Raw genomic sequence first — 71501 nt, 5'->3', positions numbered from 1 at the left:
ACTGCCCAGAAAAGTTCTTCAGATTATCAGTGAAGCAACAAAATAATATGGTGTGAAATTTTTCTTTGTTAGTTTTGTCTCATCCAAAACAGTTCTTGAGATTATCAGTGGAATTAAAGTTAATTGGATTTTGAGTTTATAACTCCAAGAAGATTTTTGAATCAGATTTTGAGTATATCCTTCACTTATGAGGCAATTGTGGTCTGAACTGAAAATTTGAGGAAAAGAAATACTCACTCCGTCCCTAAAAAAGTTGTTCAACTTTATCTAGATACGAATGTATATAGACATGTTTTAGCTATAGATACATCCGTATCTAGAAAAAGTTGAGCACTTTTTTTTTGGAACGGAGGGAGTACTGCAAACTATTAGAATCAAAATGCACCGTGGTGTCTCGTTTAAGAAATCGATATTTTTTATAGAATTTAATTTCCTAATGATTTGTCTAGAATGACCGTTCTTCCCTGACGTTGGTGTTTTCAGTGTTCGAGACAGACTCACGGTGCCATTTCAGCATAGCACGGGGCCCTCAAAAATTCAAACATGCGTATAACTAGGCCCATTAAGGGGCTCATTACCACACATTTGAATTTTCTAGGGTCCGCCATAAGAAAATCATCTAGAATACAACGCTGAGAAACCAAAATTAAGCCTCAAGGCACTTCCAAAATGTAGAGCGGGTTAGCTTTGTTACACCTGAGACAACGTATTCTTCTGGACAAGTATTTATTATGTAGTAAGTCTTGCCACACACTCTCTTCATTAGGTAACTTAAACATCCAATGTTGATTAAACACTTGTTCATATGTTTGGGTACCTCTATACTTGGACCTCTCTGATATTTCTATAAATTATATTCCATTTTTTTAGCCTATATTTTTATCATTGCTTTGCGGGAATTAGAAACTTTCATATCCCTTTGGGTATTTCGAGTAATGATAACATAAACACACATAAACTGGTCATGACATAGTAGATAAGAACAAATTGATCTCCATATAAAAGCAACTTGCCAATCCAACATCACAGGTTCCTTCCGAAGTGGCTCTCTATGGGGTACCATCTTTCAAAGTTTTCTGCAATGGATATGAACCCAAGGTATCTAAGAGGCAAAGAACCCAACTCACAACCAAAAATTTATTTGTGCATTTGTGCTTCATATTTTGCTTGTTCCAATACAGTGCAACTCTCTTTCATGGAAATTATTCCTCATGCATGATAATTTTTTTACGATGCAAAAAAAATATTTTCATACTAACGGTTGTCTTGACACATAGTTGTACACACAAGTTTGCTAGGATAAATTTTGTGATGCCGTTTTAACCTCTAAGGCAGTTGTTCCTATGATGTTCCGAAAATGCATTGAAGACTAATTTGTTGTATATTTAAACTAGTGTACCTAACACCGGCATGTTTTATTGCCGAGATTTGGTTACGATTTAATATTAGAACTCAACTTTAACAAAATAGTAGGGTGGTACTTTCAGAGAAGTATACAATTGTATCATAAAATAAAAAAAGAGCTTGAAGAACTTGAAGTTTTAATCGTTTTTTTAGAATTTATTTTGTAGTCGCCGGATACAACTCATGTGTATCTATCATGTACTATTTGGTACTATAAATATATATGGTATTAATTATTAAAAAAATTGGTATGATGATACTGCATTAGAATAAGAAAGTATCGATACAAGAATGAAATGCAACTACAAGATGTGCGAAAAATACGTGAAAAATACCATTTTCAAAGTTTCCAACACTGGCACCTTTTTGCTGCGGAGAGTTGGTTGCGATTCAATACTAGAATGCAACCTTAACAAAATAGTTGAGCGGTACTTCTTTGAAATAAGAAAATAAAATATGTCACATAAGATACGGGAATGAGAACAAAGTGATCGTGTTTAATAACCAAAGCTGGAAATATTTGAAAAGTCGAGTTTATTCATTGTGGGAGAGATACAAAATCGTAGTGGCTCGTGAACTAGCTAGGTATTATTTTAATTCAAATACAGTACTCTTCTTGTAATTGGATTTACGAACCCAAAGCTTTCTTTTACAAATTCTCCTTAACGATACAACATTTGTGTGAAACTAGCCTTCCAAAAAAGAAAAAAAACAGAGATCGTGTCGAGCGGAAGCACAAATTTTCACGCGCATGCATACAGTGATACAGCTCAGGATCAGCTTACGGCGAGCTCCCACCTGCCTTCCTCGTCCGCGGCGGTGCCGATGTGATCGATCATCCTGACGACGTCGGGCATCTTGGGCCGCCTGTCGGGTTCTACGGCGGCGCACAGCAGCGCGACTTCCGTGAGCCTCAGCATGTCCTCGTGCCGGTCCAGCTCTCCGACTATCTCTACGTCGAATATGTCCGTGGACCATTCGTGGCTCAGCGCCAGCCGTGCCCACCCGGCCAGGTCGCCGTCGGCCTCGTCCACGGGCACCTTCCCCGTCACCACCTCCAGCAGCACGAGGCCGAGGCAGAACACGTCGGCGCGGGACGACGGCCGCTTCCCACGAGTGTACTCCGGGCACTTGGCCGCGGCCAGCCGGTGCGCGTGGTGCGGGAGCAGCGGGAGGAAGCCATAGTCTGTGAGCTTCGGCACCAGGTGCTGATGCAGATGCTTGCCACCGTGTGGCGAGAAGATGATCACGTTCGACGACTTGAGGTTGCCGTGCGCCGGCCGATGGAAGAACGGCAGCGACCGGTGGAGGTACGCCAGCCCGCGCGCCATGCCCTTCGCGATCGACAGCCTCGCCGGCCACGGCAGCGGGATCCTGCCTTCCCTCTGTTCTCTGCGCGCACCGAACAATCAAAGCAGAGCACGATCAGTCGACCTCACCTCACCGTATCGTGCAGGAGCTGGAAGAGGCTGCACGACGCAGCAACGACGTACCGTGCAGGAGCTGGAAGAGGCTGCACCCTGGGACGTGCTCGTAGACGACCAGCTTCTCCTCCTTGGAGTGGTAGCACGCGACGACCTCGGCCACGTTCTCGTGCCGGAGCTTGCCCAGCACCTGCATGGTGTGCGCGAAGTCCTTGCGAGGCACGTTCCCCATGTTGCGCAGCCGCTTCACGACCACCACGGGGGGGACGCAGGCCTCGAGCGTGACGCGGTAGGTGATCCCCAGCCGGCCCTTGCCAAGCATCTCCGCCGTCGACCGGAACAGGTCGTCGAGGTCGAAGTCGAACCCGGCCGCCTTGTCCGAGCGGAAGAACTGTAGCTGCGCCTGCGCGTCCCGGCCACTGCTGCCGCTGCCGCTCTTCTTACCTTCCTCAACCTCGTCCTTGATGTCCGCTGCTCCTCCGGCCGGTGCGGCCCGGCCGCCGAGACGGACCTCGCGGCTCTTCTTGGTCTGATGCAGGAAGATGAGGACGGCAGCGAATGGCACCATTGCGGCGATGAGGGCGATCGCCACGACGCTCCACGCCGCCAGCCTGAACCTCCTGGATTGGCGCGTCGGCCGCCCGCCGGACTCGTCATCCGGCCTGACGACCGGCCCGTCGCGACTGCCGGCAGACGGCGACCCGGACCGGCACGCGGCGTTCACGGCATCGCCGCAGAGCTTGAGATTGTGGCCGAACGCGCTCGCGGGGAACCGGCGCAGCGCGTGCGTGTCTGGGACTTTGCCCTGGAGGAAGTTGTACGACACGTTGAAGACGATGAGCTCGCTCTGCGCGAACGCCGGCACGGTGCCGTTGAGCAGGTTGTCCTGGAGCTCCAGCCGCGTGAGCGCGGGCAGCGCCGCCGCGTACCTGCGCGGGATAGGGCCCGAGAACCTGTTACTCGACAGGTCGACAACTCGGAGCCGGCCCAGCCCGGCGAGCTCCGGGAGCTTGCCGTGGATGGCGTTGTCACGCAGACTGATCACGGCGAGCCGCTCGACGCCGCGGAGCGCGCCGGCCGGGAGAGTGCCCGTGAGCTGGATCCCGTCGAGCGCGAGACCCACCACGCGGCCGTCGTCGTCGCAGGACACGCCGTACCACCGGCTGCGCCCACCGTGGCACGGCGGGCCCGTCCAGTTGGAGTGCAGGTCCTTGGCCGAGCGCAGCCCGTCCCGCAGCGCCACTAGCCCGCCACGCTCATCGCGGAATGCCTCCAACTCCGACTCCGACAAGTCCGCCGTCGTCACGCCAGCTACCACAACCGCGAGGACCCACGGAACCACCAGCCACCGCCGTAGCCGAAGCTCGCGCCTCGGCTTATTCATTTGCGCCGTTCTTGGTAAACTTGTGTCAGGTAACAGGCATGAAAAGACCAGATCGAATTGACGCCACACTTCCTTACGATGACCAGGGTGGGTATAAACAAATGTTACTACAAATCGACCCTAACACTAACAGCAGGTTGATTGCCGAGATGTGCAAGGCAAGAATACATGGAGGCGCCGGCCAGCAGGTGGTGGTGATACTAGTGGTAGGAGAGGAATGGTGGTAGTGTGTGCTGGTAGTATGCATTGGTGGAGTTCGACGTGAACTACACCTCGGCAGTTTGGTCGCGGTTGTAGTGACGGGCCAACTAATTCGGATGGGTGCAGCTGGAGTCCCGGAGAAGAAGAAGGGCCGCCGCCTAAGTAAACTGAAGTGCTGAATCGGTTGAGGCTTTCAGATGATTTCTAGTGGTGGTACACACACCTGTCTGTCTGCCTCCAGGAAGATTTGATTTTGGAGAGAAGGGCTCATTGATTTTTGAGGTAGCTCTAGATTGAAGCACAAGAAGGAATTTCTACATCATTAATCACTGCTGGAAAACTATTCATAATAACTCCATAATTTTTACATATCGACAATAAAAGTTACTTCCTCCGATTGATATTACTTTTCGCTGATCCGCTGTACTAGACATATTTTAGTGTGCTTGTCCACTCGTTTCAGCGACAATCAAAGGAGTAGCAACATTTTACTGGCAAATACAGCACCTTATTTGTTTCTAGGCGATGAAGTATATAGTTGGTTTGAGCCTTTGAGGAGTGGTGTACTAAACAAGCTCAAACTCAGTGAGGCCAGCTATTCACGGCTGAATCCACGAAACTAACTTCTTGAATTCAGTTAACCCGGCGAAGCTCGGAGGAAATATTACGAGTTTTTGGGTGCGATTTGCTCACTGATCGGGAGGCCACACCAACCGATGGATTGTGGGGGCAGGAGAAACCGGACGGTTACGATCTGACTCGTGCGGCGATTGACGAGACGTACTGGGCTTACTGAAACCGAACTTTAGTCTACCTGCAAGCCATTATCATGGGACATTTAGCAGTTGGCAGGATAAGGAATTAATTGGACGTTATCTTTGATGTTCTTTGTTTATCATCTTTTCTTTTCATTTCGGGCAGGGAAGACGCATCAGGAGTCTCTGTCTTGACTGGCAAAGCAGTTACTTCTCTCTGAAGATTACTGATTAGAGCATAAATCACTGTCTGGTGTGTCTAAAATAGGAGCTGGGAAAGAAGCTGATGTATAGCTGCGACCTGCGAGTATTTTCATAACAGTGGGTCCAGGCTAGTGAAATCCAATCCACGAAATAATTTGAAATAATTTGATAGCTTCGAAAGCATTGGACGTTTTCTGCATCAAGATGTCAGAGATGATTAAAGATTCAAGCAGATTTGGCATGTTCTAGGCTTCTACCAAGTTAAAAAAAAAAAAAGGCATGTTGGTGGAAAGCAGTGAATTTAAAGGCAATGGTACCTACTGGTGTCGTATCTACCATCCACTATGTGCTTTGAGATTAGTGTGGCTTTTGACATTTGTTTAATATAAACTAATAATTAAAATACAAATTAAACTTTTGTGAAACTAAAGTGATACCTGAAAAATATTGTGAAACATTCTGACAAAAAGTAAAACCAATGATGTCACTGGTAGGGTTTGTTTTCACAAAATATTCGTGTTCCAATTATCTATCAGATTAGTTTCATAGTTTTGTGAAAAAATTGGTCAGCACATAGCTGATGTCACCGCTGATGCCACTCTTCTAAGTGTAGTTGCATTTAAAAAGAGGTTTTCCCATGTTCGAGCTCTCAGCTACACTGACCCTAGAAAGCCTGCCTAGATAAGGCAGGCCCAAAGCCCAAGTTATATCTACTAGAAAGCATGGCCATTGGGAAAACTAACATTCTTTGTTCGCTAAAAAAAATAATGGTCTCTCTACATAGTAGTATTTCAAATTTCTTATTTGTTTCCACCTAAAAATGTTACCTTATTCATTTTCTCTCACAATTGCTTTTTGGAATACAGATTCGGGACTCTCATTCCTTATAAAGTGCATTGAAATGCACTTTTGATCCTAGATGCATATGCTCCCTTTACCCAAAAATATATTTAAATGTTAACATATTTTTTTTGGCTCATATATCTCCGTGTTTTGTGATCGCGTTAAGTTTCATAAAAAATGACAATTTTATGGCATGTGTAAAAAAGCCAAAAAATATCTCGCAAAAAGACTTATTTTAGCACCGATTTTTTTTGTTTTTTGCACATAAAAACTCAGGTAGAAATGACTTCATGAGCACACAGAATATGGAAACGTACAACTTTTTTTGAAATGCCTGACAGTTTTGAATATGTATAAAATGCATTTTAAATAAAGGGAGGAGCATATGCAGCAAAAAGCAAAAAACGCAATGTCCCATTACTATGCCCTATTCAATAGAAATAGAATATGAGCTCAAATCTCATCTTCGTGTTTTGTTGGCAAGTCTAATGCGCTCCCGCCCCCTCCCTTGCTCCCTCTCCCCTCTTCTCTCCTTCAATGAACTTATGTGTTCATTTTTTACCATCTGAAGACATCACTTCATGTTTTTTTTTGCTTGGTAGATGAGCATGTCAATGCGGCGTACAAGAATAATGAGGGCAAGGCCTTTGGGTTGTCTCACTATTGGACCTTTCAACAAGGTCACGCGCCTAGGCCTTTTACAATCACTCAATAACACTAACGGTAGCACACCAAAGAAGAAAGGAAAAATTATGGATAAAGATCGCGGGTTTGAAAGGCCGTCCACTATCGACTAGAGGGGGCGAATAGGCAAAAACTTAGGTTGGTTGTTTCTGATAAATTTGTTTCTACTCTACTTGTTGCCTACAACATCCTAAGCATGCATACTACAAACATAAACTTGTGAAATACTAGAGTGCATGAATGTGAAGGAGTTGAGTTGAAAGGATCACAAACAAATATATGTATCCTCGAGGTTTAGGTTGTTGGCGCGATCGTACGTCCACGATCGTCATGGGAGGATAGGACACAAAGTTCTCAAGACACAAGTCCCGGGTCATAAAGATCCACATGTCTCTCAATGAGATACGACACCAAGTACATGCCCAAATGCCCAATCACTAGGGTAGATCTTCACACTCAGAAGGCCATATTCGTTCTTCACAACATTTTTGGCTCATTCACACACCTTGAATGCTTCCAAGTGCCAACTAGCGGTTAGGAGGGGCACACCCTCAAAAAGGTAACGACACTTGGCTAGTAGTTAGATCTTGAGCCCTTGCATAGATATTTTTAAGGAATCACTCAAACCAGTAAATTTCTTGTAGACATTTGAATGGAGTATTAAGAGTAGTTGCATCATAGGGTTAAACCCGTACACCAAGCTCCCTTGTCTTCGTGGATAGAATGTTATAGTGGTTTGTTTACTATCTATTAGATAGTTCTCATCCTCTCTTTGTATATTCACTTGTAAATTACTTTCTTATCCCTTTCTCTGGGACTCATTACTTTATAAAATTAAACTGCATAGGCTTTCCCATAGGTTTTATAGTCAAAAGGGAGTAGGTGCAAAGGGTAGGAGTTCAAAGCCTTCAACACACATGAGGTTCCCTCTTTTGATACTCACCTTTCTAGAAAATGGACGACAATGTATATGGGAAAGGGGAAAATTTTGACCCTTACAAGAAACATAAATGTGCTTGGAAGTTCCAAAAAAAAAGTTCCCTAGAGTACTAGACAAGTCCAATTTTTGAATGATATGCCAGGAAAGGTACTTTTTTTGGTATTAGGAGGTTCTTGCTTGCCAATAAGACCTCAAGATGGAAACTCGAGGTAATCGGAAAGAGATCTCAAAGGTTATGGAATCTCGATAGTACAGGAAAAAAAATCCATTGGGAGTTCCTGACTAGATAGAACACCCTCTTTAATAAGATAGGCTATTGAGTCCCACATTGGAAGTTCTAGGATATCTTAACTTTGAAGTTCACGAGCTCTATTGGTGATTTTTTTCAAACTAAAACATTGACTTGGAGATTCCAGGAATACTTCACTCGAGAGTTCCAGAGAAAACAAAATAGTGCCTACAACCATTTTCCTAGCTCTCGTTGTCACTGATCCAAAGGTTCAAGGAAAGATTTTCCTAATAGTTCCAGAGAAGATGTTAGTGTGGAGTAAATAGATAAAGAAGCTAGATTATAGAGGAATTTTTGAGAGATTTCACAGTGAACCAAGTTCCTATTACCAGTGAAATGTTTATTTTTATTGTATGGTATGCATATGAATCAAACAAAATGTAAATTATAAGCTTCGTGGTGAACATGCCATTTCTTGTGTTTAGGGGCCAGCGATGACTTTATCCAACTAGCATATGAGATAAACCTTCAATACTTAGTAGATTGGTTAGTTTCTTAATTGCCTTGTTATTAATCATTCGAAACCCATAGGAATCCACAATGAACTTTCCGGGATAAGTGGAGAAGGGACTCTGTCGGTGGCACAAATTCGAATTTCGAGTGGGATTAAGATGGAGCAAAAGCGGGCAGCTATTACATTGAGTGACTACCGATAATGATCATGACCAACAAAGAGCTCACATGTGACATGAGTGAAGAGAAGAAGGAAGAAATAAGGAGGAGATGTACAAGGGCATTATGAAGATGCAAGCTGAGAAGGTGGCAATTGAGAATGATAAAGTGACTTATGTGTCACATATAGTTTCTATTGAGTATGGTATAGTAAGGCTACAATTGAGCTACACAGATGGCAACTAAGGAGGATCAGGTGCACCTCACTAGGTTCACTAAGGAGTCTAGGATCATGTTGGATGACACTGTTACAATTTCCCGACATTGTGGTAGGCCCTTGTCTGCATGTGCCACAACCTAAAATTAAAAAATGCAAAGTATTGTCCAAATCTTAATCCCATATTGCTAAGGAAATAAGGCGGAGTCCCTCTTATAGGGTGAAGTTCAAGTTTTGGTATAGAATACTAGAAACTCACATAGTCTTGCACCACACCCACATGGAGCACACATTCGTTGATTTTCATGTGAGTTGTGACTTGCGACAATATGGTGGTGTGTTGTGAAATGCATGACTGTAGGCTTGTAGCACATAAAATCCATCTTTTATTTTGCTAAATCAAGCAATTATCTCTCATCCCTTGATTATGTTTAAACAGATTGATTTGTTGGTTAATTTGGCATGGACTTGGTTAGTTAGTGTCAGTTGGATAATTATTTGGTTGTTACTAGTAGAGGGTTGTAGGTATAGAAGAGACCAGCAAATGTTATGGTTCAAACGCTGAATTCACCATCCATCTTTCTCACTTCATAATGTCTTGTGCATATTATCGTGCCACCAAGCCATGGCCGATTCTCCTTATGGACGTGCGTTGAAGAGTAGAAGAGTGGTGATCTCAATCATATGTTATCGCGAGGACATGCATGGGTTGAAAATAAGTCCCTCGAGCAATAAAAGTCTAAGATACTTGTTGCGCTGCCTATGAATACCCAATTGTCCTGCTTTGGACTACATCACCAAGCATGCATGAATCCGACCTGATTTGACTACCTAATAGACTAGTGTAAGTTCTAAGAGAGAAATTCTTGAGGACAAACTATAGGCATGTGCCTTGATTGTTCATATGTATATGCTAGCAATGTTAGGTTGTACTGCCTTGTTAGGACCATTTTACATACTAGAAATTTTCTAAGAATCGTCATTTTGTAATTGATAAGTATATTTTGTATTAATGATTAGAATTAAAATAATGCACATATTTTCCAACATACATAAACCTCGTGGATCCTTGAGCCAAGATGAGGCATGGCAACATCCGATTCCATCTTGGCACACGAAGCCAAGGACGAAGGTGTTCGATGAGCATCCCATGATCGTGTTGGCGCCACAAAATATGCGTTTTAGTGTTTCTGATCATTTCATGACAAACATCGTAAGACTTGTGATCATTTGGCACTTTGCTTGGTGCTTGGTATGTCCTTAAAACCGAGTCTGAATTTGGGCTATGTGTTTTGTAAAGTTGAATTTAAAATCTTGTTGAATTTATGTGACATAATATTTATCTTTGAATTATTGTGATGGAAAATATATACATGTTGTGGAACAACAACAAGAAAAGATGAATGATCAAATGTGATGGACATCTCGGGTTCCCATTGGGTGCCATGTTTGTCTCTCTCATTTGTCCGAACAACCCTTAGATAGACAAATAATATAGACGGATAAATAAGGCTCACTGGAGATTTTTTTCGAAATGGGGAATATTGCCCCAGCTTCTGCATCCAGGGATGCACACGGATTTTTTTATTAGATTATTCGCAACATCTTACAAGAGCAATACAAAAGATCAAACTCGAAGGCACCTCGCTAAACCTACAGAGGGATGAAAAGGGAGTGACAATACACTAACTCACATCATCCAAACAACCAAATGCCTCCCCAAGCCGCACAATAGCAGGTGAGAAGCACATCCAGTCAAGCAGACTCTCAGCGCACGCTAACACACATGCCACAGAAATCGCTACCACCGTCTTCCTCGCACCCATCTTCAAGAGGGATCACCGCATTAACCTTGCAAGATCTGCCATCGATGTCACCATGACGCCAGACAAATCCACCATCATGCACGTGTCCTGCAGTCCGCGCCCGTCTTCGATACCCTGCAGCTCCACGCCGCCGAGAATCATCAACGTCAACGTGGTAGATAAACACCACTCCTCCAAAGATCCACCTCCATCCAGCCGCTGCTCCAAAAATGATGCCCCAAGATGTAGAACGATGCAGAAAGCGTCGTCATCATCTGATCCGAGAGACCCGGATCTAGGGTTTCCCCCGGAGCAGCACGAGTGAGTAGCCGTAGACTGCGACAACGATGCCTTTAAGAAGGAACCGACGCTTAACGCCGCCATCGCCCGCCAATCGTGGCATGTTTTTCATCGATAACCGCTAGTCCCCAACTCGGCAAGAGCCAGCGTAGAGGCCAGCAAAGATGATTGATACGTCTCCGACGTATCGATAATTTCTTATGTTCCATGCTACATTATTGATGATATCTACATGTTTTATACACATTATATGTCGTATTTATGCATTTTCCGGCACTAACCTATTAACAAGATGCCAAAGAGCCAGTTGTTGTTTTCTGCTGTTTTTGGTTTCGAAATCCTAGTAAAGAAATATTCTCGGAATTGGACGAAATCAACGCTCGGGGTCCTATTTTGCCACGAAGCTTCCGGAAGACCGAAGGAGAGTCGAAGTGGGGCCACGAGGTGGCCGGACACCAGGGCGGCGCGGCCCGAGCCCTGGCCGCGCCGGCCTGTCGTCCGGGCCCCTCGTGACGCCCTTTACCTGCCCTTCCGCCTACAAATAGCCTCCGTCGCGAAACCCCCGGCACCGAGAGCCACGATACGGAAAACCTTACCGAGACGCCGCCGCCGCCAATCCCATCTCGGGGGATTCGGAGATCTCCTCCGGCACCCTGCCGGAGAGGGGAATCATCTCCGGAGGACTCTTCACCGCCATGGTCGCCTCCGGAGTGATGAGTGAGTAGTTCACCCCTGGACTATGGGTCCATAGCAGTAGCTAGATGGTTGTCTTCTCCTCATTGTGCTTCATTGTCGGATCTTGTGAGCTGCCTAACATGATCAAGATCATCTATCCGTAATACTATATGTTGTGTTTGTCGGGATCCGATGGATAGAGAATACTATGTTATGTTAATTATCAAGTTATTACCTATGTGTTGTTTATGATCTTGCATGCTCTCCGTTATTAGTAGAGGCTGCGGCCAAGTTTTTGCTCTTAACTCCAAGAGGGAGTATTTATGCTCGATAGTGGGTTCATGCCTCCATTAAATGCGGGACGGTGATAGAAAGTTCTAAGGTTGTGGATGTGCTTGTTGCCACTAGGGATAAAACATTGATGCTATGTCTAAGGATGTAGTTATTGATTACATTACGCACCATACTTAATGCAATTGTCCGTTGTTTTGCAACTTAATACCGGAAGGGGTTCGGATGATAACTCTGAAGGTGGACTTTTAGGCATAGATGCATGCTTGGATAGCGGTCTATGTACTTTGTCGTAACGCCCAATTAAATCTCACTATATTTATCATATCATGTATGTGCATTGTTATGCCCTCTCTATTTGTCAATTGCCCGACTGTAATTTGTTCACCCAACATGCTTTTATCTTATGGGAGAGACACCTCTAGTGAACTGTGGACCCTGGTCCTATTCTTTACATCGCATACAATCTCTTGCAATACTTGTTTACTTGTTTTCCGCAAACAATCATCTTCCACACAATACGGTTAATCCTTTGTTACAGCAAGCCGGTGAGATTGACAACCTCACTGTTTCGTTGGGGCAAAGTACTTTGGTTGTGTTGTGCAAGTTCCACGTTGGCGCCGGAATCCCTGGTGTTGCGCCGCATTACATTCCGCCACCATCAACCTTCAACGTGCTTCTTGGCTCCTCCTGGTTCGATAAACCTTGGTTTCTTTCGAGGGAAAACTTGCTATCTGTCTGCATCACACCTTCCTCTTGGGGTTCCCAACGGACGTGTGTCAACTGCACGCATCAAGACTGTTTTCTGGCGCCGTTGCCGGGGAGATCAAGACACGCTGCAAGGGGAGTCTCCACAATCCAATCTATTTACTTTGTTTTTGTCTTGCTTTATTTTATTTACTACTTTGTTTGCTGCATTATATCAAAACACAAAAAAATTAGTTGCTAGCTTTACTTTATTTACTGTCTTGCACTCTATATCAAAAACACAAAAAAATTAGTTACTTGCATTTACTTTACTTGATTCATCATGTTTCCTTTTAATTTTACCACAAAAGACATACCGGTAGGACGTGGGTCCATAGTTGGGAGAAACAATATAGAAGAATTTTTCAATCATGTTAGTACCGTTGAAGATTTTGAAGATAGACACTTGGTAGAACTTGCTCCTACTTATGAAATTGCTGCTGCTGCTTTAGTTCGCATGTTGAAAACTAAATTTGTTAATCTCAATCCTATAATCCAACACATGTTTCTTACACTCGGTGATATGGAAGAAGGGGAAAAGAAAGATTTTGTTTTAGAAACCCTTCTTAGAGAATTTGGTGGCATAGCAAGAGAGGCTAGAAAGGTCTTTACTAAATATAAGATGCTTGGTTCTTATACCAATTTTGTTAGTATCCTTGAAAAGATGGACATGGAGAGAGTAAGGTACACTAATAATATTAATGATGGTGGGGAGATCAAAGCACCAATACCATGTAAGCTCCTAGCAATGAATGAAGCGCTAGAAAATAACTATGCTTGGCTTGTTCCTGAAAATTTGTTTGATGAGAGTAGCAAGCCCAAGACTAATGAAAAGGAGCCGCTGAAACTTATGTATCTAATATACTATGCATGGTTGAGAAAACTCCAAACCCCGCTGAAGATTCATCATCTCTCGATAATACTTGATATACACTTTCGCGCCTAGCTGAAAGGCGTTAAAGAAAAGCGCTTATGGGAGACAACCCATGTTTTTACTACAGTATTTTTGTTTTATATTTGAGTCTTGGAAGTTGTTTACTACTGTAGCAACCTCTCCTTATCTTAGTTTTGTGTTTTGTTGTGCCAAGTAAAGTCTTTGATAGTAAAGTTCATACTAGATTTGGATTACTGCGCAGTTTCAGATTTCTTTGCTGTCACGAATTTCGACCTGCCTCCCTGTAGGTAGCTCAGAAAATTAAGCCAATTTACGTGCGTGATCCTCAGATACGTACGCAACTTTCATTCAATTTGGGCATTTTCATTTGAGCAAGTCTGGTGCCTCAATAAAATCCATCTTTACGGACTGTTCTGTTTTGACAGATTCTGCCTTTTATTTCGCATTGCCTCTTTTGCTATGTTGGATGAATTTCTTTGATCCATTAATGTCCAATAGCTTTATGCAATGTCCAGAAGTGTTAAGAATGATTGTGTCACCTCTGAACATGTTAATTTTTATTGTTCACTAACCCTCTAATGAGTTGTTTCGAGTTTGGTGTGGAGGAAGTTTTCAAGGATCAAGAGAGGAGTATGATACAATATGATCAAGGAGAGTGGAAGCTCTAAGCTTGGGGATGCCCCGGTGGTTCACCCCTGCATATTCTAAGAATACTCAAGCGTCTAAGCTTGGGGATGCCCAAGGCATCCCCTTCTTCATCGATAACATTATCAGGTTCCTCCCCTGAAACTATATTTTTATTCCGTCACATCTTATGTACTTTGCTTGGAGCGTCGGTTTGTTTTTGTTTATTGTTTTTGTTTGAATAAAATGGATCCTAGCATTCACTGTATGGGAGAGAGACACGCTCCGCTGTTGCATATGGACAAATATGTCCTTAGGCTTTACTCATAGTATTCATGGCGAAGGTTGAATCTTCTTCGTTAAATTGTTATATGGTTGGAATCGGGAAATGCTACATGTAGTAATTCTAAAATGTCTTGAATAATTTTATACTTGGCAATTGTTGTGCTCATGCATCATATACTTTGCACCCATTAATGAAGAAACACATAGAGCTTGCTAATTTGGTTTGCATATTTGGTCTCTCTAAAGTCTAGATAATATCTAGTATTGAGTTTTGAACAACAAGGAAGACGGTGTAGAGTCTTATAATGTTTACAATATGTATTTTATGTGAGTTTTGCTGCACCGTTCATCCTTGTGTTTGTTTCAAATAACCTTGCTAGCCTAAACCTTGTATCGAGAGGGAATACTTCTCATGCATCCAAAATCCTTGAGCCAACCACTATGCCATTTGTGTCCACCATACCTACCTACTACATGGTATTTCTCCGCCATTCCAAAGTAAATTGCTTGAGTGCTACCTTTAAAATTCCATCATTCGCCTTTACAATATATATCTCATGGGACAAATAGCTTAAAAACTATTGTGGTATTGAATATGTACTTATGCACTTTATCTCTTATTAAGTTGCTTGTTGCGCGATAACCATGTTTCTGAGGACGCCATCAACTATTCTTTGTTGAATATCATGTGAGTTGCTATGCATGTCCGTTTTGTCTGAAGTAAGAGAGATCTACCACCTTAATGGTTGGAGCATACATATTGTTAGAGAAGAACATTGGGCCGCTAACTAAAGCCATGAATCATGGTGGAAGTTTCAGATTTGGACATATATCCTCAATCTCATATGAGAACACTAATTGTTGCCACATGCTTATGCATTAAAGAGGAGTTCATTATCTGTTGTCCATGTTGTCCCGGTATGGATGTCTAAGTTGAGAATAATCAAAAGCGAGAAATCCAAAATGCGAGCTTTCTCCTTAGACCTTTGTACGAGCGGCATGGAGGTACCCCATTGTGACACTTGGTTAAAACATGAGTATTGCGATGATCCGGTAGTCCAAGCTAATTAGGACAAGGTGCGGGCACTATTAGTATACTATGCATGAGGCTTGCAACTTGTAAGATATAATTTACATAACTCATATGCTTTATTACTACCGTTCACAAAATTGTTTCATGTTTTCAAAATAAAAGCTCTAGCACAAATATAGCAATCGATGCTTTCCTCTTTGAAGGACCATTCTTTTTACTTTTATGTTGAGTCAGTTCACCTATTTCTCTCCACCTCAAGAAGCAAACACTTGTGTGAACTGTGCATTGATTCCTACATACTTGCATATTGCACTTGTTATATTACTCTATGTTGACAATTATCCATGAGATATACATGTTACAAGTTGAAAGCAACCGCTGAAACTTAATCTTCCTTTGTGTTGCTTCAATACCTTTACTTTGATTTATTGCTTTATGAGTTAACTCTTATGCAAGACTTATTGATGCTTGTCTTTAAGTACTATTCATGAAAAGTTTTTGCTTTATGATTCAGTTGTTTACTCATGTCATTACCATTGTTTTGATCGCTGCATTCATTACATATGTTTACAATAGTATGATCAAGGTTATGATGGCATGTCACTCCAGAAATTATCTTTGTTATCGTTTACCTGCTCGGGACGAGCAGAACTAAGCTTGGGGATGCTGATACGTCTCCGACGTATCGATAATTTCTTATGTTCCATGCTACATTATTGATGATATCTACATGTTTTATACACATTATATGTCGTATTTATGCATTTTCCGGCACTAACCTATTAACAAGATGTCGAAGAGCTAGTTGCTGTTTTCTGCTGTTTTTGGTTTCGGAAATCCTAGTAAAGAAATATTCTCGGAATTGGACGAAATCAACGCACAGGGTCCTATTTTGCCATGAAGCTTCCAGAAGACCGAAGGAGAGTCGAAGTGGGGCCACGAGGTGGCCAGACACCGAGGCGGCGCGGCCCAGGCCCCGGCCGCGCCGGCCTGTCGTGCGGGCCCCTCGTGACGCCCCTTACCTGCCCTTCCACATACAAATAGCCTCCGTCGCGAAACCCCCGTATCGAGAGCCACGATACGGAAAACCTTGCCGAGACGCCGCCGCCGCCAATCCCATCTCGGGGGATTCGGAGATCTCCTCCGGCACCCTGCCGGAGAGGGGAATCATCTCCCGGAGGACTCTTCACCGCCATGGTCGCCTCCGGAGTGATGAGTGAGTAGTTCACCCCTGGACTATGGGTCCATAGCAGTAGCTAGATGGTTGTCTTCTCCTCATTGTGCTTCATTGTCGGATCTTGTGAGCTGCCTAACATGATCAAGATCATCTATCTGTAATACTATATGTTGTGTTTGTCGGGATCCGATGGATAGAGAATACTATGTTATGTTAATTATCAAGTTATTACCTATGTGTTGTTTATGATCTTGCATGCTCTCCGTTATTAGTAGAGGCTCTGGCCAAGTTTTTTGCTCTTAACTCCAAGAGGGAGTATTTATGCTCGATAGTGGGTTCATGCCTCCATTAAATCTGGGACAGTGACAGAAAGTTCTAAGGTTGTGGATGTGCTGTTGCCACTAGGGATAAAACATTGATGCTATGTCTAAGGATGTAGTTATTGATTACATTACGCACCATACTTAATGCAATTGTCTGTTGTTTTGCAACTTAATACTGGGAGGGGTTCGGATGATAACTCTGAAGGTGGACTTTTTAGGCATAGATGCATGCTTGGATAGCGGTCTATGTACTTTGTCGTAATGCCCAATTAAATCTCACTATATTTATCATATCATGTATGTGCATTGTTATGCCCTCTCTATTTGTCAATTGCCCGACTGTAATTTGTTCACCCAACATGCTTTTATCTTATGGGAGAGACACCTCTAGTGAGCTGTGGACCCCGGTCCTATTCTTTACATCGCATACAATCTACTGCAATACTTGTTTACTATTTTCTGCAAACAATCATCTTCCACACAATACGGTTAATCCTTTGTTACAGCAAGCCGGTGAGATTGACAACCTCACTGTTTCGTTGGGGCAAAATACTTTGGTTGTGTTGTGCAGGTTCCACGTTGGCGCCGGAATCCCTGGTGTTGCGCCGCATTACATTCCGCCACCATCAACCTTCAACGTGCTTCTTGGCTCCTCCTGGTTCGATAAACCTTGGTTTCTTTCTGAGGGAAAACTTGCTACTGTCTGCATCACACCTTCCTCTTGGGGTTCCCAACGGACGTGTGTCAACTGCACGCATCAATGATGCCTTCGCAAGGAAACAACGCCAATAGCCGCCGCCATCATCTGCCAAGAACGATGTCAAGGCGCGGTTTTCACCGGTGGCCCCTTCACCGCTAGCTCGTCGTCGACTAGATCTTCATCATCGTCGGAGTAGACGGATCTCGTGATCCACCACCCCAACAACCAGCCGACCACCTCCGACGAAGGAGGAGGCCGCCACTACCATGCCAAGGACAGTCACCCATGGCGTCCTCGTGCCTCAGAACGAACCCAGAAACCTGCACGAAGCCAGCATCATTGTGACCGCAGCAGTAAGATCGCAGCCCACCCGAGCCCGCCAGGACCCATATCGGACCCGAACCACCGTCGCCGCCCACCAAACGATGGAGATCCTCCTCCTCCTCTGGTCGCCGCCGCCGCTCCATGGCACCGCCGTCGACAGCCCGATGCGGATCGCCGCCGCCGAAGACGCGAACCCGCGCCCCCACGGATGCCGTGGCCGAGGAAGTCCGCCGCCGCCGCCACGCCTCTAGGGCTTTGCCCAGCGGTGCCTCAACCGGCGGTGGCGGGAGGAGGGGAGCCGCTGGGGAGGAGGAGGGGAGTCGCTGGGGGGGTGCCCGGTGCGGCACCGCCGCGCGGGTGCGGGACGAGATGGGGTGCCGGCGAACCTGTTTCTTGCGAGCCGAAAAACCTCAAGGAGATGCTCTTACAAAATAATACCCCACAATGTTGAGTGTTGTTGTTGTGTCTTTAGAAGACAACACTTGACATGGCACATTGGTAGATTAACTTTGAAACACATGTGTATATATCATTCCAAGGCTTACATCAATTACGAGTGTTGGTTCAAGAAAATCGAAGTTTCTCAACAATCACTTTAAATATGATGGGCTATCATACAATGTATGCAACATCATGAGAAAACAACAGAAATTGGCGCCAAGCGAGTGGAATGGCTTACTAGGGGTTTATCACCAGTTTTTTTTTTCGAGGGTGAATTTATCACCAGTTTGGATAACGTGTGGCGCATGGTCTTCCGAGTGATGATGTAGTGTGTGTCATATTTATCTTTGTTTAATTAGGTGGAATGCTTATATGTGTGATTTCATATTTCCGACTAGATTGTTGTTTGTTTTGTACGTGCCATGTCATTCTTTGATTAACCTACATTTTTTTCCATAATTGTTGGCTTGTGAAAATTATTGAGATATATGCATCTATCAATGTAGAGATTGGCCGATGAAAGCTTACATTCAATAAATAAGCAAAGGCTGGATATATACTAGCAACAAAGAAGCCTGTGAATTGCATCATAGTGTACGGAGTAGTATATCCGACACACATATTTCCTGGCCCCGAGCTTTCAAATCCGCGAGCCGCGCTTCGAAGCCGCAAACTCATCCATCGTTCCATCTATTCAAACCGCGCAACGACCATATGATGTTGCTAGGCCACCCCGACCATATATCGTCCTAGCCAGGTGCGATCGCCCAACCTAGCAATGGAGCTCTCGCTCGTCTCCGCCAAGGCCTCGCCCCGAGCCGCCACCGCAGCCGCTGCCTCCCCGCTCCTCCCTTCCCTCACGCGGGGCCGCGCAGCCAGCGCACGCCTCGGCGGCCGGGGCTTCCGCTGCGTCGCGGCGGCGGCCAAGGGGGAGGATGTGTTCGGCGGCCGGAAGGAGCTCTCGGGCGTGCAGCCGCTAGTGGAGGCGCTGCCGCCCTTGGCGCGGGCCGCGCTTGAGCTCGCCGTCGTTGCCGCGGCGGCCACGGCGGGGTACACCCTCGGGACCCGCTACGGCGGTGGCACGCGGACCGCGTCGGTCGCGGGCGCGGCCGTGCTCGGGGCGGCCGGCCTCGCGGGCGCCGCCGCCGTGAACTCCGTGGTGCCTGAGGTCGCCGCCGTGGGGCTGCACAACTACGTCGCCGGCTGCGACGACCCCACCGAGCTGGAGGCCGCCGAGGTGGAGGCCATCGCGAGCAAGTGAGTCCGAACTCTGCTTCTCCCCTGTACAGTTCAGTTGCTGCACTGGTTTCACGCTTCAGTTGTTTATATCAGCAGCTGTTTAAATGTTTAATAATAATCCCAACTTTTCTTTCTGCAAAAACCGATCATCACTAGCTTCTGTTTTCCTATGCGTTTTCCTAGTTCCCGCAATGCCGTTTGTTTTAGTCATTTTTGAAACTCCGATTTCTTGTTAGGATGCTAGCAAAATTTTGGTGTACGTTTTTTCAGTACAAGAAGAACTTATAATACTATGAGGATTCTCCTTTGCTAATCATCCATGTAAAACTTTTATTGAAATATTGGATGCGTCGCTCTTTATCCATGATCTTATCATTTACCTTTTTATAATGCTCTAGATACGGAGTCAGTACACAAGATGCGGCTTTCAAATCAGAGCTCTGTGATTTGTATGCCAGGTGAGCCTCTTGAAACCTCTGATAATACTGCATTCAGTTGTTTTCCATGATTGTGAACATGCTATGCACAAGACTGCCAGATAAATACTGGCTTTCATGAGTAATTGTTGTTTGAGTAAATGATCATCTGTGAGAAGACTTAGTTGCAACTCTTAACGGTCCCAATTACAGTATTGGACGTCATAGTTGGCATTCACTATTATGTTCACCTCGATGCTGCTTTTATCGTACTACAAGCAAAATATATTGCCCAATGCTACACATGGTTCTTTACACTATAATTTAGACAGCATCATTTTCTCTTGTGGTGATGATAATGTGGGCTTGTATTTCTGTTTATTAGGTAGTATGTATTTTTCTCCTTTTCGAAGTAAATATTAAAAATCACCTATACATAGTTCACATCTTAACAATCTGGCCATGTGGTTGACATTAACCATGCACTTATACTTTCTCCTATCCATTCTTTCCGCAGCTTTGTTTACTCAGTGATTCCTCCAGGACATAGAGATCTTAAAGGTAATGAGGTTGAAGCTATTATAAAGTTCAAAAGAGCTCTTGGACTTGATGATGTAGATGCTGCAAATATGCACATGGTGGTATTGCCTCATGATCCTATCCCTTCTATATCTTAGTATCTATCTCAGATGCTCTTATGACTTTACTCATTGCTTTCACATTTACTCTGTTTCGCCCCTGTTTCCTTATGTGTTTCACTTTGCTCGATGTAATAGGTTGGTAGACGCTTATACAAAGAGAGCCTCGATGTAAGTCATTCTTCTTAGAAGTACATATGCATATTGGATACCTGAACAGTCTTCAAATCCTGGTTATAACTAAGGGAAATATTTCATAGGCGTTCCAAAAATTAATTTTTGTGTCAAATCTTGTCTTCGGAGATGCATCAGAGTTCATACTTCCATGGAAACATCTTTTCGGGATCACGGATTATCAGGTAAATAGAGACATTCGTCATTCATTTACTACTCTGCATAGCATCAATTTATGACTTCATTTATGGAGAAAGCAGAGAGCTACCTCCATTATGATATTTTGATCACTTGCACTCAACTTAGTACTGTGACTGCACCTACTTTTTTAACATTTTCCACCTTGAGAAGCCTCTTAAAGCATGCTGAGCATGCACAGCATAGTATTGTTAGTTGTTCCTTTACCTTGTAATGGTGTTTTTGCAGATTGATATTGCTATGCGGGAGAATGCCAAAAGTTTATATGCGTTAGAGCTCAAGTCTATTGGAAGAGGTAGTTCTTATAAACATTCTTCTGTAGGGTTTAGTTGCACTTTATTCATATTGTGCTTACAAGGTTTAACTTTTTCAAACACATTAGATTTAGGGCAGGGAAGGTAGCAATGGCATCTTCTGTAATCGTACTAATTACCTGACATATTACTTGCTCCATTTCTTGAAAATTATCATCTGACGTATTTGTTTCTATAGGTATTAACATTGGCACAGTCATTGATATAAGGAGGGTACAGCTTGCATATAAACTTTTTGACGAGGTAACTGTTTTCTTATCACAATTTTACTGCTTCATTGGCTTCATTTGGTTTTACATTTTGTTTGGTACTTGGGGCACAATGTCACTTATATCCAAATATTATCACATGTAAGTATGTACTGTGTACACCCATAAAGAATTAAACTAAAGAAGGCATAATAAGTAATTTAATATTTGATTGTTTTCATTGATGCAAGTATGATAGGAAATGAAAAAAACAGCATTAATCTAAGGATGTTGTCTTCTAACATATCTGAACATTTGAATTTCTTGCAGATTGCTGCTGACATGTTCAGGGAGCATGTGAAGAACTTGATCCAAGAAAACATTTCATCTGCTTTATCCATATTGAAGTCTAATCCCGGTTCGACGTATGAGCCTACTTTTTTGCAAAACCTGATGAAAGATTTTATCATTTGACATTTTGCATGAAAATTATACTCCTTTATGACAACATGAAAACCTGAATCAGTGTTACCGATCATCTAATTAACTGAGAGAAGGGTACAACCATGTTTTTTTGCTAAATCTGATACGCCTAGTTTTAGTGTAGCAATATATAACAGAGGAAAATAGATTGTACATAGAAGTTAGAAATAATGTATATTTGCATCCCTTCTTCCCAACAAGAGGTTATCCATAATGGGTCACCTTTCCCACGCATAGGACGGTCGTGTTCTTGGAGTTGCAGGTTTTAAGTACTTTGTCTATCCTGAACAATAGCATTTGTACTCAAACCAGTTCGTAGAAGTTATTAGACTTATATTTAATGGATATATTTGATTTCACTAGAAGGGAGTATTTAACTTCCATCGTGAAAAACCTGAGCCATCTGCCTTTTAAGGGAATGTGAGAACACCAACAAAATACTTGAGCAATTGTGTGAGCTTTTCTTGATCAATATTCAGAAAATGTAATATCCTGTTGGAGAAGTGGTCAATCCATCTGAATCCTCATAAATTTGGAATTTATCATGTATAACGCGAACAAAATTTTACCTTGATGCTAAACCATATGATCGCTGATTACAGGAACATTCCAGAACAGGTTATTGATGAAGTGAATACTATCCTTGCATTCAATAGCATGCTAACAGTTCTAGGCAAGTTTCCTGATGGCGACCGATTTGCACGTGGGCTTGGCCCTGTTTCCTTAGGTAAAAAAAAGTGGTAAAGTTTTATTAAATTCTTATGTTCTTTAGCTGGCCTTTCTTAAGAATGGTTCTTGTGCACAGCTGGAGACTTTGATCATGATAGGATGGTTGGTGATCTAAAGATACTCTATGCAGCCTATGCAACGGCAGTACTTTCAGATGGAAACCTTGATGATGATAAGGTAATTCCACGTGTTTATTAAAGTCATGCTGATTTTGAATTGATAATTGAAAATATGGGATCAATAATTCTATAGGCTGATGAACTGACCTATCCGAATAAACCCCCATAACATCTTGATTTAAGTTGAGTAGGGCGAATTAAAAAGGCTGCGGAATCTTAAACATATCTGGATTTTATGTGGATAATTTTTTTGGAGGATTTAATGTGGATAAGTTTTTTGGAGCAAACGCCAGGAGCTCTGGCTATTCATTAAGAAGAAAAGAAAATGATCCAGTTTATAAGGAAAACCGGATCGAAAACCATACAAACTTGATTACTCCCGACATGTGGACCACTCACAAAGCTTAAAACAACAACACAACAATAGAAAACAACCTGCCACACACAGCCTACTACATTTTCGACCACTCCATACAAAATTTGCTTCAACTACATCTGTCATATAATCTCAATCGCCTTCTTCTTGGCGCTGACCTTTTCGCCTTTGGGCTTCACCTTCTCCATATTCTTCACAAGGGAGCCAAGCATCAAGATGGAACGAGGCGACAAAGGGGGCTTAAACTTGCCAATAAAGGCCGCAAGGGCGTTGTCATCGAACTCAACGTTCTCTTCTAGGAGGCCCACAGCTCGTGCGAGAAACTCCTGAGCTGTAGCATCCTTCCGCTTTTGCTTCTGCTTCTCGATGCGACCACTCCGAGGCGTGGTGGCCACCTCCTTAGGAGCACGGGCTTGCCTAGGGGCCGGCGTAGCAAGGATAGGCGGAGACACTGGTCGAAAAACCGATGACAAGAAGGCATTGCGCTTGTCAGCGATAGGATCCCTCTGATCAACTTGAAAGCCCTCTGTAGCCGTGGCTGCAGGAGGGACGACACCGGCAGCAGGGATCTCCTCCAAATTCTCATGCGAGAGCGACATGGGCGCCAGCTTTTTCGAAGCCAAGGTGGCTAAGAAATCGCAAAGCTTGGTGAAGTTAGCCACCTCAGCATCGTCATAAAATGGCCCCAAGGGAGAGATAGCCAACACATCGACCACATCTTCAAGGTCCAGCACATACGCCTCAAGCCCCGAGTGCTCAAGCGAATGGGAATCAGGGGCTTCAACAAAAAGCTCAGCCAACCCAAAGCCCTCAACGTCATCAGAGATGTGGTCCGGTAGATCCTCAAGAGATACAACATTGTCTTCAACCATCCGGCAACGAAGGAGGAGTACCTGAGCAACACTCTGGAGGCAAACGAAAGGCGTCGAAGCCAATAGGAGACGAGATAGAGGCACGGTGGACATGCAAGCAGGACCCGAAGAAATCCAAGATCTCAGCATCCCTCAGCCTAGCATCCGAAGCTGAGCAGGGTCACACCCAATAGCACTATAGAAACCGCTTCCGCACGCTCCCAGCCTCCGGTAGAGCTTGCTAGCAGATTGTGAATAAACGTAATATACATCCACATCCTCTGCCTTGTATTTTTCTTCTATTTGGAGCGTCAGGATATACCCAGCTCAATCTGGTCTTGACAAGGCCATAGTGAGCGCGTTCGAAAAGCTGTGATAAATTATGCTTATGGTCAGATTGTGAATTTTGTCTGGATTTAGTTCATGGCTCAAAGATTAGCTTAACCCAAATGATTTATCAGTAAAAATAGTTTATTTTTTTCCTTTATCAGTATGTAAAATGCAATACATAACTTGATAACTTGGGAACTGTATTTTAGCGTTTTATGACAGCACCATCTGGGAAATTCAATTCGGCTCCCGGGTGCGTATGCTCCCTCTACCAACAAAACATATTTCGAAGTGTGGAAAAATTTTGAAAAAAAATTCTACATGTACATCTCCATAATATATGTACGTTTGCCAAGTTTCACGAAAAAATAATATTTTTTGTGACCTATGTAAAAATAAGAAAACTTATCCTGTGAAAAGCATTATTTTTAGCACTGAATTTTGTGTTTTTTACACACGTCGCATGATAAGTACATTTTTTATGAAACGACTTTGTAAGGGCATAGCACGTGAAGATGTACGTGCTAATTTTTCGTTTCAATTTTTTTGAAATTTAAAATATGTGTAAGATGCATTTCAAAATATAGGGAGCATATGCTCCCATATTCCAAAACACCACTCTAATTTGTACCTCTCTATAGCATCTGGTAATGTGCTTTGTGGGGTAGCATCTTAACAGAAATCTTTATGTGATAAAAAATGCAGCTTGTTCGCTTGAGTGAATTGAGGAATATATTTGGACTGGGGAAGCGTGAAGCAGAAGCAATCATAGAAGGAGTCACGTCAAATGTTACATCTCAAGTACCGGCATAATACTCTGTGTGTGCATCGATGCAGATTACAGAAATTACACTATTTGAAAACCGTTTTCTTTGTTGAATCATGAAGCAAACAAAGAGAACAATGCAATTCGAACTGCGCCACATCCATTTGAATTGCTGCGGAGTTATCAGGTAGACTATTTGTGAACGTCAAAGAAACATCCACAAACCAATAACCATGTACGCATTATATAGAGTAAAACAGTTGATACATTTCCATCGTCATCATCATCATCAAAGCCTTTTTTCCAAGCAAATTGGGGTAGGCTAGATATGAAACCCAACAAAAAAGAGAACCAAAACAAGAAGACATAAAGAAAAAGAAAAAAGAAGAACGAAGGAAAAAAGGGAAAAATTAAGAGAAAATAAGCGATTGACTAAGGTTCCGGAACATGGATCGCTGATCTTCATTCAGTCCTATCAAGACCAAAGACTTTAGGTACATTCCAATCCCTCGGGTCTCTTTTTATCGCCTCCGCCCACGTCAATTTTGGTCGTCCTCTACCCCTTCTAGTCTCCTCCATACTCTTTACAGTTCTACTGTTAACGGGAGCTTCTGGAGGCCTCCGCTGGATATGCCCAAACCACCTTAGTCGGTGTTGTACTAGCTTCTCATCGATCGGCGCCACCCCTAGCCTATCAAGGATTACCTCGTTCCTAATTCGGTCCTTTCTTCTATGGCCGCACATCCACGCAGCATGCGCATCTCCGCGACACTCATTTGCTGGATATGTCTTTTAGTGGGCCAACATTCTGCCCGTAAAGCATCGTCGGTCTAACAGTTGTCCTATAGAACTTACCTTTTAGCTTTTATGGAACCTTCTTGTCACATAGGATACCAGATGTCTACCTCCACTTCATCCACCCTGCATTGATCTTGTGGCAAACATCCTCATCGATATCACCATTGCTTATGGATATGAAACCCAATAGTTGCTACATCTCCGGAAAGCAAAATAATAAATTGTTTTCTTCTCCACCTCCCAAAGTCATAGGCAAAGCTCAATGGGCATCTCCAAGGAGGGCCCAGTTGACACCTTATTAGTCCGTCGGGAGCCTAAAAAGTTTTTCACGCCCCAACAGGCCTTCACATGTAGACAATCTGGGATGAAATGTGTTAAAACTAGGATGGCACCTGCAGGGTATGGGTACAGTTGGAGCCATGCATCCCATACATATACCTGCCGTCTTTAATTTTATCCGCCACCCGTTCCCATACCGTCAACGGGTACAAGTTTTTTCGATACCCATCGCCGGTCAGGGTAAATGGGTACCCGTGGGTAAAAATACCTATGTTTACAACACTTAAAATTGAGCAAAAAAAAGTGGTAAATAACATGTAACTTCAATTTATAAATAATAAACGTCAACACATACTTATGAACAACAACATATTTATAAACAACAACACTTGGTCATAAATGACAACACATTGGGATGCGGACATGTAAAGATGATATGAAAAGCAACAACCACGAGAAGAGAGGTGCATGGCTCCTAATTAGGGAATCTTCAACGGGGTGACGCATATCGGACACCCAAAAGTGGTCGCGAGCGTCCGTTTACGTCGTCCCGCGGACATATTTTGATCGTGCGTCCGTTTGCGTCTTGGTGTGCTCCCAGTAGGGTGACCCATTTTTTGGTTTGCAAAATATTTTAAAGCATGATCTACTACATAGAAACTATACAAACTAGTTGTAGAAATCTAGAATACTTGCTGCCCGACGGCCCGACCCCGTCGTTGCGTCTCTCCCTCGTCTGCTTCTCCGCCACCTGCCGTGCGGCCGCTAGGACTCGATGCGCCGCCGCGTCCGCTAGAAGGCACCGCCGCAGCGTCTCGTTCGCGGCGTCCTCAGCCTTCTTGAGCGTCTCGAAGGAGTTGACTAACGCCCTATGCTCCGCCGCCTTCTCCTCCGGGTAGGCGCATCAGGGTCATCAGAAGACCACGAGATGTCGGAGTCATCGTCCTCTGCGGCTGCGGTGGCCGCCACCTTGCGGCGTTCCATCTAGGCCTCGAACGCCGCGTGGGCTGCCCGTTCCTCCTCTGCTTCCTTCTCTGCGTCAGCCAGGAACTTGGCGTCCCTGACCGGGTCCAGGAGGTCGTCGGTGCTGTCGTCGTCGTCGAACTCCTCGTCGGAACTCGAGGCCGGGGAGGTGGAGGCGCGGCAGCCTTCCCGCAGCCAGCGCTGCTCATGGTGGCAAAGGTGGAGGTTGAGCGGCAGCTGCGCTACAGTGGAGGTTGTGCGGCGACTAGGGTTTAGTGTGGGAGGAGAAGAGATGCGTGCGTCCCTGTTTATATAGGCCGGAGGCAGGCGACGGCCGCGGCATGCCTGTCATCGCCATTACTTTGTGCATAGAGGTAGGCGACGGCCACGCGCCACACGAGGCATCGCCATTACGTGGCCGCAGCCTGCCGAAGCGACGCCTCGGCGCCGCATACTGGTGCGACTGAGAAGACGCATCGAGCCTGGATCACTGCCAGGCGGGTCCGACGAAATGTCCGCCAGACGCGAGCGGACACTTTGCGCGTCTGCGTAGCATTCGTAGAGATGCATTCGAGACGCATATTTGAGCCAGGTTTGTGTCGTTGCGGACGGCCCGATCACTATGCGTCGCCCCGCTGGAGCGTATTCCAGACGCATTTTCGGCCCGGCCGGACGCAAACATACGCTCGCCGCGTGCCCTTGTTGAAGATGCCCTTAGGAGTCTAATTCTAACTAACCTACCAACGATCATGGGAGGGTAATTAGGAGTCTAATTCTAACTAACCTAGCAACGATCATGGGAGGGTCTATCTAGCTAAGTGAATGCATGATTAGGGGAAATTAAATATGTAAAATATTAATGAGGCCCCACTTGACGAGTACATGGGTACACGGGTATGAGTTCTACGATCTACCCGTACCCGCTATACCCAATGGGTATGATAATATTATCCCATTTACATATTTATGGATATTTTTGTCCCATACCCGTACTTCTAATGGGTTTTTACCCGCCGGATACACGGGCAATGGGTATACATTGCCATACCTATTTCGGGCCCGCTCGTCGTGTTTCGGGTTGCACTGGGAGTGACGAAACAGGTTGGACACAGGCGCCAGCTAGGCACCCAACAGGAAGGCCCACGTGGCAGCATTCCAACCATTCCCCACCCCTCCTCTCTTTTCTGTGTCTACCTCCTCTCTCTCCCCACCAAATTGTGATCGTCGCTCCATTTTATTGCCACCTCTATCATGTGTTGTTGTCGCCAACGTTTTCTATGCACTTTTGCGCTCGGGTGAGGTTAGGCGCGGATGGATCCAGCCGCTTCATAGTGCATTGATGCCGCCATGGCACTAACGTGGTCTAAACTCGAGTGGCTTTCTTCCCTCGGTCACCCTTCTTATCGATATTGATCTCCAACTCGGTACACGCACGCAACATGTACGATCATTTGACCGAACAAGCTTTTAGGTACAATTTTTTCCAAATTTCCTCCGATGAAATTCAACGTAACTTTTATTCACGATTGTTGCATTGTTTATTGCGTAGACTATGTATATAAATGATGAGTTCTTCTACCATGAACATATGGAAACATTGTCCAACGATGAATCCTCCGATGACGATGACATATTCGTCCTCTGATGGCGATGACATATTCATCACCAGACTCTTCTATGTTACGAGGAGCTGCGGAATGCACTGTCATGCCACCGAGGTTCGACATTGGAGAAGTGGTGATCTATTGCGACTAGACAATGAACCATGTTCTCATAACAAAGACTACTTTAGTACCAATGCAAATTATCCTCTAGATAAGTTTCACCGATGATTAGAGATGCAGAAGGGCGTGTTCACACGTCTTATGGCGATGGGGGAGTAGGATGACCATTCTAGACTAAAGATTGACCAAGCTGCTTAGGTTCTCTTCTATATAGAAATGTGTTGCTGCTACGTGGTATCTTCCATATGGAGTTACCGATGATCAGACTGACGAGCACCTTTACATGGGAGAGTCCACATGCCTTGATGCATGTACAAGTTTTACGAAGGGGATATAAGGTGTTTGGAGAGGAATATCGGAGAGAACCAAATGGTGCACACACAACTACACTCTTCGAATTGGAGGTATAAGAGGCTTTCATGAGATACTTGGATGCACCGATAGCATCATTGGAAATGAAAAAAATGTTCATTTGGTTGGCAAGGGAAATATAAAGGTCATGTTGAGCATCAAATAGCATCCTTAAAGTTGTGAAAAATTATGATGCGTGGATTTGACAATACTTTTTTGGAATGGCGGAATCTCACAATGACACCAACATGTTGCAATGCTCGGCGGTGTTTGCAAGACCTGCCGGAAGGCAACACTTGGAGTGCAACTATGAGATAAATGATCACCAATACACCAAGGGGTACTACCTAGGCGATGACATCTATCCTTAGTGGATGACATTTGTAAATGCAATGTCGAACCCCGAGGGAACAAATGATCTTTCTATAAACAACAATAAGAGAGTTGTAGAAAGATGTGGGGCATGCATTTGGTATGTGAAAGGGAATTTCCCTCCCTAAATGTGTTTTGTATGTTTGGTAACAACATTAGGATATTTAACCGCCATGCTAAGTGTTGTAGGTAAAACTCATTTCAGGCACAAGATGGTGGTCGGCCCTTCAAAATGAAAAGATCAAGACGACACCCGTAGCTTCTCGGTAGTGTAGCTTGTGGTGTTTTTGTTGTTGTAGGGGTGCATCAGAATAATGGTTGAGAGAACCCCTTGCAATGTGTTGTTGAGGAGTTCCAGGCCAGAGACTTCGGTGTCCCAGGACCGGAGACTCCGGACTCCATGATGTGGGCACGGTGTCAACTCTGCCTCACGTTCTCTGATCGGTCCAAAGGGTTTTTTCATGAGACCGAAGACTGTGTCCGAAGACTCTGGCCTTGCTGTGCCAAGACAGCCAGGCCGAGACTCTAGCGTGTCAGAACCGGAGACTCCGGGAAAGTCTCCAGAATCCGGTTCTGTGGTCGGTTCGGAGTCTTTCACCTTGTTGAAAGGACGAGATGTCGCCTAAAGGGGGTGAATAGGAGTTCTGAAATCAATTATGGATTTGACTTGTAAGAATGTGCAACTAAACTAATGTTTATTTTACAAGAACAAAACCTAAATAAGCTAGGCTCAACTAAGTTTACCAACAACAACTAGATCTAAGCAAGATATATAGGCACACGATATATTTAACACAAGTGCTAGAAAAATATAAGTACTTGAAGCACGATGGCTATCACAAGGAAAGTAAATTCGGGTATAAAAATAACAGAGGCACGCAGAGACGAGATGTATTCCCTTGTTCCCTCACACCAAGTGAGGTACATCACGTTGAAGAGATGCGAGCTACCACGAAGGTCTCTAGAACACGCCACGGAGGCTCACCCTATTCTCCAAGCCAATCTCACGAAGGACAAAGGCCTTTCCCTTATGCCTAGTTTTTCCTCCGCTCTGGAGATGCCAAGCTTCACAACCACTTCACAAGCTCCACGAAGTATAATCCTGTGCCTCTTCACAATATTCCTCGAAGAGATCATCGGAGCACAACCGCGAAGCCAACTAGGAGGTCACCCTCCAAGAGTAACAAGCTCACGGTCTCTCACTCGAACTAATCGTAATAGATAGCTCAACACTATGCAAGAATACAGAGCAAGAACGCCAAAGGTGTTCAAATCCTTCACACTCAAATTCCACCGAGACAATAAGTGCTAGGGAGGAATTAGAGAGGAAGAACAAAGGAGGAAATCAACAGATGACTTTAAAATCTAGATCTCAATAGTTCCCCTCAGAGCATCTCCAGCCATCTCCCCGACGAGGCCCCCAGGACGGCGTTTGTCATCCGGATGGACGAAAACGGCCCAGTCGCACCCTCGGTTCCTCGTTTTCGTCCGGATTAGGCCTTTCATCCGTCCGGAGAGCCCAGGCCATCCCCGGCCCCCGGGGAGCGCTCGGGGAGTCCGGACGAGAGAAAAGCGGGGACGGGCCCGATTTGTCGGTGAGAGAACAGACGAACCCCACCACTTTGTCGACGCAAATCCCTCCTCCCCTCCCTTTGCTCTCTCGCCGTCCGGCACCACCCCTCGGCAATCCGCCGGCGGGTTGCCCCAACTCCGTCGTTCCTCCACCCAACAGCCTATATTCCGCCGTTCCTCCACCCTCTGCCTATTTTCCGCCGCCGGGCAGCTCCCTCGCGTCGCTCGGGGTCGACACACCCGGCAGGTGTTCGTCCAACTGCCTGGCCGGACATGGACTCAGACGAGGAGGAGGAGCAGATGTTCGCCGAGCTTCTTGAAGAAGAAACGGCTGCCGCCGCCCAAGACGAGAGCACCTGCTCATCCTCGCTTGCCTGTCCGGCTTGTACGCCGAGTCTGTCATTGGTCACCGTGGTGGGTCGGCACCAGGTCGCCGGAAGTGCAATCCAGGTGTTCGTCCAACTGCCTGGACGGACATGGACTCAGACGAGGAGGAGGAGCAGATGTCCGCCGAGCTTCTTGAAGAAGAAACGGCTGCCGCCGCCCAAGACGAGGAGCACCTGCTCATCCTCGCTTGCCTGTCCGGCTTGTACGTCGAGTCTGTCATTGGTCGCTGTGGTGGGTCGGCACCAGGTCGACGGAAGTGCAAGCCGAGGCAGCGAATGGAGGGGTACTGCATGCTCTACGCCGACTACTTCGCCGACGATCCATTGCACGGTGAGGCTATTTTCAGGCGTCGTTTCAGGATGAGCCGGAAGCTCTTCCTAAAAATTGTGTATGCCCTTCGAGACTACGACTCCTATTTCAGATGCAAGTTGGATTGCACCGGCATGGCAGGGTTTTCCACCCTCCAAAAGTGCATGGTGGCTATGCGGATGCTGGCATATGGAGCTCCTGGTGATTCTGCAGATGACTATCTTCGGATGGCGGAGTCCACCGCCCTTGATTGTTTCTACCGGTTCTGCAGGGCGGTGATAGCGAGTGTTCGGGGACTTCTACTTGAGATCACCGATCGTCGAAGACACTGCTAAGATCCTCGCTGTCAATGAAGCTCGAGGATTTCCAGGGATGCTTGGAAGCATTGACTGCATGCATTGGAAATGGAAGACCTGTCCGTTTGCCTGGCAGGGAATGTACAAGGGTCACAAAAAAGGTTGCACTGTGATACTTGAGGCAGTTGCTGCCCATGATCTCTGGATTTGGCACTCCTTCTTTGGTATGTCGGGATCCAATAATGACATCAATGTTTTGCAGTGTTCGCCGGTCTTCTCCAAGCTTGTTGAGGGTCATGCTCCCCCGGTTAACTTTGTGATCAATGGCCGGCAGTACAACAAGGGATACTATCTTGCAGACGGTATCTATCCAAAATGGGCAACATTCATGAAGACTATCTCAAGCCCCGGCCTTCCGAAGGAGCAGCAGTTTGCCAAGGAACAAGAAGCTTGCGAAAAGGATGTAGAGCGTGCATTTGGTGTCCTCCAGCAGAGATTTGCTTTAGTCCGGTTCCCCACTTTGACTTGGTCGAAAGATCAGATGTGGGAGGTGATGAACTGTTGTGTGTGCTTACACAACATGATTATCGAGGATAAGCGGAAGCATCTGGTCCCTCTGAGCGAACAAGCTGCACCATATGACAGAGAGGGTCCTCTTGCACAGCCTAACCACCAAGTGCCGACATCGTGGGCTGCGTTCATCGCTATGCGTCAGGAGATTCGAGACTCCATAATGCATCAACAGCTGCAGGATGATCTAGTGGAGCACTTATGGACGTTTCGAGGCAACACCAACTAGTTTCCATTTGATTTGTTTGAAAACTTATCTTGTTTTGTTAAACTGTAACGTCTATTTGTAAAAATAAGCCAAATGTTGGCAAAACTGGCCAAATTCTCCGAATTATGCATGAAATTTGTCATCCAGGGATGTTTTTCTCTAAAAAACGGCGAACCCCGGGTGTCTACCAGGGAGACGGATGGAACTTCGGCGCTCCCCGGGCCAAAGTTTCGTCCAATCCGGCCCTAAATAGCGCCGGATTTCGGCCCGGGGAGCCCCAACGGCTGGGGATGGTCTCACTTAAAGGAGGAATTGAATTTTGGATATTGTAGATCTAGATCCCCTTTCCAAATCCCTTTAGAAGATGCAAGAATCGTACGAGGGATGGGAGAGGAAGCAAGATTTTGAGGTTCAACAATGGAATATGAGAGAGAGCAAATGGAATGGTTGAACTTTTTTTTCCTTAAGGAGGAAGAATGGCTATTTGTAGTCCCAGGGAGAAAACTAGCCGTTTGGGAGATTCCTGCGAGTCAATCCGGCAGAAAAGTCGGCAGTGCCAGACCATGCGCCGGACCGACCGGCTAGTAGGCCGGCGTGACGGTTCACCAGCCAAACATTATTGATCAGCGCACAAGGCTGGGGCCAAAGCATATCGGCTGGCCGGGCTAGCGCCGACGCCTGGGCCGAACCGTTCCGGTAGGCCGAGCTTACGTCGGGGCCTGCACCGAACCGTCCACGGGCGACGGAGCCAACGCCGAAAGGCCAACCAGTAAACCGGTTTGGCGGTCACCGCCACACAGGCCAGAGGCACATGGAATGGTTCGGCGGTGAGCCCAACATTGCCGGTCCGCTCGTCGGTTTGGCAGAAAAGAACTTAAGCTTCACATAGTTCCTGATCTCCAATTGAGATGAAACCAATTTTGTTAGAAAGATAACAACCCATTGAACCCTAAGAAAATTTGGAAATATTAGGAATCATTAGGGGATGTTTCTACATGAATTTATAGGTGAAAACTCTCCACGGAAAGAACCAGTAAAAATGTCCAAACTGGAAAACGCAATATAAGATGCATACAGATTCCGTTTTTGATGACCTTGGGCTTGTTGAAAAGCTAGGAGAAAGCTCAAGAACCTCACACAGAGAAACACCAAGATCGACAAGAATTATGCGATACAAATCATGCAAAATGATTGAGCTTCCTAAGACGATGTAATCAAGTTACTCAATCAAAAGCCCCTCTTGATAGTGCGACTATCTATCCTATAACCGGGTCTTCCAACAACCACCTTGAGACCGGGTCGCGTCCTAGAGACTATGGATGCCGAGAGTTTACACCCCCTTTTTCGGTTCGGATAGAGGGCATTGGGCGAAGCATACATGATCAAGCACAACACAGGGGCACAAGTGTTTACCCAGGTTCAGGGTGCATGAATGCAAAACCCCTACATCCTGCTTGTCTGATCTTCCTTGATAATGATGATGAACAACTTACGGAGGGAGCTGAGACTCCCTCTTCCAACGCCTCCGTTCCAGCTCTTTTCTCCTCCTTCCCACGAGCCTAAAACTTTCTGAAGCCTACAACCCCCCTTTTATAGCGCAAGGGGGTGGTACATGGATCAGGTGCATGGCGTACACGTGTGGTCGCTGAGTTGCGCCATGGGGGAGGGCCCCTTGGTGGGACGCCATCAATCCATCTTGTCCTTCCGCGGCAGACTGCGCCTGGCCGCCCCAGCAGCGTGGTTGGTTCGTCAAAGATCCTGCAAGGATACACTTGACAAGTGGCTTTCATGCAAGCCGTGGGTGCGTAGAGCCTTCCCGGCAGTGACTATCAATCCCGAAAGGGACCTTCCCCGGGGCGTGCCCCGTCAGGACTTCCCGGGACGGTCCTTGCCCGGGGCGCTCTCCACTTCTCGGCGCTGGTGGTGGCAGCTTCCCTTTTCAAGGACCAAGCTCGCATACCTGTGAGCGCACTAGGCGAGGCGACGCCTCCGAGAGGTAGCGCGTTCTGGCCCCTGTCGCAGGGCTCGTCGGGGACCCTGGTTCCCGTTACGTCGACATACCGGTTAAAGGAAAACCTAGCAAGACCATACCTTTGCCTTGCGTATCACGCTTGATCTTGATGACAACGCTTCAAGCTTCATTAAAATTGGAATGCCACTTGATCATTGTTGCTTCGTGAAGACTCATAATTTGCTCACCCATACGCCATTATGTGATAGCATCATTAAGACACATCTTCACATGTCCAATATCACCAAATGAACGACAAGCTTGAAGCATGCGATATTCTTAAGATGCTCATCTTGAACTTTCCCTTCTCAACCTTGATGACGATCACCACTCTATGACATCCTCTCATGGGCTATATGAAATCTTAGTTTTGATGCATGCCCATGAAAAGATACCTAACCCACGTACACAATACAAATGCACATATATATTGGGTTAGCTCATCAAGCATAATTTACAAGACTTACCATACCACAAGATCACATGCTCTCACGTGGTACATTTTTTATGATTCATGTGTTGACCAACTTGAATTCAATCTTTACTCTTAGTTTTGGTCAACCTTGTATATCTTCATGCATGCTCTATCTTAATATCGTGATTATACATTGCTTAACACATAAGTTAGAGCATGGCTAACTTAAGTTCCACATAAGAACTCCATTTCATTTTTCTTCTTAATCATATCATATTTCTCTCTTTAAATAGATGATCTTGATGTCAATACTTAAAGTATATAATTATCTTCATGATATCCACACTTGAATCCAACATGGACTACAAGAATTACCATGATAAATTCCTTTCGTATAAACTCAATGAAACATTAGTCCATAAAAAATATTATTAATTACCAAAAATACACGTAGAGGTAATGTACATTCCATTTGGGTTCAGGAATAGTAAGTGCACTGTTTTTTAAGGGAAAAATTTACTTGCGAGCATGAGTTCTCTACTTCTTATGCCTTTTGGTGTCTTTTCATAGCATCCCTCTCTAGTTACACCCTCAACTTCGGATTATAAGATATTTTAATTTAGACTACATGCGAGTGAAATGAGTAAACAAACACACTGAGCAGCTAGATACCTATGATTCAGAAAAATATAAAGATGTCGATCACCCGGAGGATGGCACACAGCGCATCGTCCTCCTCCAACGCATGCCATGCATCCCCTGCGGGCCCACACACCACCGACGCCTTCTTCTCCACTAGTTCTTTTTCGTACCGCACATATTCTCTCTTTTGTTTCCCCCCAAATTCACCAGTCTTCTTCCATGGAGACGACGAAGGGAGATGGAGCTCGCGCAACGCCGTCGTCGGTTCCCCATGTCACTACACCACGGCCATCATTTCCCACACCGCCACGCCACACCACCGTCGCACTGCTGCTGGCAGGACAATGCCGCGCTAGGGCATGTTGGCACTGTTGTCAGGGTACATCAGCTACCAGCCATTGTCCACCGCTCGGCATTGCCAACTGGTGCTCCAAGCCATCCGTCCAAATCGACGATTGTTATTGAGTGGTCGACCGAATCGCACGGCTGCGGACCTGGGGATCGGGGATTTGATAACCAGGGAGGATCAGCTTGCCCTTTCAGAAAAAACTAAAAATCTTATAATTTGGAACATACTGATAGCAGTATGTATAATTTTTTATACTTATTAAATTGGTAAGTAGTTTTTTAAAACTTTTATTATCGCATTGTAATAAAATTCTACTTTCCCTTACATAACGGACGGATAGTACTACTCCCGGTTTCTCCGAAGGAAAAAAAAAGTTGTCCTTGCCCTGCTGCCTCTAAATTCGATACTTCGCCCAACCCTTCGTCCAGCCAGCCGCCCTCGCCCCCAGGCGTTGCTCCGTTCCGACCCCTCCCCCACCAATCCCCATCGTCGCAACGCTATCCACACCCCTCCGCCTCGCCTCCTCCTCCTCCGTCCCTCCGCCCGCCCGCCGCCGCCGCCGCCGCCCGTCCATCCATCCAGGTGAGATCCCTCAATGGAGCTCTCCCTCGTCTCGGCGAGGCCCTCGCCGCGCGCCGCCGCCTCGCCGCTCCTCTTCGCCCCGCTTAAACCCTTCCCCCTCCTCCGCTTCCCCCCGCGGAACCACGCCGCCTTCGCCCGCCTCCGGACCCGCCGGGTGGTCCGCCGCGCGGCGGCCTCGGGCGACGGCGACGAGGAGGAGGTGTTCGGCGGCCGGAGGGAGCAGGTGTTCGGCGGCCGCAGGGAGCTCACGGGCGTGCAGCCGCTGGTGGAGTCCCTCCCGCCCGCGGCGCGCACGGCGGCGGAGCTCGCGGTCGCCGCGGCGGCGGTGGCGGCGGGGTACGGCATCGGGCTCCGCCTCGGCGGCGGCTCGCGGGCCGCGGCGTACGCGGGCGCGGCCGTGCTCGGCGCGGCCAGCGTCGCGGGGGCCGTCGCGGTCAACTCCATTGTGCCGGAGGTCGCCGCCGTGGGGCTGCACAACTACGTCGCCGGACACGACGACCCCACCAAGCTGGAAGCCAGCGAGGTCGAGGCCATCGCCAACAAGTGAGTTCGGTTTTGTCTCTCTCTATAGCTGCTCCGTTCGTGTTATGCTCGATTCGTTCACATCATCTAGCAGTAATATCTGCTTATCTCAACCTTTTGTTTGTTGTGCTCGCTTTTTTTCCTGTCAAATTTAGGCTTGCAATGTGGTTCGTGCAAATGCATCTACTTTCGAAACCGCGAATTTTATTGGGTTCGCTAGCAACGTTCTGGTGTATACTTTTTTCTGTAAAAGATGGATTATGCTTTAGGAAAGAAATCTAAGATTTTCTTTGATGTTGTATACTTGCATTGAAGTATTGGATACGTCGCTCTCTCTGCATTATTCTTACCCTTTTCATAATTTTTTTAGGTATGGAGTTAGTACACAAGATGCTGCCTTCAAAGCAGAGCTCTGTGACTTGTATGCCAGGTAAACCTCTTGCTACACCTGATCCGTTGTTTTCAATGATAGTGAACATGTGTATGAACAGAATGACCAGATAAATATTGGTTTCTTCTCCAGTGCTACTTGTATACTGAACAAAATCTACTACTGTGTTCTAGGCACTGATTTGCTCTGGATACCCCATATTCTGTTAGTTATTAGCTATTAACCACTGCAATCTCAGTCTTCCAAGGGAGTATTTCTACTATCATCTTAGGCGTCAAGGCGTCTAAATTTATCTGGTTAGGCCTTGGAAAATCGACCGCTTTAGGCGCCTAGGCGTCGCTTAGGCGTCAGAGCGCCCCCAAACCGCTCTAAGACGCCTTAACGCCTTCAAAACCATGCCCTCCTGTCCCAAAATGGTGCCACTTTTGACAACTTATAAAGACAGCGCGCAGTATTAAAGTTTGTAGTATAATATTTCTGTAAAGGGTATAAATCTGCAGTATGGTGGAAGTGCTGTGACCTCAGACGACTATCCACTCTATCATTTTCGTATGGCAAATCTTTAAATCTTTAAATTTTGGGAGACATTGCTGGTCCAAGTGAGCATGATTGAACTCAAAAATCTCGTACAACTCTTTTACTATACTATTTTTTGACAAGTACATCTTAATTTTAACGTTACAATCTTTAGATTGACACTATCATCATCTTAATAATTTTACAATGTAATCTTTAAACTTTGCATTGTTTCACCCTCCTGAACATTAGCCATCCGCTCATCCTTTCTCCTATCCATTTTTTCTGCAGCTTTCTTTACTCAGTACTTCCTCCAGGAGATGAAGATCTTAAAGGTAACGAGGTTGAGGTTATTGTAAAATTTAAAAGAGGTCTTGGACTCGATGATGTTGATGCTGCAAATATGCACATGGAGGTATTTCCTTCATATCTAAGCCTTTTATTATATGTTGATATTCGTTCCAGATGTTATTATTGCTTTACTCACCATTTTCACAATTACACAGTTTTCTCTATGCCTCCTTATGCGTTTTACCTTGCCCATTGCAACAGATTGGTAGACGCTTATACAGAGAGAGGCTGGAAACAAGGGACCGCGAGGCTGACATCGAACAGCGGCGGGTAAGTGTTTCTGCTTGGAAGTAAATACATGGCTACTTAGAACTGTCTGCAGACCCTAATAGTAACCATGGCAAATCTATCATAGGCGTTTCAAAAGCTGATATATGTGTCAAATCTTGTCTTCGGAGATGCATCAGCCTTCCTACTTCCATGGAAACGTCTTTTCGGGATCACTGATTCTCAGGTACATTGATATGCATCCGTTTACCTTGTGCATAGCATGCCTCAGTTTTATGATTTCATGTCATGGTAAAAGCAGAACGGTACCTCCACTATGGTGTTTGGTAATTTATGCTGAAATTCGAAGCTTAATTACAGACATTGTCTAACAATGTTGTTACTGGGAGAGACCTTCTGAACCATGTTGAGCATGATCTTTGGCTCTTTGCATAGTCTTTCACCCTTCATGATGCAACTGCTGGTCTTTGCATGATTGTTTTATCTTGGCCAATTCTACTACCCGCATACATACATGATTCCAAGTTTGTTGTCCTTATTGCGGTTCATACCTGTCTACCATTAAAAATATTATGTGGTGAATGTAATGTTATCCACTATCACACATACAACATCTAACAAAAAAATAGACAGGCTGTAATTATTTAGTGTCATTGTTTTGTGACTATCATGATCAAATTTCTAAAGTTTGAGCAGTATAGATTTTAAATATTTTTATTGGAGTAGCTGTGGTAGTTTGTTGAAAGGGAAGAGCTTTTGTGTTGATAAGGATGAGGACATTGATTGCTTTAACATCTACAGATTGCACATGCATATGGCTCAAATGGTTTTTGCTCATAAAGCATGTCTTTTAAACTGCCTGCTCATCCCTTATTACTTTGGTTCATAGTTCCTGTGTCTGTTCTTGGTTGACATGTGGTTGTTTTGTTACATTTTCATGATCTTTTGGCAGATAGACATTGCTATGCGGGACAATGCCAAAAATTTATACGCGATGCAGCTGAAGTCTATTGGTAGAGGTAGTGCTGAAACTGTCTTTTGTTGGCATTAGTTGTACTCTTATGTTATATTGTGCTTACAAGGTTTGTCGTTCAAGTAGATTAAATTTAGAGCAAGGTAGATAGCAAAGGTTATTATCTCTTGTTATACTAATTACCTGATATATCACTTGTTGCATTTCATGAATGTTCTCACCTGGGCATATTCTGTTTCCCTAGGTCTTGACATAGGCACACTCATTGAAGTAAGGAGAGCACAGCTTGCTTGTAAACTTTCAGACGAGGTAAACTTTCAGCCGGGTTGCTGTATCGTTTCATCAGCAGGGTCTTCTTGCCTGTCTCCAAATAGTGTAGATCTAAGGATGTTATATACCTGTCAAGAGTAGACTATGGACACACCATAAGAGGTTTCTATTTGATTGTTGATATCAATCTAAGTAGGTAGGAAATAACAAATGCATCAATCTACGCATACTGGGTTATAAATATCCTAATTTGAATTTCTCGCAGATTGCTGCTGACATGTTCAAGGAGCATGCAAAGAAGTTGATTCAAGAAAACATTTCAACAGCTTTAGACATTTTGAAGTCGCGTAACAAAGCCACGTATGAAGACTGCTTCCCTACTGACTGATTTTATCATTTGATAGTTTCAATGAAAACATGAACTGACATATTAACTGCTAATAATCTGATGGTTTTAAGAAAGGTGAACATTTATTTTTGTTAAAGCCAACATATAGGTATTCTGCTCATTAGAATCTCTCCTGATTATTATAATTGAGTGAGTTGTTATTCCTTAACTACAATGATGAAATTTCTCTTGTTCGTAAGTAACAATGATGAAAATTTTCCTTGTTCACGACAAGAGTTTTGCTGCCTTGTTGGAGTTTCAAGCTTCCACTATTATTTTGTATCAGTGGCAGTGACATATATACTCAAACTCCAGTTAAAATTCTTATCTGTATTATTGTACGCAACATGCAGTTTATATTAGGATATACTATATAATTTGATGGATTGATCTGCTTTAAATAGTACAACCTCTGTCTGGAAATAAGTGACTCAACTTTATCTAGATAGTTAAGTCACTTCCGGACGGAGGGAGTAGTAGAGTATTTTACTACTATGTTAAGAAAACTTGAGCAATCTGGCAATCTTTTTTTTAACAGTCTGGCTTAAGTAAATTTAAGAAATACTTTAGAAACATAAGAAACCCCATTTGTTTCGTTGGTCAATTGTCAGCAACTATATGAATCTCTGTCAAGAAGTTCAAACCCTCTGGTGCTATGCTTAAAAAAATGAATCTTATCAATGTAGAACATAGACATGGCTTCTTTGCTAAACCATCTTATCACTGCTCACAGGAATGACCCAACCCAGGCTATTGAAGAAGTAAAGAGTGTCCTTGCATTTAATAGCCTGCTAACCGTACTGAGCAAGCATCCTCAAGGCGATCGATTTGCATGTGGGCTTGGACCTATTTCATTAGGTAATGTTATAAAGTTTTTCAATTTTTGACGCTCATGAGGTGGACCATTCTTATGAATACCCTGCATGGACTCCATAGGTGGAGAGCATGATCATGATAGGAGGGCTGGTGATCTAAAGATTCTCTATAGGGCTTATGCAACAGAAGTACTTTCAGAAGGACTCCTTGATAATGAGAAGGTGATTACTACTACATGTTAGTTAACTGATGCTCCATATGAAATGACAAGCTGAGTTAAGTTCTCAATAATTCCGTAGGAATGCGAAATTTGTAACTCAGATAAACCCCTATAATTGTTAAGCATATTGATTTAAGTAGACCAGTTGGCTATAGGATTTGGAAAATACAGCCTGGATTTTATGTAGACAAAGTAAGTCCAGTGAAATCTTTGGATTGCCGACAACACAGTCTAGATCATGCAGCTTGTACTGCTATGGCTGGCACTGAAAACTGAACTGCTGTCTATGTCACACTTCTTCTTTATTGTATTTCACTTTATGTTGTTCACATCATGTTAGATGCTGAACTAAACAAATATAAGTGTTACATTTTACTATTGTTAAGCAATAATAATTTGTGGGTCCTAGGGCACACATCAGTACATAACTTAGGAATCTTATCGTACTCTTCAGCGTGAATCTTTCATTTTAGTCCATACCAAATTGGCAAGTCTATCAATGTTATATGGTTGTATCTTAACATAAGTCTTGTTTTGATACAAAAATGCAGCTTACTCCTTTAAATGATTTACGTAATATATTTGGATTGGGGAAGCGTGAAGCAGAATCGATCATCTCCGATGTTAAATCTCAAGCATACAGGAAGAGACTTGCAAAATGCTTTAACAGCGATTTGGCTGCGGCTCCTAGCAAAGCATCGTTCCTCCAAAATCTCTGTGAAGAGCTACATTTTGATCCTGAACTCGCTAGCAAGATGCATGAAGGTTGACACTTACTTATTATTGCATCATTATTTTTACATCATAGGTCTATATTAGCTATTGTGATTATCAAGTTGTACTAACGCCACTTCATACTTCAGACATTTACAGACAGAAGCTTCAGCAGTTTGTAGCTGACGGAGAGCTGAGCAAGGATGAAACAGAAGCTTTGATGGCATTCCAAGTGCGTCTTTGCATTCCTCAAGAAACTGTCGATGCTGCTCATGCTGACATATGTGGCCAGTTGTTTGAAAAGGTGATGTATTTTATGGTGCCTTTCATTTAACAGACTGCATAATTCAAGTTCTGTTCCAGATCTGCGTTAGCTCAGCAAAGTTGATGGCCTGTTCTGCGCAAGTGGTTTTCTTACCCTGTTTAGGACATTGCAGGTTGTCAAGGAAGCAATTGTATCAGTTGATGGATACAATGCTGATAGACGAGAGGCGGTTAGGAAAGCAGCTCAGAGTCTAAATTTGAAAAAGGAGGCTGCTATGACCATCTTCAGTAAAGCAGTATGCCTCTTGCCCCCCAAAAATAACATGTTACATCCGTTGGCATATATTCTTCTCCATTGCAAATCCAATTAATTTTCTGTATTTACCAATTTCAAATGACAGGTACGGAAATTATTCCTGAACTACATTCAGAGAGCAAAAGCAGCTGGCAACCGCATTGAGCAGGCGAAGGAGTTGAAGAAGTTAATTTCCTTCAACACAGTTGTTGTAAGTGAGCTTCTATCTGACATTAAAGGAGAGCTAACAGCTGCTGAACCTGCAACATCAAGTGCGACGTCAGAACCTGAGACCACAGAATCTGAGGGAGAGGATGGTGACTATGAATGGGAATCCCTGGAAACATTAAAGAAGACTAGGCCTGATAAAGAGCTAAAAGAAAAGCTTGAGAAGTCAAGTCAGAAAGAGATAACCCTCAAAGATGATCTTCCATTGAGCGACAGAGCTGAGCTGTACCGAACATATTTGATGTTCTGTATAACCGGGGAGACGACCAATGTTTCATTCGGGACAGCGATCTCCACGAAGAAAGACAATTCGGAGTATATGATGCTAAAGCAATTGGGAAACATACTTGGTTTAACCCGCAAGGAAGCTCAAGATGTCCACATTAAGCTGGCAGAAAAAGCATTTGTCGAACAGGCTGAAGTAGTTCTAGCTGATGGGAAGTTAACAGAATCCAAGGCTGACCAGCTTGCAAAGATACAGAAGCAGGTTGGTTTGCCTGCCGACCACGCACAGAAAATCATTAAGAGCATCACAACAACAAAGTTGTCTTCCGCAATTGAAGCTTCTATATCTCGAGGGCAGATTGGTATACAGCAGGTCCGAGGACTGAAGGAAGCAGATTTTAAGCTGGATAGCTTGATTTCAGAACCGTTGCGAGAAACCATTTACAAGAAGTGTGCAGAGGAGATATTTTCATCAGGCACAGGTGATTTTGATGAAGATGAAGTGTATGTAAAGATGCCTGCTGATCTTATGATAAGTGCTGAGAAGGCCAAGTCGATTGTTCAGGGCATTGCAAAGCTTAGGTTGGAGAACGCTCTTGTTCAGGCTATTGCTTTGCTTCGGCAGAAGAAGAAAGATGGTGTGGTAAGTTGGTCCCCTGTCTCTTTGCTTCGCTAAATTTACAAAATTGCTCCTAGAGATATAGTTTCGAGGAAACAATCATATACAGATCTTGACGTATTTCCAAGATGTTGGTAACCGTAAAGGACTCATCTGGATAAATTTATTCTTGGATCACTCACACAATAGATTGATGAAACCAGATTGATAGGAAATTTGTGTGGTGTGCCAGACTCTGAAAAATTCTGATGGTATTAGATTAAATGCATAACGCATTAACGGATACAAAGCTACTTTATACAACTTTTTTAAATCTTATCCTGAAGTTTCTGTTGAAATTTATTTCATTGCTTTTATGTCTAACAACATTCATATCCAATGCAGATCTCATCGCTCAATGACCTACTCGCATGTGATGCGGCCGTCCCTGCTTCGAAGCCATTGTCATGGCCCACACTGGGAGAGTTGGATGACTTGTACTGCGTTTACATGAAGAGTATCCCGAAGCCTGATAAGCTATCTAGGTTGCAGTACTTACTTGCCATAAGTGCCGAGAAAGCTAACGAGCTTCGGGATGCCGCAACAGCAGGCACGCTGCCAGTCACAGCTCAAGAGGAGGAAGAATTGGCGTTCTAGGAGGGATGTGAAGACACTTTTTTGTTAGGTAGCCAGCAGAGTCGAGCTCCTGCCACACGAGGTGCTGTGGCGCCAACATCTGCTGTTTTAGCTAGGGCATGGTTTTGAGAAGCGCCTTATAATCCCGAGATGCATAAATTATTTGTATAGACAGATTTGACACCACAAGGTGACAGTTTTCTGCTGCATTCTTTCAAACCATACTGAGACCATTTTCTGTATGTCCTTTGGTCGTGTACCACTACAATCCCTTGAAATAAATGTGGTTTTGTTGTAACTCACGTGTCAGAGGATGCTGTTCTCTCTTTCCCACGTCGTGGCGAATCTTGACAAAAATAACAAATAAACCGACTAAAAGCTCATAAAATCAACCATGATGCCCAAGACAGAAGTCAAGAGCCCTGATGCGGTGCATAGCTAAGCTGTCGACTGGGTTTTCTTTACCAGCGCCCAGTCAAATCTTACACCATTCGATTTGCATCATGATATGTGCTAGTTGCAACTAAATTATGATGACATCATCTGACTAAGAACGAAATTAGTTCTCAATCGACTCAGAAATAGTCACACCCAACTCTAGTGTAGTAAAAAGAATCAGCTACACTTTGTTCAGTGAACGTAACATTTGTTACAACATCTCTTTGCAGGCACAGACATCTACAGCGGTAATACTTAGACCAGAACTGGTCAGAAAAGTTTGAAAGGTAGGTGCGAATTGCAGAAGCATCGACAAGCTGTACAGTAGTGCTAACAGGTGCAACAATGTTAGGTTTGTGGTCGTTTATACATTTTCAGGCCAAAATTCCCTGAAGAAGGCTATTTCGAATTCCTTCTCTTGTGCTCGCTTCTCCTCTTCCTGCATCTTCCGTATTCTCTTCGCAGCCAACTTTGCCCTCTTTGTTGATGGCACGTCCTGCTGACGATCACATTTGTGGCATTAAGTCAGAGCAACCAAAGTGATGATTAAAAGTACAGTAATTCAAGACACAGAGATGCACGACAATGTTATCTCCTAAATCAAAGTAATATTCTTCAGAAACAAATTCAAGGTGTTACTCCATAATAATAAAAAAATAGTACAACAATTTGTGCAAATAGGCAGAATTTGTGAACTACAATGTACTATTCGCAGAATCAAGATATCAAGAATGCTAAAGGAATCTATTTAATGTTCCACTAAGAGTACATCATACTTTGCTCACCTTGTGCCTTTTGGGAGCCGTTTCGACGTCATCGTTGACCACTGGCTTTGGCTTTGGTTCTTTGGAACCCAAACCACGTTTGTTGTTCTTAACACGAGTCTCTACGGGCTCCAACCTCCCCTGGTTCAGACAGTTGGGACAGGTGAGTACACAGACAGAAAAAGTACGAAGAGTAACTAGGAAAATAAGCTGCAAGCTGGCTTCTTCCGAGCCATATAATCAGAGTTCGTTATACATAAAAGATAAACATCAGCATTTCTTATTTAAAACCTATGATTGGCCAAGATAATAGTTCCACTAACTAATAAAATTGCTTTTAACTAACTTGAGTTCAGAGATTTCGTTTGGGTTAGAAGTACAAGAAACTAAGGTATTTGGTTAACAAATTCAAGTACTCCCTCCGATTCATATTAATTGACTTCAATATGGATGTATCTAGAACTAAAATGTGTCTAGATACATCCATATTAGAGTCAATTAATATGAACCGGAGGGGGTATTTAGCTATACTTCCGCCACAATTATCATGGCCACTCCTTTGATTTGAAGGAAACATGAAGGAAATGTAAAGGGTTAGGAAATATTCCAGAGATGCTACTGTTCACTCCTTCGATTCGTAAGAAAGGTGCAAAGGAAAACTAAGTAAATTATTCCTTTGGATCTCACTTTCAAGGCAGGAAATGAAAAATTCACTCAATCCTCATGCTTTAGTTGAGGAACGAGGAAAGTTTTACACCTGCCATCCTTTCCTAGTCGTTTGATTTTCCTATCCCATGAATCAAAGAGGCCCTTAAGCGTTTGACTCACAGGAAAAAACAAAGAAATTGTAACATGAGGTTTGAGGGCCTGTTTGATTCAAAGGATTTCAAAAGCACATGAAAAGGAAAAACGCAGGAATAGTATGTCATGACATGTGAAATCGTACATGAATTGGTTGCACCAGAGGAAAAATGCAAGAAATTTCTATATAGATTAAGTACATGTCCTAGTTGTCACAAACACATAGGAATTTTCCCAAGAGGTCTAACCTCTTGCTAGAAATCCTATGGGACTGTAGTATAGGAAAGCAATCCATAGGAATTTTGGGCCTCGTTTGATTCATAGGAATGCCATAGGAATTTTGTAAGATTTTCATCCTTAGGAATATTTCCTATGTGTACCATTTGATTCGTAGGATTGGAATCCTTGGGAATAGACAGGAATTTTTTCTATAGGGTTGCATTGCACTATGTTTTGGCGGAAAAATTTCCATCCACTAGGGCTTGTTTGATTCAAGGATTTCCGAAGAAATTATGTAGGATTCTTACCCACAGGATTTTTTTTTCCTATAGAGGCCATTTGATTCTTCAAAGGATTGAACCCTCCAAGGGCTCATTTGATTCATAGGATTCTCACAATGCAGGAACAGGAAAATGGCATGTCCACTTGAATCCTATAGGATTAGCAAACTGCTGGATTTTAGGTCAAGTAGTGTTTGATTGCACAGGAAAACCAAAGGAATTGTAAAAGGAGGTTGGAGTGGATAGAATTTTTTCCTCCAAACTAGAGTGCATATGAATCCTTTGATTCAACAGGACATGACATTCTAATCTAGCGGTTTTCCTATTCCTGTGTTCTAAAGAGATCTACGAATCAAACGGGCCCAACTTATTTGTGCACACTCCTTCATCCTTTGATAAGTCCATAATTCACAATCAACCTCATGATTAGTACCAAGACACTGAACTAAGAAAGTACTAAGACAATACCAACAGTAGAAACGCACAGAGAATTCATACTCACAAACCACATGCTACATCTAACACAACTACCCCTGAAATCAACATAACAACATGGGGGAAAATGGACATAAGAAATCTTGATTTGGGAGGAGAGTCAATGGTAGACACACATACCTGCTCCTGCGCTCCGAGGCCGGTGCCCTCCTTCCACCCGGACTTCTTCAGCAGCTGCAGCAACCGGGGAAGAAACGCACACGGTCAGGCTCAGGCAACGCAATAGGCACAGCAAAAGCATCAAACCCTAATCTCCCGCGAAAGAGGGGAGGAATCGGTGGGTGGGCAGGAGACGAAGAAGCCAGTGACGGACCTGGAAGCCGACGTTGGACGAGCCGATGGACGACATCGCCTCTTCCCCACCCCGGCGATGGCGCCGCCGCTTCTGCCGCCGCTCGCCGCTCGCCGCTCGCCGCGCGCTTCTCCTCTTCTGACTTCTCCTTTCAGGCGTCAGGTGCGCCGCTTTGGTTTTACTTGTCTCTCGGGTCGGTCGGAGTCGGAGACTCCTCGTCGTGTCCGGCTCGGCCAGAATTTGGAATCAGCGTTTTGATCTTTGGTTATCCTTCATAGTAATAATATCTCGGGGTTTGCAACGAAAACTTGGTATATCGACTAGACGACCGTGAAAAAAAAAATATGTCTATCTATGGTTAACTAATTGCCTGGCTCCAGGAATGGTCGAAGCCATACCCAATCGAAAAAGGATGTTATCCAAACGCATTTCAAGTAGTTGTAGTAAAACCCGACCTGTTGACCCTTTTGCTTTTCCAGCAATATGCGAGATTGATTGAAAGCGCTGTGCCAACTTGCGTACAAGATTTTTAGACTATAGTAAATCCTCTTCACAAGTTATTTCGTTGTATTTCAGACCCTCTTCTTTCCCTAAAAAGCTAATAAATCAAAACAAGAGAAAAGCAGAAGCGAAAGCTCGAGTCGAAGAGTGGAGGTCGCTCGGTAACTCGAGTCGATCAGTCCCATTCATTCTTGCCCGAAACAAGTGGGCTATTCATTCCGGTGCCACCTTTGTTCAATCGAGTCCATGTTCTCTATTTCCCAAAACCCATTCGTTCACCGACCCGTGGACCAGAGGTTGCTTGCTTGGAATTGAGCTTTCTAGCTTTCTTTAGTACAATCTTTTTGCGAGAGCAACCCCGGGTTCGTTCCTAAGACTACACTCACAGCTTTCTCTGTTCATGTTCCGGCATAGGAGATCTAGTGGTAGGATAGGGGACAGAGCTTTAGGGCTGCAGTAAACCTCATATGCGCGTTGGTTCAGGAGTCGGTTCCGACCCACTCGATCACGACCGTCCGTTGCCGATTGGACAGCCCGCACAAACGAACCAGGGTTAACTATAAATCCTTCCACCACGCGCCGCGACACCGCCCACCCACCCACCCAAACCTCCCAATCCAATCCACGCCGCCGCCTCCGGAGCAAGGTCATAAATCTCGGCGAACCGCGGCGACCGGCGACCGGACGAAGCCAAGATGCAGATCTTCGTGAAGACGCTGACGGGGAAGACGATCACGCTGGAGGTGGAGTCGTCGGACACGATCGACAACGTGAAGGCCAAGATCCAGGACAAGGAGGGGATCCCGCCGGACCAGCAGCGGCTCATCTTCGCCGGGAAGCAGCTGGAGGACGGCCGCACGCTCGCCGACTATAACATCCAGAAGGAGTCCACGCTGCACCTCGTGCTCCGCCTCCGCGGCGGCGCCAAGAAGCGCAAGAAGAAGACCTACTCCACGCCCAAGAAGCTCCACCACGAGCACAAGAAGACTGAGCTCGCCGTGCTGGGACACTACCGGGTGGACGACGCCACGGGCAAGGTCGAGCGCCTGCGCAAGGAGTGCCCCAACCCGGACTGCGGCGCCGGGACCTTCATGGCCGCGCACGCCGACCGCCACTCCTGCGGCAAGTGCGGCCTCACATACGCCTACGCCTCCGCCTCCGCCTCCGAGTTCCAGAACCCGGAGGTTGATAATTGATTCATGTGTTCTTACTAGTCTCGGTGCTTCGATCTCGATGAATTTGCTGTGATTTTTTTTTTGTCTAGAACGATTGGTCAGGACAGATTGTTCTGGAATCTGGATTTTGATGCTATATGTTATCGGCACTTTGGTAAGCAAATAGCCTTTTGTGATCTGCGCATCTTCGGGGCAACAAGAACACGTTTCAATGTACACATACGGGCCAGAAAAGCCTTGTCCCAGATTAAATCCAAAAAACAGGAACTGGAAAAAGGAATTTAAAATGTCACGGGTAAATTAGGGGATGATCGTATATATAGATGAATTTGATGTTCCAATTGAGCATCAAAACTTACATAATTCGAGAAATTAAACCTAAATTACTTATATATCAGCGAGCGCTACTTAGTTTAAGCAAAATGCGGCCTAAATACTAGCCTATGCGCGCGGCAGTGTCGGTGGTGGCGGAGCGTCTCGGCGGCAGACGGTGCCGACGCTGTCGTGGAGGAGCTTAACTCCTCGTCAGCGTATTTCGAGCTTGGTGCGACAGACGCGCTCCTCCCGGCGGGCCCCCTCCGTACTCTCGCACCTGGCGGACGGCCTCCGCCTCCTACCGGTGGAAGCGAGCGCGGGCCTCCGCCTCGGAGACGGCCTTCGTCTGCGCGAGCACAGCCTCCTCCTCACCGGAGCCGTGGACATAGTCGCCCACCGCGTGGGGACGAGGTCGTCATCGTCGCTGCTGTCGGCGACGGGGAGCCACGGTGCGCGACTTGAGCAGCCGGACGAGGACCCCTCGCTAGCGTTGGCGTACATCGCCAGCTTCCCTGGGGGCGTGAGCCCCCAGTTCGTCCACGGGCAAGCGCTGCGCTTGCGCGCGCCCTCCGACCTGTTCCATTTCCGACGTTTCGCGTCGGTGCGGAACACGGGCGGACGTGGCGGCGAGTCCCCGCCGCCCAATCCGGCGCCGCGGCCTCCTGAGCCGCCGCGGGAGGCCATCACGCCGACAAGGAGGGTTGAACGGTGGCTGCGGGCTGCTCAATTGCTTGCCGTAAAAGGGGGTAGGCGGCAGCGGAGGGGGTGGAAGCGGCAGAGGGGAGTAGGGTTTGAAAACCGAACTCCCGGCCCTTTTTAATACGAGGCGACCGCGCAGTTTCTCGGGGGCCCGAACTCGTTATACGGGCCAGACCGCGAGTTCGAGCTCCGTTCTAGCACAGTTTCGGTCCGAACCCATATAACCGTCGAAGTTTTTCCGTTTCCGTCCAATTCACGAGAGCATCTCCTGCTGGGTGCCAACGATATTTAACGAAATCGTTAAAAAAAGGCCGACCTTCGCGAAGGGAAGGCAACTTGCTCCGCACGCGACAAGTGGCGCGCTGTGGTGCCAGAAAATCCCTGGGAAGTGGTCTCCCTGCTCGCCACGTGTCGCAAGGGGAAGCAAGGTGGGGATGGGGGAGGAGAGAGAAGACTGGGTTGTGTCACTTTTTCCCTTTTTCCTCTAGATTCGTTTTTTCAAAATGAAATATCTTGAGAACCGTAAGTCCAAATTGCGAACCGTTTTCACTTTTGAGATCCTCGCGTCGAGATCTTCAAAACTAGATCCCATGTTGATAGGTTTGGAGATACTTTTTTTCGTACTTCCAATAATATTATGATGTACCCGTGGTGTGTACCTAACTGTACTCGTGTTTTAACTGATAAGTACTTCTATTTTTAGTGTATTTGGTGCAATTTTTCCCTTTACTCGCTAACTGTACTCGCCCGTGTGCGGGACTGTACCTGTACTTACGCGCGACTGTACCTGCTCGTGTGCGCCACTGTACTTATGTACATGTACTTGCTTGTGTTCACGACTGTACCTACTCGTATGCGCGTTTGTACCTGCTCGTCTGCGTGACTGTACTTATACTCGCTCGTGTGTTCCACTGTACTCGTGTGTTGTGCGTGACTGTACCTGCTCGTGTGCACGATGATACGTCTCCGACGTATCGATAATTTCTTATGTTCTATGCCATATTATTGATGATACCTACATGTTTTATGCACACTTTATGTCATATTCGTGCATTTTCTGGAACTAACCTATTAACAAGATGCCGAAGTGCCGGCTCTCGTTTTCTGCTGTTTTTGGTTTCGGAAATCCTAGTAACGAAATATTCTCGGAATTGGACGAAACGAAGACCCAGGGGCCTATTTTTCCACGGAGCTTCCAGAAGACCGAAGAACATACGAAGTGGGGCCACGAGGTGGCGACACCACGTGGCGGCGCGGCCTAGGGGGGGCCCGCGCCGCCCTATGGTGTGGCCCCCTCGTCTGGCCCCCGACTCTGCCCTTCCGCCTACTTAAAGCCTCCGTCGCGAAACCCCTGAGGCGAAAAAACCACGATACGGAAAACCTTACTGAGACGCCGCCGCCGCCGATCCCATCTCGGGGGATTCTGGAGATCTCCTCCGGCACCTGCCGGAGAGGGGAATCATCTCCCGGAGGACTCTACACCGCCATGGTCGCCTCCGGAGTGATGAGTGAGTAGTTCACCCCTGGACTATGGGTCCATAGCGATAGCTAGATGGTTGTCTTCTCCTCATTGTGCTTCATTGTTGGATCTTGTGAGCTGCCTAACATGATCAAGATCATCTATCCGTAATTCTATATGTTGTGTTTGTCGGGATCCGATGGATAGAGAATACCATGTCATGTTAATTATCAAGTTATTACATATGTGTTGTTTATGATCTTGCATGCTCTCCGTTACTAGTAGAGGCTCGGCCAAGTTTTTACTTTTAACTCCAAGAGGGAGTATTTATGCTCGATAGTGGGTTCATGCCCGCATTGACACCCGGGACGATGACGTAAAAGTTCTAAGGTTGTGTTGTGCTCGTTGCCACTAGGGATAAAACATTGGCGCTATGTCCGAGGATGTAGTTGTTGATTACATTACGCACCATACTTAATGCAATTGTCCGTTGCTTTGCAACTTAATACCGGAGGGGTTCGGACGATAACCCGAAGGTGGACTTTTAGGCATAGATGCAGCTTGGATGGCGGTCTATGTACTTTGTCGTAATGCCCAATTAAATCTCACTATACTTATCATGTCATGTATGTGCATTGTTATGCCCTCTCTATTTGTCAATTGCCCGACTCGTAATTTGTTCACCCAACATGCTTTTATCTTATGGGAGAGACACCTCTAGTGAACTGTGGACCCCGGTCCATTCTTTTAATACTGAAATACAAATCTGCTGCAATACTTGTTTTATCTGTTTTCTCCGCAAACAATCATCTTCCACACAATACGGTTAATCCTTTGTTACGAGCAAGCTCGGTGAGATTGACAACCTCACCTGTTTCGTTGGGGCAAAGTACTTTGGTTGTGTTGTGCAGGTTCCACGTTGGCGCCGGAATCTCCGGTGTTGCGCCGCACTACATCCCGCCGCCATCAACCTTCAACGTGCTTCTTGACTCCTACTGGTTCGATTAAACCTTGGTTTCTTACTGAGGGAAACTTGCCGCTGTGCGCATCACACCTTCCTCTTGGGGTTCCCAACGGACGTGTCAACTACACGCATCACACGACTGTACCTCCTCGTGTGCGCGACTGTACTTGTACTCGCCTGTGTGCGCCACTGTACTTACTCGTGTGCGCGACTGTACCTGCCCATGTATGCGACTGTACTTACCCGTGTGCGGGACTGTACCTGCCCATGTATGCGACTGTACCTACCCGTGTGCGCGACTATTTTTGTACTCGTTCGTGTGTGTATAGAATGTAATTATACTCCTATTTCCGATTTTACTTGCTAGCTAGTTTTCCCTTTGAATTTGATACAGTTTGCATCGTGCTGGATGCATGCCTACAGCCAAGCACGGCCAGGTGCGATTGGCAAGTACGCCGCGGCTCGGCGCGCGCGGGAGACGTTCCGTACGATACCACGCGTCGTACGTACGTGGGCTAACCAGACCTTTAAGAAGGTCGGCCTCGACGGAGCGATACCCGATATTTAATCGTTTCTAGTTGTCCGGTACGTCCACCCAACTTTGCCCCTCATTTCTTAGTTTTGCTCATTTTTAATATATTGTTAGATAGGGTTTTTATTATATATCGAACAATATTGAGTAGATCTTATTTGGAGCTTGGATGCTCAAGTTATTACAGATTATGTGTCATCTTCTTTTGCCTACACATCTAGAAGGGAAAAAATGATCAAAACTAAGAAACCATGGGTAAGAACATAATTTTCCATTAATTCTATCCTTGCTACACAAGGAACGTTGCTGGAGCGTTTTGGACAATGGGTCGGGTTTGGTCGGGTCAACCTAAACTAGACCCATGCCCATCACCCTTATCGGGCACACCTGTGACCCACGACCCTACCCATGGGTAAGGAATGAGACCCATTCCCAAACCCATCGGGCAACCCAACCCTATCGAGCAACCCATCGGGTACAAAAAAATGGAGAGTTTGATGCAACCAAATATTTAGAACACATCGGCACATTGTTGGGCTGCCAGGACGAAGAGTGGTGTGTTCCCGTTCATGGCTTTGTGACTGCAAGTAGTACTAATATGCACATGTTTGGTGTCTGGATACAAGAGCTCTGTGTGTAAACGATGTATATATCCACATGTATAATGTATGTGTATCATAGCCCACGTACCATACAAAATAATTCAATTGTTTTAATTAGTAATATTAATCGGGTGACCCATCGGGCAACCCGTGGGCATAGACTGATACCCATACCCGACCCACGACTAATCAGGTTGCCCATGGGTCGTTTCTATGGACGAACATCAAGACCCATACCCTATCCATTCGGGTCGGATGCCCATGGACAGACGTACCCATGGGTCGAAATGCCGGCTTGAGTCCTGAGTGGGGAGCCTGCCTCGTCAGCAACATGAAGATATGCACGCCAGGATTTAAACTGCACCTCCTGTCAAACGGCGTAATGGCAGCACATCTTTTCTAGCGAGTTGTGTAGTTTTTCCACATGACCGCAGCGAAGCGTTTGGTCGTGCTGGCGTAATTGCACCGTAACAACCCCATCGTATATAAGGGTCCTATATAAGGCAAACATACCTTCTCGGCAATTCCACATCATTCGCGTCGCTCCCCAACCTCGCCGTTCCCTAGATCGGGCCCACCTCCAATCCTACATCGGGCCCACCTAAGCCATGTCTAGCAGCTACCGAAGCATTCTTGCCACCAACAGATTCAGACGCGGCATCCTCACCATTGCAGAGGCATGGGTATTGTACGTGGCGTGTTACCCTGTGCCACCGAACATGCAACTGCCGAGCAACAGTGGGTGGAAGATGGTCGTCAACGGGATCAACATCCCGCGACGCCCACGCCGGGGACAAACCGCTAGCGCGATGAGATAAGGGCCCAGCGGTGCCGCCTGTGCCAGGATGAGCGCGCCGATCCCACCTGGGCCACCACCGACAACGACGGTTGGTGGGTTGACTTCTTCAACGTGTGCCCAGACGAAGAGCTGCCTCATCGGGCCGCTCATGTCATGGAACAAGAATGGGCGCACCCATTTCTGGGACGTGTCGGGGCGTACCTTCTTCGCCGTCCTCTACGGCCTCCGTAACGGTGCTCCTAGGCTCGAGATGCGGTTGCCCCCGCCGCAGTCGCCAACACGTTGGTTTCCGAGGGGGACGACTGATACGTCCAAAACGTATCTACTTTCCCGAACACTTTTGCGATTGTTTTGCCTCTAATTTGTGTATTTTGGATACAACTAACACGGACTAAAGCTGCTCGTTTTTGTGCAGAAATCCAACTTTCAGGAAAATCCTCGGAATTTATGCCAAAGGTCTTATTTTTCCAGAAGATTGACGGAGCCAGAAGGGCAAGCCAGGTGGAGGCCCGAGGCCCCCACACACTAGGCCGGCGCGGCCCGGGAGGGGCGCGCCGCCCTACTGTGTGGCCCCCTCGGCTGGCCTCCGACGCCCTCCTCTGGACTACTTAACGCCTTCGACCTAAAAACGCACGGGGGGTTAGAAGAAATCACCAGAAGACATCCAGTACGCCGCCACCGTCGGGAAACTCCGTCTCGGGACCAGAAACTCCGTTCTGGCACTCCGCCGGGACGGGGAATTAGAGGATATCATCGCCATCATCACCACCGACGCCTCTCCATCGACCAGCCATGTTTCCCCCATCCATGTGTGAGTAATTCCCCCGCTGTAGGCTGAAGGAGATGGTAGGGATTGGATGAGATTGGTCATGTAATAGCATAAGATTTTTAGGGCATAGTGCCTAGTGTCCGTAATTGGTACTTTTATGATATTGTTGCAACTTGTTATGCTTAATGCCTGTCACTAGGGCTCGAGTGCCATGATCTCAGATCTGAACATGTTATCAATTCATGATGATATTCATTGTTTTATGATCTTACCTGCAAATTGTATACACATATTGTTGTCCGGAACCCGAGACCCCAAAGTGACAGAAATTGGGACAACCGAAGGGGAAGGCGGTGATATGAGGATCACATGTGTTCACGGAGTGTTAATGCTTTGCTCCGGTGCTCTATTAAAAGGAGTACCTTAATTTCCAGTAGATTCCCTAGAGGCCCGGCTGCCACCGGCTGGTAGGACAAAAAATATTGTGCAAGTTTCTTATTGCGAGCACGTACGACTAAATATGGAACACATGCATATTGATTGATTAGTACTTGGATACCGTTTTATTATTATTATCTGCAAATGCCCTACCTTGATTGTTACATGAGTTTCTCTCATCCATGCAACGCCCGTTCATCCATCCCTATGCCTACAGTATTTTAATCCTGCTGTTTACTATAATCACTACTGCTGTCTTTGTTACTCTGTCGTCGTTATTTCACTATCGCTATCGCTATAAAACCGTTACTACTCGATAAACTCTTGCGAGCAAGTCTCGTTTCCAGTGTGCAGCTGAATTGACAACTCCGCCGTTAAGGCTTACAAGTATTCTTTGTCTCCCCTTGTGTCGAATCAATAAATTGGGTTTTACTTCCCTCGAAGACTGTTGCGATCCCCTATACTTGTGGGTCATGAACGACCTCGCATCCGTCCTCCTCCCACTCTTCGTGGTCAGGGCCACCTCTCGACTCCAGCCTCCTCCTACCGCGTCTCTCCTATCCCGTGCCGAAGCGCGAGGTGAACGAGGAGTACAAGACTCCGGCGCCCCGGCGCAGATGTGGCACCAGCGGTGGTGGCATTATGAATTTACGATCCGCGAGCCGGTGCCGCAGCAGCAGCGCGCAGCCCGTGGTAGCGCCAACCTTCTCCGCCCGAAGCCGGAAGTAAAGGAGGAGGATGACAACGAGGTGGCGGAGCTGCTTCACAAGCAGTGACTCCTCGCAAGTAGTGACGACCCCGACGACATGCTGGGATACAACAACATGTACCATGTCGTCGCTGAATGACCAAAGCACATGGGCGGGGAACATCGAGGATGCGATCGTCATGTCCATCCGCGAGAGCGGCAGGCCGCACGACGACCTCACGCGCGATAACGTCGAAGCTCGTCCCAACGGCGCGGTGATGGAGGATCCCGCTGACGATCCCGCCGGCCCTCGAGACAGGTAGGACGTCGTGGCCAACAAGGACTACAACTTCTTCTAGTTCTACGACCAGTCCAGCCGCCGCATGAACCGTTAGTTTAGTTTCATGTTTAAATTTGGTCCAATTTCATTCAAATCTTATATCTATACCAAATTTTAATGAATTCAAGTGTTTTACTGTTGAATTTAATTTTTTTAAATTTCTATTTGGAGGACGCTGATGACCCACAAGTATAGGGGGTGTATCGTAGTATCTTCGATAAGTAAGAATGTCGATCCCAACGAGGAGCAGAAGGTGTTGACAAGCAGTTTTGATGAAGGATTCACTGTAAATGCTCACAGACAAGTATTCAGAGGGTTTTGATGTAATAGGTGAATAAAGTACGAGTAAGTAAAAAGCGAGAGAAATAATTGCAGCGAGTGGCCCAATCCTTTTTAGCACAAAGGACAAGCCGGTTTGTTTACTTATAATGACCAAACGTTCTCGAGGACACACGGGATTTTAGTCTAGTGCTTTCGCTACATACAAACTGATTAATCTTCATTGTTTTGATAAGTGTTGTGTGGGTGAACCTGTGCTAATGTACCGCCCTTCCTAGGACTAATACATACTTGTGATTATACCCCTTGCAAGCATCCGCAACTACAAGAAAGTAATTAAGATAAATCTAACCACAAGCCTTAAACTCCGAGATCCTCGCGATCCCTCCCGCATCGATATACCAACGGGGGTTTAGGTTTCGTCACTCCGGCAACCCCGCAATTGGCAAACGAGTACAAGATGCATTCCCCTAGGCCCATAAATGGTGAAGTGTCGTGTAGTCGACGTTCACACGACACCACTAGAAGAATAACACCACAACTTAAATATCATAACATTGAATATTACTCAACCATAGTTCACTACTAACAATTAGACTTCACCCATGTCCTCAAGAACTAAACGAACTACTCACGAGACATCATATGGAACATGATCAGAGGTGATATGATGATGAATAACAATCTGAACATAGACCTTGGTTCAATGGTTCCACTCAATAGCATGCACAACAAGTAGAAATCAGCACGGAGAGTTTCCCCTATCAAACAATCAAGATCAAACCCAAATTGCTACAGCGGTGACGATGTCCAGCGGTGGAGATGGCGGTGATGATGGTGGAGATGATGATGATGGTGATGGAGATGATGTCCAGCTCGATGGCGGTGACGATGGCGTCGATTTCCCCTCCGGGAGGGAATTTCCCCGAGGATTCCTCGCCCGCCGGAGAGCTCTTTTCTCTCGGTGTTCTCCGCCCCGCGAGGCGGCCGTAACCCTTCGTGAGGATTCCTCTCCGGCTTAGGTCTTCGGGACGAAGGGTTTCGCGAAGAAAAGGAGGCGAAAGAGGCCGAGGGGGCCCCACACCACATGGTGGCGCGGCCGAGCCATGGGCCGCGCCACCCTATGGTGTGGGCCCACCCCGGGTCCAGACCTGGCTCCCCCTTCCGGCTTCCTCCGTCATCCGGAAAAATAGGATTTTCTCGTAAAACTGCCTTCCACAGCTTGATCTTCCGAAATATCGCATCCCGACGGTGCTTTTTCCAGCTAGAATCCCGGCTCCGGTGCTCGATCTCCAAATAATCATGAAACATGCAAAATAGATGAAATAACATAAGTATTGTGTCCCAATATGAAATATATCAATGAATAACAAGCAAATTATGATATAAAATAGTGATGCAAATTGGACGTATCAACTCCCCCAAGCTTAGACTTCGCTTGTCCCCAAGCGAAACCGAACTCGTAAACAGGTCCACATGTTTATGGAGTGAAGAGTCGATAAATAAAATACGGGCAAGAAGCATCATATTCATTCACACAAGACATTATAGTAAGCAACTTCCTCATATAACTCAACTTGAAACAAGTATAAGGTAATCACAAATAAAGGTGCATAAGAAATCATAATTGGTGATGGCAAACTTTGTTCTTGGTCGTAGAACATTTAACAGCATTATATTCATCTATTGAGCAACGCCTCATATTAAAGCTTATGGTAAACTTGCATACTCAATCATATTAATCATTGATGACTTTCAAAGCTATATTCATTCAAGGTAAAACTTGTACTAAACAAGAAAGAGTAAAGACATGATGAAGCAAATCACAATATAATAGTTTAATCACAACAACTCAAATGCTTGCTTGAGATGGAGGGAAATAGGTTTACCGACTCAACATAAAGTAAAAGACAGGCCCTTCGCAGAGGGAAGCAGAGATTAAATCATGTGCTAGAGCTTTTTCAGCTTTGAAATCATATAAAGAGAATAAAAGTAAAGTTTTGAGAGGTGTTTGTTGTTGTCAACGACCGGTAGCGGGTACTCTAACCCCCTTGCCAAACGGACCTCCAAAGAGCGGCTCCCATGAAGGACGTTATCTCTACCAAGCAAGGTAGATCATCCCTCTTCTCTTTTGTTTACACATGTATTTTAGTTTATTTAAGGGTGACACTCCCCCAACCTTTGCTTACACAAGCCATGGCTAACCGAATCCTCGGGTGCCTTCCAACAATCTCATACCATGGAGGAGTGTCTATTGCAAAATTAAGTTGCTTACCGATGAATCAGTGGCAAAACATGTGAAGAGAATCATTAATGAAAGTTGATTAATTGGGGCTGGGAACCCCGTTGCCGCCTCTTATTGCAAAATTATAGGATAAGTGGATGAAGCCACTAGTCCATTAATGGAGGCTGCCTAACAAGACTCGAAAGATAAAACACCACATACTTCCTCATGAGCTATAAAACATTGACACAAATAAGAAGTAATAAGTTTTGAATTGTTTAAAGGTAGCACATGAAGTATTTACTTGGAATGGCGTAAAATACCATGTGGTAGGTAGGTATGGTGGACACAAATGGCATAGGTTTGGGTTCAGGTTTGGATGCACGAGAAGTATTCCCTCTCAGTACATGTCTTTGGCTAGCAAGGTTAAATAGCAAGCATAGGAGTTGAGGGAAACAAACAAGTATACATGTGATAGAAACAATCATGCATCTTACTTGTAAGCACAAACAATTTTAACTTTAGAATACTAATGCTAAGGACTGATAAGAAAGATAATAATATCTTCTACATGTATTTCCTCTATTCTTCTTAAACTCAAAGTGTTGTTGCTATTGACCATTGCTAAGTTTGCCAAAACCAAATAGATTAACTCAATGCTCCCAAAGTGGTACCAATACTAAAATCAAGATCAATCATATAGTAGACATTGCAAACTAAAATAAAGTGTGCAATATGTAAATGATAAGACTTCTCATTAGTATTCCATAACGATAACTCACACCAAGGGATACATAGACAAACTAAAGGAGGGATACTTCCACACTGCAACCCATCTCATACGATAACTTCCCTACTCATGATATGACACTACTTGATAGTAAAAAGTAAAAGGTAATGATAATGTGATACCGCGGCACTCCCCAAGCTTGGAACAAACCAAGGGGATGCCAATACCGATGACGGATTACTCCTTTGGTGATGGTGGTGATGAATTCCCGTCTTCGGACTTCCAAGATAGAGGCTCTCCATCAACAAATGACATCTTGGTCTCGGGAATCCCGAAACTAGCAAAGACGGCTTATATGTTTAAACCTGTTTTCATACTCACAGTTCCGATTATGAATGTCGTAGAGTTGAGCTTGGAGTTTGTTGGTGGTGTCGTGAAGTGAGAGGATGTCGCCCCATAGCTTTGCGCTTCCTTCTCGTGTTCGAAGAATGAGTTCGGACACAATCTTGTGAAAGATATCCACTTCACGCTCGGCCATCTTCTTGTAATCGAAAACCTCTTGTTCTAGCTTCTCCATCCCGTCTTCCAAGCTTCCTTCTCCTTTGGGACCCCGAACATCTTTGATCTGCAGCTTTCCCTCGACGAGCATCAACTCCTTTGGGTGCATCCTCAGCTCCTCCATGTACAAGTTGCCGACATCCTTGCAGGAGCTATCCTTCGGAGTTCCCGACGAAGACATGATGGCTCTAGATCCAAAACAAATCCTGGCAGAAACAGCTCGAAACAAAACACGTCGAGAGAACGATATACGGACCTCCAAGGGTCCGGGGGATTTTATAATAAAAATTTTCAGAACAAACGGAAAATACCAGGTCGAACCAGAGTCGGAAAGGGGCGACGAGGCGGCCAGACCATAGGTCGGCGTGGGCCCAGGTCAGGCCGCGCCGGCCTATGGTGGCACGCCCTCGTGCGTCCTTTCCACTCCGTTTCGAACTCGTAATTTTTCATTTTTTCCAAAAACAACAAAAATAATGTTCGGAAAGTAAATCGCAAACTTTTCATTACCAAGCATCAGTTACCTATTCAAAGTTGAGTTCGGCGGACTCGTCAATTTGTCCCTTGATGAAAGCCTCCGGTGTTTCCACTCGAATAATATCAACATCAACATTATAAGAATCACCCGAGATATAATGCTTGAGTCTTTGTCCATTCACCACTTGCGTAGCATTGCCTTGGAGAGAGCTAATTTTAATTGCTCCCGAACGATACACCTCCTCAACAACATATGGTCCTTCCCATTTCGAGAGTAATTTCCCCGCAAAGAATCCGAGACGAGACCGATACAATAGGACTTTATCCCCAATATTAAACTCTCTTTGATGATCCTTCTATCATGCCATTTTTTAACTTTTTCTTTAAAGAGTTTAGCATTTTCATAAGCTTCACTTCTCCATTCATCTAGAGAGCTTAATTGTAACAACCTCTTATCACCTGCAAGTTTAGGATCTTTATTTAATTCTCTAACAGTACCCGATAAGCCTTGTGTTCTAGTTCTAAAGGTAAATGACAAGCTTTTCCGTAAACCATTTTATAAGGTGACATTCCCATGGGGTTCTTATAAGCAGTTCTATAAGCCCATAGTGCGTCTTTCAATTTACTAGCCCAATTCTTTCTAGATTTATTAACGGTTTTCTCGCAAGATAGATTTAATTTCTCTATTTGATAATTCTACTTGACCACTACTTTGAGGGTGATAAGCGGAAGCAATTCTATGATTAATACCATACTTAGCAAGAGTCTTTCTAAAACCTCCATGAATAAAATGAGAACCTCCATCAGTCATAATATATCTAGGTACTCCAAATCTAGGAAAAATAATATCTAAAAGCATTTTTAAAGAGGTCTCACCATCAGCACTTTTTGTAGGTATGGCTTCCACCCATTTATTAACATAATCAACAAGCAACAAGTATATGAGTGTTACCTTTTGAAGAGGGAAAAGGTCCCATGAAGTCAAATCCCCAACAATCAAACGGTTCAATAACAAGAGTATAATTCATAGGCATTTCATTGCGTCTGGAGATATTACCAACTCTCTGACATTCATCACAAGATAAAATAAACTTCCTTGCATCTTTGAAGAGAGTTGGCCAATAAAAGCCTGATTGTAGAACCTTTTGCGCGGTTCTATCTCCGGCGTGATGTCCTCCATAAGCACTGCCATGACATTTACTCAATATCTCTTGTTGTTCATATTCGGGAACACACCTTCGCATAATACCATCCACTCCTTCTTTATATAAGTGTGGGTCATCCCGAAATAATGCCTCAAGTCATAAAAGAATTTCCTCCTCTGCTGAGCTGAAAAGGTTGGAGGCAAGTACTTGGAAACAATAAAGTTAGCATAATCAGCATACCAAGGACTGTCTCGCGAACTCACCTTTATTACAGCTAATTGTTCATTTGGAAAACTATCATTAACAGGAACAGGATCATAAGCAATATTTTCCAATCTAGACAAATTATCAGCAACATGATTATCAGCACCTTTCCTATCTACAATATGTAAATCAAATTCTTGCAAAAGAAGTACCCATCTAATAAGCCTCGGCTTAGCATCTTTCTTTGTCATAAGGTATCTAATTGCAAAGCATGATCAGTATGAATTGTAACTTTTGAATCAACAATATAAGATCTAAATTTATCACAAGCAAAGACTACAGCTAACAATTCTTTTTCAGTAGTAGCATAATTTCTTTGAGCAAGCATCAAGAGTCTTGCTAGCATAATGAATAACATTTAATTTTTTATCTACTCGCTGTCCAAGAACAGACGCCTACAACAAAATCACTAGCATCACACATAATCTCAAATGGTAAATTCCAATCAGGAGGTTCAACTATAGGAGCAGCTTGTTAAGGCTTTCTTTAGAGTTTCAAAAGCTTCCTTACAATCATCATCAAAAACAAAAGGTACATCTTTTTGAAGAAGATTAGTAAGAGGTTTTGAAATCTTGGAGAAATCTTTAATAAATCTCCTATAAAACCCAAGCATGACCAAGAACACTACGAATACCTTTAACATCCCTTGGATAGGGCATCTTCTCAATAGCTTCAACTTTAGCTCTATCAACTTCAATACCTCTCTCAGAAATTTTATGTCCCAATACAATTCCTTCATTAACCATAAAGTGGCATTTCTCCCAATTAAGAACAAGGTTAGTTTCCTCACATCTCTGCAAAACTTTATCAAGGTTTCGCAATCAACTATCAAAAGAATTCCCGTAGACGGAAAAATCATCCATGAATACTTCCACAATACTCTCACAAAAACCATGAAAGATAGCAGACATGCATCTTTGAAAAGTAGCAGGAGCATTACATAAACCAAAAGGCATACGCCTATAAGCATAAGTTCCATAGGGACAAGTAAAAGTGGTTTTCTCTTGATCTTTAGCTTTAACGAAGAATTTGTGAAAACCCAGAGTAACCATCAAGAAAGCAAAAATGAGTATTTTTAGATAACCTTTCTAGCATTTGATCAATAAATGGTAAAGGGTAATGATCTTTCTTAGTAACTTTATTAACTTTTCGATAATCAATGCACATTCTATACCCTACAACTACTCTTTGAGGTATGAGCTCATCATTATCATTAGGCACAACAGTCATTCCTCCTTTCTTAGGAACGCAATGCACATGACTAACCCATCTACTATCAGCAATAGGATATATAATACCAGCTTCAAGAAGTCGTAATACCTCATTTCTTACCACATCCTTCATCTTGGGAATTAGACGACGCCGAGGTTCAACAACGAGCTTTGCATCATCTTCCATATTAATGGCGTGTTGGCAAATAGAGGGAGAAATCCCCTTCAAGTCATCAAGAGTATAGCCAATAGCACCTCGGTGTTTCTTCAATATTTGCAATAATCTTTCTTCTTCAAACTCGTAAGCTTAGAACTAGTAATAATAGGATATATTTTCTTATCATCAATATGAGCATATTTAAGATTATCGAGCAAAGGCTTTAAATCAAAAACAGGATCTTCCTTTGGTGGCGGTGTTGTACCCAAGTCTTCCACCGGTAAATCATGCTTGAGAATAGGTTGGCGAAGAAAAATCTCCTCAAGCTCATCTCTTTCTTTCCTAAAAACTTCACTCTCGCTATCCTCCAAATGTTGGCTGCAAAGGATTATTAGGAACAAGAACAATAGATGCACACTGCTCCATTTTAAAATCATTAGTAGGCAAATCAGCTTTATAAGGAGTTTTAGTAAATTTAGAGAAGTTAAACTCATAAGATTCACCAGCAAATTTAGTCAAAATTTTCTCTTTCTTGCAATCTATAATAGCTCCACAAGTATTTAGAAAAGGTCTACCAAAAATGATAGGACAATAGTCACTAGCAGCAGAACCAAGTACCAAAAAGTCAGCAGGATATTTAATCTTACCACATAGAACTTCCACATCTCGAACAATACCAATTGGAGAAATAGTTTCTCTATTAGCCAGCTGAATAACCACATCAATATCTTCAAGTTCACAAGAATCAATTTCGTGCATAATCTCCGTGTAAAGCTCATAAGGTATAGCACTAACACTTGCACCAATATCACATAGACCATAATAGCAATGATCACCAATTTTAACAGATAGCATAGGAACACTAGCTTGTTTGGGTTTATTAGGATGTGAAACAATATTAGAAGCATCTTCACAAAAAATAATATGACCATCCTCTACATTTTCAGTCACAAGATCTTTAACTATGGCAACAGCAGGTTCAACTTTTATTTGTTCTTCAGGTTCTCTAGGTTTCTTTTCACTTTTATGAACCGCACTATTTATAACAGAGTACTCCCTCATTTTAGCAGGAAAAGGAGTTTTTTCAATATAAGCTTCAGGAATGACACAATCAGCAGTTTCAACTACAACACATTTATTAATAGATGAATCAATTCTATCTTTGTATGGTTCATGATACTTATCAAAATTCTTCTTAGGCAATTCATAATGAGAGGCAAAAGCTTTATAAAGGTTTGCAGCAACTTGAGAATCAAGACCATATGTAGCACTAATATTACGAAATGTATCAGTATCCATAAAAGCTTCAATGCATTTATAATCATAAATTATACCTGATTCTCTATCTTTGTCGTTCTCCCAACCTTCAGTATTTTCTTGGATCCGATCAAGAAGGTCCCTTTTAAACTCTTCTTTATTGCGCGTAAAGGATCCAGAACAAGAAGTATCCTGCAAAGTCTTGTCTTGAAAAGAAAGTCTTGCATAGAAATTATCAATAATAATATTACCAGGAAGCTCATGAATGGGGCATTTGAGCATTAAAGACTTCAATCTCCCCAAGCTTGGGCAATACTCTCTCCATCATGAGGCCAGAAATTATATATGCGGTTCCGATCTTTGTGAATTTCACTTGGAGGATAAAATTTGGAATAAAATAAAGGCACAATGTCCTCCCAATCAAGAGAATCACCATTCTTCAAGCAATTTATACCAATGCGCCGCTTACCGGACAGACGATATAGAGAATAGCTTCTTCCTAACTTCATTCATAGCAATACCTGCACATTTGAATAACCCGCATAATTCATGCAAAAACAATAAATGATCACCAGGATGGACAGCTCCATCCCCTTCATAGCGGTTATCCATAACATGTTCAATAATTTTCGTAGGTATTTTATATGGTATCACTTCCTCACCTGGCGCCTCATCCACTACCGTTGCAGTAGTAGTAGATTTCCCAAATAGAAATTGAAGAGAAGATCTCTCCATAATGACTTATAGCAGCAAGCAGAAATAAAATCAGCACAAACAGTAAAGGTTTTCCTTACCAATTCCGCTTACCAATAGCGCTTCACTCCCAAGCAACGGCGCCAAAAAATATTCTTGATGACCCACAAGTATAGGGGGTGTATCGTAGTATCTTCGATAAGTAAGAATGTCGATCCCAACGAGGAGCAGAAGGTGTTGACAAGCAGTTTTGATGAAGGATTCACTGTAAATGCTCACAGACAAGTATTCAGGGGGTTTTGATGTAATAGGTGAATAAAGTACGAGTAAGTAAAATGCGAGAGAAATAATTGCAGCGAGTGGCCCAATCCTTTTTAGCACAAAGGACAAGCCGGTTTGTTTACTTATAATGACCAAACGTTCTCGAGGACACACGGGATTTTAGTCTAGTGCTTTCGCTACATACGAACTGATTAATCTTCATTGTTTTGATAAGTGTTGTGTGGGTGAACCTGTGCTAATGTACCGCCCTTCCTAGGACTAATACATACTTGTGATTATACCCCTTGCAAGCATCCGCAACTACAAGAAAGTAATTAAGATAAATCTAACCACAGCCTTAAACTCGAGATCCCGCGATCCCTCCCGCATCGATATACCAACGGGGGTTTAGGTTTCGTCACTCCGGCAACCCCGCAATTGGCAAACGAGTACAAGATGCATTCCCCTAGGCCCATAAATGGTGAAGTGTCGTGTAGTCGACGTTCACACGACACCACTAGAAGAATAACACCACAACTTAAATATCATAACATTGAATATTACTCAACCATAGTTCACTACTAACAATTAGACTTCACCCATGTCCTCAAGAACTAAACGAACTACTCACGAGACATCATATGGAACATGATCAGAGGTGATATGATGATGAATAACAATCTGAACATAGACCTTGGTTCAATGGTTCCACTCAATAGCATGCACAACAAGTAGAAATCAGTACCGGGAGAGTTTCCCCTATCAAACAATCAAGATCAAACCCAAATTGCTACAGCGGTGACGATGTCCAGCGGTGGAGATGGCGGTGATGATGGTGGAGATGATGATGATGGTGATGGAGATGATGTCCAGCTCGATGGCGGTGACGATGGCGTCGATTTCCCCCTCCGGGAGGGAATTTCCCCGGCGGATTCCTGCCCGCCGGAGAGCTCTTTTCTCTCTGGTGTTCTCCGCCCCGCAGAGGCGGCTGTAACCCTTCGTGAGGATTCCTCTCTGGCTTAGGTCTTCGGGACGAAGGGTTTCGCGAAGAAAAGGAGGCGAAAGAGGCCGAGGGGGCCCCACACCACATGGTGGCGCGGCCAGGCCATGGGCCGCGCCACCCTATGGTGTGGGCCCACCCTGGGTCCAGCTGGCTCCCCCTTATGGCTTCCTCCGTCATCTGGAAAAATAGGATTTTCTGTAAAATTGCCTTCCACAGTTGATCTTCCGAAATATCGCATCCTGACGGTGCTTTTTCCAGCAGAATCCTGGCTCCGGTGCTCGATCTCCAAATAATCATGAAACATGCAAAATAGAAGAAATAACATAAGTATTGTGTCCCAATATGAAATATATCAATGAATAACAGCAAATTATGATATAAAATAGTGATGCAAATTGGACGTATCAGACGCAAATAAAAAATATGTCAACAAAACTATAAATAATCCTTCTTACTATGTGAAATTTATCATTTTTAGCTATGCCTGTCAAGTTCGTGGCCACCCCACAAACATTTCTCCATACCAAGCATACACAAAAGGATAAAAGATTTGAAATCTAAACAATTACCACACGAGGATGTACTTGGAATAACATACACGTACTAAATATGACGCTTGCAAGATATCATGAACTAAAAAGTTAAAATATCACACTAAGTGTAGAAATAGTCACAAGTTCTTCTTATCTAACTATTCATATGTTTTCCTTTATTTTAATGTGCATCCAATTTCTTTTATTACTATTTTTTATTGATGTTGGTCTTGGAAACATGATTAAAATGTAAAACAACTTACAAAATAAAGATACATACACTTAAAGTTTATTCGAAAATCTTATGTTGCTTTAAAAAAGCTTGAAGTTTTGACATGCCTTGGGCACCCCCAAGCTTATGATTTTCACTATCCTTGGATGAATCCTTGTTTCTTGTTCATTAATTCATTCCATGTGAAAAAAATTCAACACAAAACTTTCTCTCTTTTCTTTTCTACGGGGGTGATTAGTGGTGAAAAGATAATTCCTTTTTGGTGCTGAAGACCAAAACAAAACTTGGTTTCAATGTCCAGACATTTTCTCAAGTTGCTAGCATTATCAAAAAGTGAAAAGACCCCCAAAATAGTCAAGTATAAACTCAAGATAGCCATTTTTTGCAACAAAAAAACAGGATATATCTAGAAAAATAGCATATGAAAAACATGCAGATTTGACCCACTTAGGAACATCAAAATATGCCAACTCCAGACGACGCTGAAGAATTATTGGCTAGAATAGGCCGGAATCATGATGATTGGTCTACACGTGAACCAACCCCGACACCAATATTGAAGAAGAGGGGTATGATTAAATTAAATGATGAAGATATGATGGAAGCCAAGAAATCTCTTAAAGAGAAGGGTATTAAATCCGAAGATGTGAAGAATTTACCTCCCATAGAAGATTTATGTAAGATCACTCCCCCTTCATCCATGATTGAGGTACACTCCCTTGAACGCTTTACTAGAGAAGATATTCCGTATTCAAAACCTCCTGCTCAATGCTTAGATGAGTTTTATAATTATATTGTTAAGCAAAATAATTTCAATATGAGTGTAGAGAATCATTTAATGGAAAATTCTCGAGCTATTGGTGAATTGCATGGTATTGTGGAGAGAACCTCCAATGATGTTAAGATGCTTGTTAAACATTTTCATATGGTTCAAACTCAAATTGATCAACTCACTAAAGTGCAAAATGACTTGTTAAAAGATAATTCTAAAGAAAAACATGCTTATGAAGTAACAACTAGAGGCGGTGTTTCTACCCAGGATCCTTTATATCCTGAAGGGCATCCCAAAAGAGTTGAACACGATTCTCAACGAACTGAAACTAGTGCTTCATCTAAGAAAAAGAAAAAGAAACATAAAACTGTTGTAGAATCCTCTGAGCCTGTTAATGATCCTAATAGTATTTCTATTTCGATGCTGAAACCGAAAGTGGTAATGAACATGATAAAGATAATGATAAGAATGATGCTTCGATAAAGAAGAGGTTGAAGAAGAACCCGAAAAGCATGCTAAAAATAAAAAGTATACTAAAGAAGATTTTATTGCTAAGAAACATGGTAATGAAAGAGAACCTTGGGTTCAAAAGCAAATGCCTTTTCCTGCTAAGAAACTAAAATCAAAGGAAGAAGAACACTATAATAAATTTTGTGATTGGATGAAACCTTTATTCTTGCAAATACCTTTGACTGATGCTATTAAATTGCCTCCTTATTCAAAGTATATGAAAGATATTGTCTCTAACAAAAGGAAAATTCCTAATGAGGAGATTTCCACTATGCTTGCTAATTACTCTTTCAATGGCAAAGTTCCAAAGAAACTTGGCGACCCGGTATACCGACTATTCCTTGTTCTATTAAGAATAATTATGTTAGAACTCGCTCTATGTGATTTGGGAGCGGGTGTGAGTGTTATGCCTTTCTCTCTTTATAAGAGACTTTATTTAGATAAGTTGATACCGACTGATATATCTTTGCAAATGGCTGATAAATCTACTCGCTATTCCTGTTGGTATATGTGAGGATGTTCCTGTTCAAGTTACTAATAATTGCTTAATATTAACTGATTTTGTTGTGTTGGAAATGCCTGAAGATGATAATATGTCTATTATTCTTGGGAGACCTTTTCTTAACACCGCAGGGGCTGTTATTGATTGCAATAAAGGAAAAGTTACTTTCAGTGTCGATGACAAGGAGCATACCGTTTATTTTCCCAAGAGGATTGAGAAAGCATGTGGAGTTAATACAATTTCTAATGTGAGAACTATCAAAGTGGGAACTATTGATTGTCCAATATATGAGCCTAAATAAGAATATCAAACTCTTGTGATTGGGTCCATATCAATACAATACAAGGTAACATGATTGATTTGAGGTTTAATTCTTTTTATGCTATGTAAAATTTATTTGGTGGCAAGACTTGATCAACCTTGTTAACAAATTCATTTTATATGCATAGAGGAACTAAACAACATCTCTTTCTTCCTCCACTTGTTCTACTTCCTGTAGCATTTTTGTTTTGCAAAGTTCTTTAGTTATATAGAGATTTCAAAATCTTTTTCTGCCCAGTAATAATAAATTTGACACCCAGAAATGTGCATTTTTCAAAGTTTTCGAAAATTCACAAAAACTATACCATTGGTCTTATTTTTCGAAGAGGCACCTAGGAGCACCAGGGGATGACCAGTGGGGCACCCCATGGTGGCACCCCACAGGCCGGCGCGGCCAAGGAAGGGGGCGCGCCACCCTGGTGTGTGGGCCCCTCCTTTCCCCACCACTTCATCTCTTTCTTCCATTCTCTTCTCTCTCCCGAAAAAACTCGCACCAGCTTTCTCTCACTCGCGTTTCTGCTCAAGAGCTCAAGATTTCTCGATCTCTTTGCTCAGCCCAGATTTCTGTCTGAAATTTGGCACATTTGCTCTCCGGTATGTGACTCCTCCGATTATCCAAGTAGAATTTTGTTTGGTTGAGTATATCTTGAATATTTTGCTGCTGTAGGTAACATGTTTAGTGAGCTTGCATGCTTGTTCTAAGTGGTAAAAACTAGTTTTGATGCATGATTAGTACTCTAGCAAGTTCCTATAGTAGTTTCCCTCAATTATATGTCACCAAATCAAATTTTATAATGTTCGTTGAAAAATTTCAGAAAAGGAAGATGGATAACCATAACTTTGGAGAAGTGTTTGAAAGAGAGACGACAAGCACGGGGAGGCCCTCAAGGTCATCCACTCGGATTAGGCGGTCTTATAATGAGGATGTCATCACACCGAGCTT

General features: G+C 44.3%; 5 protein-coding genes across 6 annotated transcripts; 3 read left to right on the top strand and 2 right to left on the bottom strand.

Annotated features, from left to right (window-relative positions):
- Positions 1–1921: 1921 nt before the first annotated feature.
- LOC124708542 (probable inactive receptor kinase At5g16590) lies at positions 1922–4626 on the bottom strand. Its single transcript, XM_047240222.1, has 2 exons — positions 2898–4626; positions 1922–2794 (listed from the first exon to the last, which is right to left on the bottom strand). Exons 1-2 carry the CDS (start codon positions 4210–4212, stop codon positions 2181–2183), a joined length of 1929 nt encoding a protein of 642 aa, XP_047096178.1. The 5' UTR covers positions 4213–4626; the 3' UTR covers positions 1922–2180.
- Positions 4627–19340: 14714 nt separating this feature from the next.
- Positions 19341–25567, top strand: LOC124705704 (protein TIC110, chloroplastic-like). Its single transcript, XM_047237412.1, has 11 exons — positions 19341–19834; positions 20215–20274; positions 20750–20873; positions 21009–21041; positions 21131–21229; positions 21471–21537; positions 21735–21799; positions 22075–22169; positions 22830–22954; positions 23033–23133; positions 25338–25567. The coding sequence occupies exons 1-11, from the start codon at positions 19356–19358 to the stop codon at positions 25443–25445; spliced, it is 1356 nt and encodes a 451-aa protein (XP_047093368.1). The 5' UTR covers positions 19341–19355; the 3' UTR covers positions 25446–25567.
- Positions 25568–37206: 11639 nt separating this feature from the next.
- LOC124705703 (protein TIC110, chloroplastic) lies at positions 37207–45159 on the top strand. The gene is made up of 15 exons (XM_047237411.1): positions 37207–37769; positions 38119–38178; positions 38947–39070; positions 39208–39276; positions 39362–39460; positions 40187–40253; positions 40452–40516; positions 40743–40837; positions 41599–41723; positions 41802–41902; positions 42453–42666; positions 42765–42919; positions 43053–43175; positions 43281–44270; positions 44631–45159. The coding sequence occupies exons 1-15, from the start codon at positions 37240–37242 to the stop codon at positions 44880–44882; spliced, it is 3069 nt and encodes a 1022-aa protein (XP_047093367.1). The 5' UTR covers positions 37207–37239; the 3' UTR covers positions 44883–45159.
- A 308-nt stretch (positions 45160–45467) lies between these two features.
- LOC124708401 (G patch domain-containing protein 11-like) lies at positions 45468–48273 on the bottom strand. 2 transcript variants are annotated; one of them, XM_047240075.1, is made up of 4 exons: positions 48173–48273; positions 47980–48033; positions 46085–46204; positions 45468–45795 (listed from the first exon to the last, which is right to left on the bottom strand). In XM_047240075.1, the coding sequence occupies exons 1-4, from the start codon at positions 48206–48208 to the stop codon at positions 45664–45666; spliced, it is 342 nt and encodes a 113-aa protein (XP_047096031.1). In that variant the 5' UTR covers positions 48209–48273; the 3' UTR covers positions 45468–45663. The 2 variants fall into 2 exon arrangements, with proteins under 2 accessions (XP_047096031.1, XP_047096030.1); XM_047240074.1 differs by having other exon boundaries at positions 45468–45798; positions 48173–48270.
- Positions 48274–49265: 992 nt separating this feature from the next.
- LOC124708398 (ubiquitin-40S ribosomal protein S27a-2-like) lies at positions 49266–49898 on the top strand. Its single transcript, XM_047240072.1, has one exon. It carries the CDS (start codon positions 49348–49350, stop codon positions 49846–49848), a length of 501 nt encoding a protein of 166 aa, XP_047096028.1. The 5' UTR covers positions 49266–49347; the 3' UTR covers positions 49849–49898.
- The last annotated feature ends 21603 nt before the right edge of the window (positions 49899–71501 follow it).

Source organism: Lolium rigidum, chromosome 4 (assembly GCF_022539505.1).
Source record: "Lolium rigidum isolate FL_2022 chromosome 4, APGP_CSIRO_Lrig_0.1, whole genome shotgun sequence".
NCBI lineage: Eukaryota > Viridiplantae > Streptophyta > Magnoliopsida > Poales > Poaceae > Lolium > Lolium rigidum.
The sequence above is the reverse complement of the archived record's forward strand: the minus strand, read 5'-3'. Positions and strand labels throughout refer to the sequence as shown.

Coding starts and splice junctions, on each gene's coding strand:
- LOC124705704 (XM_047237412.1), top strand. CDS start 19,356: ATGGAGCTCTCGCTCGTCTCCGCCAAGGCCTCGCCCCGAGCCGCCACC. Junction 21,230..21,470: donor TCGGGATCACGGATTATCAG/GTAAATAGAGAC, acceptor GTGTTTTTGCAG/ATTGATATTGCTATGCGGGA. Junction 23,134..25,337: donor GAAACCTTGATGATGATAAG/GTAATTCCACGT, acceptor TAAAAAATGCAG/CTTGTTCGCTTGAGTGAATT.
- LOC124708542 (XM_047240222.1), bottom strand. CDS start 4,212: ATGAATAAGCCGAGGCGCGAGCTTCGGCTACGGCGGTGGCTGGTGGTT. Junction 2,795..2,897: donor CCTCTTCCAGCTCCTGCACG/GTACGTCGTTGC, acceptor GTGCGCGCAGAG/AACAGAGGGAAGGCAGGATC.
- LOC124705703 (XM_047237411.1), top strand. CDS start 37,240: ATGGAGCTCTCCCTCGTCTCGGCGAGGCCCTCGCCGCGCGCCGCCGCC. Junction 39,071..39,207: donor CTGCAAATATGCACATGGAG/GTATTTCCTTCA, acceptor CCATTGCAACAG/ATTGGTAGACGCTTATACAG. Junction 39,461..40,186: donor TCGGGATCACTGATTCTCAG/GTACATTGATAT, acceptor ATCTTTTGGCAG/ATAGACATTGCTATGCGGGA.
- LOC124708401 (XM_047240074.1), bottom strand. CDS start 48,208: ATGTCGTCCATCGGCTCGTCCAACGTCGGCTTCCAG. Junction 48,034..48,172: donor CGTCCAACGTCGGCTTCCAG/GTCCGTCACTGG, acceptor CGGTTGCTGCAG/CTGCTGAAGAAGTCCGGGTG. Junction 46,205..47,979: donor GCCTCGGAGCGCAGGAGCAG/GTATGTGTGTCT, acceptor TGTCTGAACCAG/GGGAGGTTGGAGCCCGTAGA.
- LOC124708398 (XM_047240072.1), top strand. CDS start 49,348: ATGCAGATCTTCGTGAAGACGCTGACGGGGAAGACGATCACGCTGGAG.